Here is a 65,044-nt window from a genome sequence, read left to right as displayed (position 1 = left end):
ATTAATGAATGAGGTGTGCCTGTTTTAAAGGTAAAGAATTTGAAGCAAAGAGATGTGTAACTTGTCCAAAATCACCACTAAGCTGGTAGTGAAATTGTATTCTAACCTGCGGGCTGGCTTCAGAACCTGAGTTCTTAAGCTGGATTCTAGTAAAAGACAACTCAAAACATCCATTACCCTCCACTGCAGATCTACATAACACCCTTCTTTGGTTAAATTTCATACAATAGTTTCTGGCCAGGTATCTGAAACAAAACAAAATAATTCATTTTGTAATTTGGTAGAATGTTAAATTGACTTTCTTTCAGGATAAGGGCTACTTTTCATTTTGCTGTTTAGCATGTTTAGCCCTGTTTTGAGAACATCAACATTGTCTAGAATGTGTACTTGGGTTAAGAGATATCCTGGGGATTCTTGGTCAACATTATGCAATGAAGATGATTTGAACCCTTGAATAGCCAGTCTTCTAGATCAACTCCCCAGTTACTAACCAGAAGAGCATAATGCGTCATACCTAAATGGTATCTGTGGTACTTTATCCCCAAGAGCTTGTTCCAATATGTTAGTCATGTTAGTACCTCTTAGACAATCCAAGGAAGAATCAGGAAATAGGATATGTCACATCAGTTTTGGTATGTCAACAGTATGTCCCAAACCAAACTTATTCCAGCCCAAAACTTCTGCTTAGCTGACTGGTATTAACAGGCTTCCAGTCACCTGGACTTGAAAGGGCAAAATCATCTTGCCTCTTCCCACTTTCCTTCATAAACCTATTGTCCATTCTAATACCCCAAATTCTAATCCCCAAATCTGTGATCTAATCCCAACACCTGTGATCTAATCCCAACACCATGGTAGTATTCATATAAACAAATTAATGCACAATCCTGGCTTTTCAATCATTTTTTACATTTCATCCAGTAACTCTCCTCAAAAATGTTCAACGATATCTCACTTGCAAAATAGAGTCCAAAGTTCTCCAGTCCCAACCCACATTTCTTTCATTCTATTTTTATAGTCTCCCTCTCCCCAAACTCTTGCTTTGTACCCTAATCATACCAGTCTACCCTTTGTTCCCAGAATATTGCCTGTGTGTTCTCATCTTGGCTTACTTAATCACTTTGTTCTCTCCCTCCCAGAACACCAATACTGTCCATCACTGCAGGTTTCACTTTGGCCAAGATGCCAAATGCTGGGCGCCTGGGTGGCTCAGTCCTTAAGCGTCTGCCTTTGGCTCAGGTCATGATCCCAGGGTCCTGGGATCGAGTCCCACATCAGGCTCCCTGCTCAGCGGGAGGCCTGCTTCTCCCTCTCCCACTCCCCCTGCTTGTGTTCCTGCTCTCTCTCTTTCTCTCTCTCTCTCTGTCAAATTAATAAATAAAATCTTTAAAAAAAAAAAGATGCCAAATGCTCTCGATCACATCTGAGGATATAGTTGACCCTTGAACAATGGCAGGCTTTAGGGAAACCAACTCCCCACACATTTGAACATGTGCATATCATGTTTGACTCCCCCCCAAACTTAAGTACTAATAGCCTACTGTTGACCGGAAGCCTTACCAATAACATATTTTGTGTTATATGTATTACATATTCTATTCTTAAAATAATACCTAACTTTCCCTTAATTTTTTAGGTATTTCTAGGCTATATCATTTGCAGGTTTTTAAAAAATTTTGCAAATCTCCAAAAAATTTTCTGATGTATTGAAAAAAATCCACATATAAATGAACTCGCACAATTCAAAACTATGTTGTTCAAGGGTCAAATGTATTTCTACTGGATTTAGTTATCTTTTTCCAGTAGCTTCACAATACTTTGCTTTACTCTCTATAATGGTTCTAATATCTATCTGCCTTATTTTATAGTGCCTAGACTTTTCTCCTTACACTTTCATTCCCATTAGGGAATCTAAAATCTCATTGGGGGAGGGGGCGCCTGGGTGGCTCAGTTGGTTAAGCATCATCAGGTCATGATCTTAGGGTTGTAAGATCAAGCCCCAAGTCAGCCTCCTGATGCACTGGGCATGGAGCCTGCTTAAGATTCTCTCTCTCCTTCTTTCTCTGCTACCCCCCCACCAATATAAAATAAAATAAAATAATAAAATAAAAAATATAAAAATCTCATTAGGATTTTAAAGTTCTTAAGGACCAAGACAATAACTTATTCATCATTTCAATTCCTCACAAAGGATCTTTGACATAATAGGGACCTCAAAAATATTTGTGAACTTAATTATGTTTAGAATGATGAACATTTGACTTAAGAAGACCTCAAATAACACCTAGATGGTGAAATTTATAAATTGTTAGGAACTCCCCACTCATTGTTCTAGGATATTGCTTCCTCATTTATTTTTTTCAACCAATTTTGTCTTTTAATTTACCCCCTTCATAAATACATTCCATAGTATTTTATAGTTTAGTCATAAACTATAGTTTATGAAGAGTGCTGCTCCAGTGGCTAGCACTTCTAAGACCCACTGGCAATTTTGGAGAGACTGATATGCCACAGTAAAGCTTCGTTCTTGGTGCTGCCACTCACAGTATGCCTGTGTTTTTTTCCTCACCCCAGGTAACTGAGGAGGACTGATAATTGTATATATTTTAGTGTCAAATGTGGAATCCTATTAATTGATAAAATTTGTTAAGGAAGCTATAAAGTGGACAGGCCTTAAATGAAGTTATAGACTTGAACACAGCCCTCAGTGCTTCCTTTGCTCTCAAATCTCTGAACACCCACTCACAAATTCCTAGCACTTTGCATGTATCATCTGCAGCACTCTTAACCATACATCTTCTACCTTCTCTTCCAAGAAATCTTTCCACCATTGTGTAGTTGAAGAATGAATCAAAGATGGTAATGACTGGTAAATATTCTTTTAACTGGAACTCTCTGAGACAAACCTAAAGGTAATTCTAACTTAAGGAATTGTAGGCATGGTGCCAAGGCAATGGAGAAAAAGACTATGGGAACTTGAGCTAGTCATGTTTAAAAAGTTTGTCTTTGCAGGGCTTAATGCAAGCCTCAGTTCAAGTAACTTCTAAGCCCACCAATTCTAAAGTAGCATTCCTTCATATCAAAGTATTGTTTTCTTCACTACACACGTCACTATATGAAATGATCTTATTTATTGGTTTACTTGATGGTTATCTATCCCTACTGGAATATAAGTTCCAAGAGATAGTGATTGGCTTATATTTCAAATATTCCTAGCACTGACACAAAGTAGGTACTCAATAGTTTTTTGTAAAATGAAAGAATTTTTTTTCTTAGATTTTATTTATTTATTCATGAGAGACAGAGAGAGAGGGAGAGAGGCAGAGAGAGAAGCAGGCTCCAAAGGAGCAGGAGCCTGATGCGGGACTCGATCCCAGGACCCTGGGATCATGACCTGAGCCAAAAGCAGACGCTTAACCATCTGAGCCACCCAGGCTTCCTAAAATGAAAGAATTTAATGAATGCTTGTACATAGACATGCCTTCATTTACATGCTATCAAGTCATTTAAAATGCTTAAGGGAAGAAGAATATATTAATTATCTGAAAATTACAGTATACAATTTTTTTCAAGTGTGAAATAATATCTCCTAAACATTTTTTTAAAAAGATTGTATTTATTTATTTGACAGAGAGAGGCACAGCGAGAGAGGGAGCACAAGCAGGGGGAGTGGGAGAGGGAGAAGCAGGCTTCCCGCCGAGCAGGGAGCCCGATGCGGGGCTCGATCCCAGGACCCCGGGACCATGACCTGAGCCGAAGGCAGACCCTTAACTGAGCCACCCAGGCACCCCTCTCCTAAGCATTTAAAAAATTTTTTTAATTTTACAAGTTTTTCATAGTTTCTAAAAGCCTGGAATCCTATAAATTCCATTCAGATTCTGAGCTAGGTGCTCTGTATCCCCCGTATGTGTAGAACATGACAAATATTCACCAAATACACTTTCATTAAAACTTGACAAAGCCTGGCTGGCTCAGTCTGAAAAGCATGCAACTCTTGACTTTTGGGTTGTGAGTTCAAGCCCCACCCTCGGTGAAGAGAATAAATAAATAAACTTAAAACTTGACAAAGGTGTGACGCCAACTTAAAGAAAATCCTATCCTTGGAGCCCCTGGGTGGCTCAGTCAGTTAAACCTCTGCCTTTAGCTCAGGTCAGGATCCTGAAGTCCTGGGGTGGATCCCTGCATAGGGCTCCCTGCTCAGCGGAGTGTCTGCTTCTCCCTCTCTTCCTCACCCTTCTCTCACACACTCTCTTTCAAATAGATAAAATATCTTTTTAAAAATCCCATGCTTAAAAGGAGTTTGAGTTTGCCACAGTACTTTATTTTATTTTATTTTTTTTAAGATTTTATTTATTTATTTGAGAGAGAGAGAATGAGAGATAGAGAGCACGAGAGGGAAGAGGGTCAGAGGGAGAAGCAGACTCCCTGCTGAGCAGGGAGCCCAATGTGGGACTCGATCCAGGGACTCCAGGATCATGACCTGAGCCGAAGGCAGTCGCTTAACCAACTGAGCCACCCAGGCGCCCTGCCACAGTATTTTAAAAGTCGATATGCATTACTGTGTAATACATCTCAAACTTTAATATATTTAAATGCTATTTGAAGGCTAGTTATTAAAGTGTAAATGTTCTCAAAGACTTTGTTTCTCTACCACAGGTACCAAATATAATTTCACAGAATTCAAGGCAGTTCTTTAGGCTAAAAGAAATACATGCAGTACACATGTACTTGCACAAGGAAGGACCTAAAATTAATGGTCACCACCAGAAAAATGGCTACTTCTTCCCTGATCGCCAGTAAAATTAATAGGCCAATGGCCGGGAGGAAGCCCATGGCTAAACCCATCCCAGGGGGCTGAGTTGCTTGCAAAACCAAAGAGAAGTTGGTGAGCATTTTCTCTAGTGCCCAAGACCACATCCTTCAAGTTTTCTTGCCATCCAGATCTAGTAAGGAAGGAGGAAGAAAAGAGAAGAGAGGGAGGGAAAGAGAGGAAGAAGGAGAAAGGGGAGAGAAAGGAGAGGGAGAGAAACGGACCAAGACAAGAGTGGGAGAAACGGGCAGGGACCAGGCTGGTGAAAACAATTGCGCGCCAAGCCACGCCCCTGTTTCCCAGGTAACCCGGTAAACAGACCTTCATCTGCTTTTCGTCACTGAACTCCGCTAGGTGTGAATTGGTAGGCAGGAAGCTGTGGGCAGGGAGTCCGAGTGGAGATGTGTTCTTTCGTGAGAGTGGGGTCCCCTAAAGGTTTGGGGCACCACAAGGGATTAGGAACTTCCCTTGAGACAGGTACAGCTTTCCCCTTAGGGATGAGTGCCGCTGGAGGAATGAGGGTGTCTGAGAGGAAATCTCCCCAGAGCATGGAGGTTGGTCTCACCCACGAAAGAAAGGATGACTTAGGAGAGAGGGGAGTTCTCATGGGAACAAAATCTCCCACGGAGTTAAGGTTCAGAGTGGGATTAGGAAAAGAAGATTCCTCATGTAGGGAGAGCCTCCTGGGTAGTAATAAATTTGAGGAGAGGATAGCATCACCAGAAACAAAATCTCCATTGAGCAAGGAGCTTGAAATGAAATTGAAAAGACAGAATCTTTCTAGGACCCTCCTGGAGAGTAGTAATTTAGGAGTATCTGGGGTCTCAGCCTCCCAGAAAACAAAATCTTCTCTAGGTATGTTGCCAGGAAGAATGGGCTTAGAAAATGAGTGTCTTCTGGGAAGGTGTTCTGGAAGGATAATACAGCCTCACTCGGGCATGGTATGCGAAAGTCCACAGGCTCTAGGGAGCAGGAGAGGTTCTGTGGCTGGTTCCTCTGAAGGGTTATGGGCTTCACTGGGGAAGCAGCCTACTTTGGATATGGAATCTAGACAGGAACTGGGAAAAGAGACCTGTGTGGTGGTGAAGCCCAGTGCAGAGATGAAGCCTCCTGTTGAGGTGGACACTGGTCTACCCAAACTAGAAGAACCAGATAATACAGGGCCCCAAATAGACTTGGTGATAGAACCTTCTGAGAGCCAGTTTGCCCAACAACCTGAAGAGAGAAAGGAGGCTGAAAACACTGAACCAGGAGTAGAACCTCCAGATCGCATCAGACCCATATACTCTGGGAAATTTTTTGATCGGATGCCTTGCTGGCCAAGTGTAAGTGTTTTTTTCTAGTACTTTCCCTAAGAACTCTGTATATCTGTGTCTTTATCAAGATGATAAACTGATGAGACTTGTTTGGATTCATGGAGTCAAATTGCAGAGATTTCACTGAGCTTCTGATAAATTCCTTGTCCCATTGGATTCTTTCCAGCTTTCACTTTGTCTGAGCTCTTCTCATTCTTTGCCTCCCTTCCTAGATGTCAGCTTTGTTTTTGTGCACACTGGTGATTCCTCTTGATTTCTCCTGCCTTTCTCCTTTGACCTTCATTTTATTTATCAAACTGCATTTCCTCAACCCTTTCACCAAGATACATGTTGTATCCTAGTAGTCATGTAATGAAGGAAAAAAGAAAAAAAATTCCCCCATTGATTATTTATTCTGTGAGTTACTCATTCTTTCAGCAAAGACTTGTGGTGGTGGTGGCCATTTTGCTGGATACAGGGCAATATACAACAAAAAATACATTATCCATACACTCTAGGTTTAGATACTCATTCTAATGTTAGAGATCAATAACTAAATAAATGTTATATAGGTTTCCAAATGAATAGAAAACAAATGTGATTCTTCCTTAATAGAAATATACTCTAAGAACAGAGCTCAGTGGAAAGATTGGGCAGCCCTGTTTGAAGGAGATGGGAAAGGCTTTGCAGAGCAAGTAATATTTGAGCTAATTTAGAAATATTTGAGCTCATTTGAACTAATTTGTCATATGGAAAAAAAGATTGGAGCACTTTTGGCAAAGGAAGGCAGAGAACATAACCAAAGTTTCTTGTATTTGAGAAATATAAGCAACTCTTCTTATCCAGCATGGTGTTAAGAGATACAGATGGAAAAGAAATATGTGGAAGAAATCTAAATGTCCAGAATGCAGGGGTAAAACGTATGGAAACAGAAGCAATGGTGGATAAAATTTGCCTTTTGGAAAGATAATTTTGATATCAGCAGTACTGGTGGACTGGAAGGGGGCAATATTGGATGACAGGAAAAAGTTAGAAGGCTTTATCCAAGTAACTATGGATGAAGATTAATGTAGAAATAGAAAGAATAGAGAGGAGAGCACAGTTCTGAAAGCTTTGTAGAAGATGATATTGTTAAAAATTGCCATCCAGAGGCACTTGGGTAGCTCAGTTGGTTAAGCCTTCGACTCATGATCTCAGTTCAAGTCTTGATCTCGGGGTTGTGAATTCAAACCCCGTGTTGGGCTCCAGGAAAAGTATCCCTGGGACTCGGGTTCTTTTGTCTTTGACCCACTTTGCTTTCTGGTTCCCTTATTGGATTTCCCCAGCCACACTCTTTAACTTGGCCATGGCTGCTTCCTCTTTCTGGATTGGTTCTGCAGTCTATGGCTTCAGACCTGATCTCAAACATGGGCAGCTATAAGCTTCTGGTTTCCAACAGAGGCAATTATAAAACCTGTGCTTCCCCCTCCTCTCACATCCTCCTTTCTTTCTTTCTTTTTTTTTTTTTTAAAGATTTTATTTATTTGGCAGAGAGAGACACAGCGAGAGAGGGAACACAAGCAGGGGGACTGGGAGAGGGAGAAGCAGGCTTCCTGCGGAGTGGGGAGCCCGATGCGGGGCTCGATGCGGGGCTCGATCCCAGGACCCCGGGATCATGACCTGAGCCGAAGGCAGACGCTTAACGACTGAGCCACCCAGGTGCCCCTCACATCCTCCTTTCTAAGTGTAATAGGACAGGGAAGACAGTTTCAAGGAGAAAGTGACTAGCAGTGTTAAAACACCTGTGATAGGGTAAAGGGATGCAGATTAATTAGTTTTGGGCATGAAGGAAATTAGCAAAGTTGTTAGAATGGCATAATGGAGAGAGAATTCAAATTCCAGTATACTGAAGAGTAATGGGAAATTCAAATTGGAGAAAGTTATTGTGAATTTTATTTTTTCCTTAAGAAGTGTGACAGTGAAGAGAAGGGAGTAAAGATTCCACTTAGGAATCTATATAATTATTTAGTGAATTAGTATAGGAGTTTGAGATAACACAAAGGAAATAATAGGTGGAACCAGATCCTAGATAAACAGAAGGAAGTGGAATTAGGGTATAGTTAAGAGAAGAGATTAGTGTGGACTAGAAATAATATTTTTAATATTTAAATATCCATTTTTGCTATAAAACAAAAATAGTAATATTTTAGAAAACTTAGGAAATAGGAATGAAAACACCCAGAATCTTACACCCTAACACAATGCCTACCAGTACTCTGCTGCATTCACATGAATGTTTATTAGCAGCTTACCATATCAACGTCACTACTCATGGAGCTTTGCAGGTATAAACTCATTTCCTGTCATAACGATCCTATGAGACAGCTGCTATTATTAAATTCCATTTACTGGTGAGGAAACTGAGACAAATTAGATAATTTGGCCAAGGTCATATAGCTAGGAAATGGTAGCCCCAGGATTTGAAGTCATAACTTCAGACTCAAGAGTCTGAATTCTTGGGTGCCTGGGTGGCTCAGTTGCTTAAGCGACTGCCTTCGGCTCAGGTCATGATCCTGGAGTCCCAGGATCGAGTCCCGCATCGGGCTCCCTGCTCGGTGAAGAGCCTGCTTCTCCCTCTCCCTCTGCCTGCCTCTCTGCCTACTTGTGCTCTCTCTCTATCTCTGTCAAATAAATAAATAAAATCTTAAAAAAAAAAGTCTGAATTCTTGACTATACTACATTTCTTGTGACACTTTTCTCTAAATGTGCTTTTATGTAGTTGTTATGCCAAATATATAAATTGTTTTTCTTGATTTTTCACTAAGTATCATTTAATACTATTTCAGTGTTATTACAGAGACTTTAAAAGATCATTTAATGATAAAAAATATTTCTTTAAGCCAATATATGATTTTTTAGCTAATTCACTCCCTCTCTTGTTGGACATTAGATTTTTTTCCAGATTTTTCTATAAAAATAGCCTGTGAACATCTTTATGTATATATCTTTTTATATGTCTTGGAATATTTCCTTAGGGTAGAGTTTCAGCAGAAGCCAAAGAATGGATCTTTTTCTAGTTACTGTTGCCAAATCCCTTCCTAAAAGATTGTACCACGAAATTTTAAAAATTAATAATGATTTGTAAAGGCATTGTTTAATGCACACTTATTGAATTTGTGATAAGATTGAAAATTGTTCCATATGTTTGTTTTTCTTATTCTTATATATGGTCATCTTAGTCAACTCCTATTAGTCTTAATTGCTTCTCATTATGTAAGTGAACTCAAGGGGTTTGTTGCTTGGGGTGCAACAAATTGAGCACAACCCAAAGAAATGTTGAAAGCAAAGAATCTATTGTTACGAGTAAGAAGACAGGGAGATAGCTCTCAAAGCACTGTCTCCCTATGGGGTTAGTATAGGAAGCTTTTATTCAGTGTATGGGGGCCGGGGGCAGGGAGCTTGCGTATGCATTTTTGGTTTAATTGCACATGCCTAGCATGTTAACATGCTAGTGCATACATTGTATGTTCAAAAAATGACAGAAACTCTGCTCATAGGAGGAGAACTTAGTATTATAATGAACTAAAGGTATTCTTAGGACAACTCGGGGGCTTCTGCACAGGTCCTCAGCTTCAGTTCAGCTCAAAGTGGCTCAAGTAAGAGGTTACCAGGTGAGACACACCTAGCAAGGGGCTATCAGGTTAAACACCTAGTTGGGCATCTCCTTGGCTGGAACTGTTCGTTCTGCAAAACAAAACACATCCCTTTCCTGCTTTTGTCCCTTCCCCTCCTCCTTTCTGCTGATAGTTTTCAAACCTCTTATTTGAGTAACTTCTCACCGCACCCTAACTAACAATTATATCTTTTGGATTTTCTAAGTAGGCAATCATATTGATACTTTGTCTTTCCTTCTTCAGGATATATACCTCCTACCTCTATTTCCCATCTCATTGAATTGCTTATGATCAATAATGCAATATTCAAAGTGAGGTCTCTTCAAATTTTAATGGGAATGATTTAATGTTTCACTATCAAGTATTATTTTTGCTGGAGACTTGATATTTGATATATCAAATTTGATATTTGATATATCAAATTAAGGATACCTATAGTCATTCCCAGGTTGCTAAAAATGTTTAAAAATTAGGAATAGAGTTTGAACCTTGAAGAGCTTTTCCCCACATTTGCTGAAATATGTATTTTTTCCAAATTAAAATCATTAATTTTCTAATAGCAAACCATCTTCATATTTTTGAGCTAAGCCCTACCTGGTTTTGATACATTATTATTATAACATATTCCAGGATTTGGTTTGCTAGTATTTTACTAGTATTTTTGCATCTATGATCCCATGTAAGATTGAACAGTAGTTTTCCTTTTTGTACCATATTTCTTTGAGTTTGGAATGAGACTAATGCTGGTATAAAAGGAATTGGGAAGCCTTCCCTACTTCCAATTGTCTTTATGCTTGTAACTGTTTATCCATTATGTATATTACCTATTTCTTGGTAGGATTGGTAGAATTCACACAGCTGAAAGGGGAAGGACAGGAGATCCCTCAACATCCTCACCAAGGGATGAGATAGTAACATATTTGATGCCCCTGAGTTCATACAGTCTCAGAGAAGGAAGGAAGTGCATTTGGGTGAATTGAAAAACCCAGTTTCAAGCACATGACTATGAGGAGTGTTCAGATGGAAATTCCTATTGTGAAGAGACTGCTAAAATCAATCCTGGAGGACAATTGCTTTGCATCAGGATGTATTCAGGGAATTAGGGAGTTCATCTCAGTCAGAGGCCTTTCTGGTGTTGAGGGAAGGAGAGCAGACACATCTCATGGGAAGGACACTCATCCTGTTGTTGCTTGAAGTTGCTGCCCAAAGTTGGTGTTGGGCTGTATGTGAAGGATTTATGAGACCCCCCATTAAGACTTCTAGTCCTAGTAAAACAGTCATTGCTGTAGCACAGGACCTGTATTCAGGAAAAGTTTCCAAGAAATGGTGGCCTGCTGAGAGATTTTTTTAGAATGTCCTTCAAGAATTAAAAAGGCTCTGGTAAAGAGATCCTCTCCATGTAGCCCATAAAAGAACTCTTGGCTCTCAGAAAGCACTCTGGTAGAGATCAAAATCTCTATAATGGTTATTTCTCCAACATATCCTGAGACTGTCCCTTGATCTCCATTAATGCACTGACTATGGCAGAAACACTGATTAGACAGAACAACTGAACCTTACAAAGTGCATTGGTAAATGGTATTGAACCCTGAGGTATAAAGGGGAAAAAGGGAGGAGAGGTTCAAATAGAGGTTAAAAAAATTATAGTTTCTACAATGACTAGACAGTATGCTAGGCATTGTGGCTACAAAGATGCCTGCTTTCAAGGAACTTAAAGTCTATAGACCTGAGACCAATCGACACATGATTTTATAATATGATAAATGTCATGTAATGGGGGTGCCCTCTTTTTTCCCATTCACTAAGAGTACCTCATAGCTATTTGGGGAAAATATTTATTTTGTCAGAATTCGCAAAGAACCAATGTCTGCAGAATTCTGAGAAGTGGGTGGTTTCATTTGCATAATGGGTTCAGGGCCTTTTGAGCAGAAAGAAATTGATGTTATCACTCCTAACTTTTTCTCCAAGATATTCAGAATTAAGGATATCTCTGGGTAAAACAGAGTGATCTTGACCAAGGCCCAGTGGGAGAGATGGGACCATTATGCTAGCCCACACTGAGTTTGGCGAGAGGAAGGTGGCATGATGATTATGGGTCAGTGGGTCTTCAGTAGTTAAAAATGTCCTGTATTGGGCGCCTGAGTGGCTCAGTTGGTTAAGCGACTGCCTTTGGATCAGGTCATGATCCTGGAGTCCCGAGATCAAGTCCCACATCGGGCTCCCTGCTCAGCAGGGAGTCTGCTTCTCCCTCTGACCCTCTTCCCTCTCGTGCTATCTCTCATTCTCTCTCTCTCAAAGAAATAAAATCTTTAAAAAAAGAAAAAGAAAAAGAAAAAAATGTCCTGTATCAACCTTCCTGAGTTGACTTGAATCTTGGGAACCAATCACATGAGATGGTCACTGAAAGCTGTAATAGTGGGGACTGACTGAGGAGGTGGCCAAATGAGGCTGGACTGGTGTGATTAGGAACTGAGAAAGGGGGTGGCTGAGTGAGGAGGTGGTCAGTGCAGTTGGGAATTTGGTTACATACAGAGGGCCTGAGAAGATAAGAGGATATATTGAGGACAATAGGAGCCAGGTTTCTCACTGATAAAGAAAAAAGTTACCAGTATGAAAAGGAGGAGGTTAGAAGGAATCCTGTTGTATTGGATTGTAATTGGAGGTATGGCTGGAAACTCATGGTATATATATATATATATATATATATATATATATGTCCATGTCCAAATCCATATCTATGTATCTATATGTATTTAACAAAACAGAATATTATAAAATTGATACAGATGCTAGTGTGTGGGTTTGTATATACATACATACATTTCTTACCTCTATCCTCTAAGAGGACCTAGAAGCAATGTTTATCTGGTAGCAATGAGCACACCAAAACCAGATTTTGATTTTTAAATACCATTCTGTATTAAAAGGAATCAGGACTCTGGAGGAATGACTGACTCTAGGGTTGGTGCACTAAAATATGAATTTGGAACATCTTTAAGAGCCAAAACTAAGAAAATTCTCAAAGAAAAATGCAGATATGTTAAAGGGGCACAGAAGTAAGCTTGAAAAAGCTATTAGTGGACCAAACTATTATATTTGGGGCATTGAATAAAATTGCCATTGAGTAAAATAGACATCCATGATCCCAGACTGATGTAAATACATGAATTATTGAATAAATAGCAAGAAAACAAAGCTTCCTTGTAGTATAACGGCAGTTAATAAATATGGATGGAATGATGGAATTAGGAAGTCACCATTTGGCTATCATTATAGTTGTGATGATTTTGGCAAGAATCATCAATGAATATTAAACAGTAGGTGAGGGGCACCTGGATGGCTCAGTCCTTAAGCATCTGCCGTCAGCTCGGGTCATGATCCCAGGGTCCCGGGATGGAACCCCACATCAGGTTCCCTGCTCCGCGGGAAGCCTGCTTCTCCCTCTCCCACTCCCCCTGCTTGTGTTCCCTCTCTCGCTGTGCCTCTCTCTGTCAAATAAATAAATAAAATCTTAAAAAAAAAATAAACAGTAGGTGAAAGTTTGGTGAGGAACTAGATACTTACATAGAATAATTAATTATAAAGGAAAAATAACTTTACAGAAGAGAAACCTAGCAGACATCGCCTTCATTTAGTGACTTAACATTATCAGGAATAGGACAGATTAACAGTGTGTCCTCCCTGACAGAAGAACACAGCATTGTTTCTGTGATATCCCTGACAAAAATGTGTAACTTTAATCATAAGAAAACACTAGTAACCTAAAGTGAGAGACATTTTATAAAATAACTGGCCTGTCTTTAAAAAATGTCAGGGTCATGAAAGACAAGGAAGTATTAGGAGCTGTTCCTAACTGACGGAGACAAAAGAGACATGACAACTAAATGCTATGCAGGTGTGGTGGCTATGGAGGTGCCTGGCTCATATGTTCCCTTCAAGAGGACCTGCTGTGGGGAGCATGGCAACTGATAGCCTCCTCCTCCCGCTGCCTCCACGAAGCTATTGCAGCACTGATGCTCCCAGTGATTGAGCATGGCAAGGATCCTAGGACTGGACTCTTCTCACCCAACAGGATTTCTTTAATGGGAAACATAGTCTCATTGGCCTGGCCAAAATTTTCTCAGAAGTGTGAGGTAGTCTGAAGCTCTTCCTCCTCCTCTCTTCTTCTTCTTCAAGATTTTATTATTTATTTATTTATTTATTTATTTATTTATTTATTTATTTATTTGAGAGAGAAAAAGAGAAAGAGTGAGTGTATGTGTTCATGAGTGTGTGAGCTGGGAGAGGGACAGAGGGAGAGGGGGAGAGAGAATCCTAAGCAGACTCCAATGAGCCAGACTCTGAAATTTCTCCCTACTCACTCCTCCCCCGTTATCTTTCACAGGACTTTTCCCTAATAAATCTCTTATATGTCTATGCATGGTATCTGCCGCTCAGAGGAACCAAACAATCACACTGTGATCTTGGGTTTGTTCCTTTTGTTATAAAAGACAATATTGGAGCAACTGGTGGCATTTAAGTGGTGTCCTTAAATTAGATACTAATATTATATCAATGCTAATTTTCTGATTTTTGATGCCTGTTAAAGTTTTTTTTAAAAGATAGTAAACCATAAGGAAAAGTGAAATAGAGAAGAGAGACAACAGTTAAGAAATTTCAATAAACTTTAGAAAAGAGGAAATGGAGACATGGCAAATGATTTTGTAGCACAGAAGAAAATGGATTTTTTTTAAAGATTTTATTTATTTGAGAGAGAGAGAAAATGAGAGAGAGAGCATGAGAGGGGGGAGGGTCAGAGGGAGAAGCAGACTCCCCTCTGAGCCGGGAGCCCAATGTGGGACTCGATCCTGGGACTCCAGGATCATGACCTGAGCCGAAGGCAGTCACTTAACCAACTGAGCCACCCAGGCGCCCCAAGAAAATGAAATTTGAGGGAAATCAGGTAGTAATTTCCACCATATATGATCTAGTTTGCCTGGAATAATCCCCGAGAAGCTCAGCCCTTGAAAGAAAGCATAGCAAAGCTTGGATCTAAAAATCAAAAGATTAGTTGAAAGTTCATATTCAGCACAGTTGGGTTTCTAGTTCCACTCTTCCATCCTATGCTACCCTGACTCCTTACCTCTCTGCACCAGCAGATACTCCCTTCCACCAAATCTGTGGATTTATTTTCCCAAAGCAGTTTTTATAGTCAAAGATGCCAAGGCCAAGATAAGTAAGGGATATAGTTCCATGCTGAAAATGGGACATTAATAAGTAAAACTGTACTTTCTGTAATGCGGTTTCCCTAGCTTCCTCTCGCAATAGACCCCTGGAGGGCCAGCAGTAGGAAGAAATCCAGCCCTCTCACCAGCAGGCCATGAATAGAAGCAGTGGAGGATCATGAGTAAGAGTAGAGATTTGAAAGCCAGACTGCTTGGGTCTGCCAGTATATTAAGCAGTATAATTAAGCCACTCAACCTCGCTGTGCCTCATTCTGCTCACAACGGAGATGGTGGTAACACCTACTTTGTGGAAATCACTGAGTACTAAATGAATTAATACATATAAAACACTTAGAACAATGTCCAGCACATTGCTATGTACTCTATAATTGTGAACTATTATTACCATTATTACTATTCTCTGGAAATTCTGAATAGTCTAGAGGAAAAAAAGTGATACTGGGGATTCCACCAAAATAAAGGCTGCCTCATCATCTGATCACCTTATAGGAAAACCCAAGATTCAACAAGTCCTGCAACACACACACCGAGCTACTAATCATCTTTGTAGTGCGTAACTTTTTAACATAATGATCCGACTCCAGCTTGAAAGCAAAGGGCCAAAACAAGCTAACAGTAAACACACAAACACAGAGGCAACAGAGGAAAATGTAAACAGAAAAGGTTACTTGAGAGATAAAAGCTGTTGCATCCATAAAACAAGATGACAACTTTTAAAAAGACAACTTTTCAGAACTAAATATAGTCTAAAAATTCAATGAAATCAGGAAGATGAAGTCAAAGACATTTCCCAGACATTAAAACAAAGATTAGAAATATTCAGATACATTTGATTAAAAGTAGGTCCAGAAAGAGAGAATAGATTAAATGAAGTAGAGAAAATTTTCAAAGAAATACAGCAAAATTTCTTTGAATTTAGGATACAAATCAAGATTGTAAGGAGTTAATTCCAAATGAAGGAAAGAAGACCCATATCATGGATCACTGTGAAATTTCTGAAAACTAGGGATATAGAGATGATTCTAAATACTTCCAAAGGGGAAAAAAGTCACATATAATGGAACAAAATTCAGAACTGCGTTAGACTTCTAAATAGCAAGACTACCTTTTTTTTTTTTTTTTAAGTAATCTCTTTGCCCACTGTGGGCCTTGAACTCACAATCCCAAGATTAAGAGTTGCATGCTCCAATAACTGAGCCAGGTCGGTGCCCCAGGCCACCTTTTTTTTTTTTTTAATTTTATTTATTTGACAGAGAGAGCAAGCAGGCAGAGCCGCAGGCAGAGGGAGAGGGAGAAGCAGGCTCCCCGTTGAGCAGAGAGCCTGACCCGGGGCTTGATCCCAGGACCCCGGGATCATGACTTGATTCTGAGCTGAAGGCAGACACAATTGACCAAACCACCCAGGTGCCCCCCAGACCACCTCTTTTTTTTTTTTTAAGATATTTATTTATTTATTTGAGAGAGAGAATGAGAGCTAGAGAGCACGAGAGGGAAGAGGGTCAGAGGGAGAAGCAGACTCCCCACTGAGCAGGGAGCCCGATGTGGGACTCGATCCCGGGACTCCAGGATCATGACCTGAGCCGAAGGCAGTCGCTTAACCAACTGAGCCACCCAGGCGCCCCCCCAGACCACCTCTTAAGGGACATTGGCATAATCCTTCAAAATTGAGAAAATTTTTTGCTACTTTGTATTTTATACCTAGCCAGACTAGTAACCAAATATAAGGATAGGATAAAGATATTTTCAAGAATCTGTTAAAAAAAATTCAGCTCAGTAAATTTGAAGATCTAATGGGCTTTTTTCGATAATCCATGATTATCGAAATTATTAATTTCGATAATAAAGGGATTATTAATCCCTTTACTAAGTGGAAGAGAGCTCCAAGGAGCTGTACAAAATGGAAGGTTTTTATCAGCAGAAGGGGGTAGGGACAAGGAAGTCATTAATAAAGAGACAGGATTATTACAGGTAAGGTCACCTTTCTTTGGGAAATGGTGGGGTCTATCAAGCAGATGACCTCAGTAGAGTTGATCAGGAAATTCCAGACTGGTTGATTTAAAATTCCATTCCTGGGAATGGCTGAGACTGCAATTAGGTTAGGCATCAAGTCCTAGTTTGCTGACTTGGACATGGGGCTAAGCAGAAGTGGCTCCATTTTGAGCCTGTTGTTTTGTTTTTAATAGATGCAAAGAATCAGAAGTTGGCTTTTTATGCATTCTTTCTTGGGAAATGACTAAAGAATTTACTTCAGTGAAATGGGGGTATAAGCCCAAAGGAGGAATAGTTGGGAGTTAGGGAATGGGCAATCTAGCTCTGAAGAATGGCAAAGGAAAAATTCCTAGGACAAGAGCTCTGCACCAGCTCTAAAACCAACCAGCTAAGATTAAAGCAGGGGGAGGAAGGGTTATAGGAGAGAGTTTATTAAAAACAAACAAAAACACTCTAGGAATTTGACATATCAGTTGGAGCATTTGGAAAAATTTAGAAGTAGACACATTAAAAAACAAAGCAAATGCAAAGGCAACGATTAGGAAAAACTAATATAACATAACATGGTATAATATAATATGGTATATAATATACCTTCTTGGTTCAACAGTGAACAGTTATGATAACATAAACACCATTGGCTTTATCAGAAAGTGTGATGTACCCATATTGAGGATGAGAGAGGGCAAGTAGTGACGGTGTAAGAGAGCTACAACCTTCTTCACCATAAAGGGGTAGCAATATCGTCTAAAAGTAATCAGTATATGCAGTATAAGTGTTTAGAAATATGAAGATAAATATCAGAAGAAATGGCTGAAAGTATAGAAGACAGTTGGCTCTAGAAGGTAGGACTAGGTACAAACGGGGCAGGGAAATGCTGTTTTTTATTACAACACTTTGATTTTCGAACAAAGAACATGTATTACTTAGACAAAAGTTAATTTGGAAAAAGAGAAAGAAAATAACGGGCGCCTGGGTGGCTCAGTTGGTTAAGCGACTGCCTTCGGCTCGGGTCATGATCCTGGAGTCCCGGGATCGAGTCCCGCATCGGGCTCCCTGCTCAGCAGGGAGTCTGCTTCTCCCTCTGACCCTCTCCCCTCTTGTGCTCTCTATCTCTCATTCTCTCTCAAATAAATAAATAAAATCTTTAAAAAAAAAAAAAAGAAAGAAAATAACAACAGGCATTCATTCTTCTAATGCTTTTGAACCAGACAAGATGGCATCCTTCCTGTATCTGTATCATGTATAAATGTTTGACTTGAACTTGAGGGTGCATGGGCTTATCCTTCTTGGTGATAGGTGCCAAAACAATACTATATGGAGGTGAGTGATAAATCAGGTAGGGAGTCCTTGCTGCAGGAACCCCAAAGATGTAGATGAATATATTTGGTAAAACAGTTTGTTTTCATTTTTCTTCCCTGGGTTTGAGACTTTATCTTCCTCTCTCTCTCTCCTTAGAAAAATATACTAGTAGGGCACCTGGGTGGCTCAGTCGTGTGTCTGCCTTTGGCTCAAGTCATGATCCCTGGGTCCTGGGATTGAGCCCTACATCGGGCTCCCTGCTCGGCGGGAAGCCTGCTTCTCCCTCTCCCACTCCCCCTGCTTGTGCTCCCTCTCTCGCTGTGTCTCTCTCTGTCAAATGAATAAATAAAATCTTCAAAAAAAAAAAGAAAAAAAAAGCTTTAAAAAAAAAAAAAAGAAAAATCTACTAGTAATTATTAAAGTGTTTATTCCAGGCTGGCCTTAGTTATATTGTGGGGCATTAATGTAAGTTTCAACCCAAGAATTAAGGGTGCAGCACCTTTTCTTCTAAAATCAATCTGTGGTTGAGAGAGAGGTGTTGGAAAGAAATCTTTAAGAGAAAGAGGACAAGATTTATGTTATCAAAAACCCATTGACTTACCTATATGGAGATTTTTCTTTGATTGCCAACCTTGGAAAATATGACTTTAATTTTTATAAATGAGGTCAGTAGTAGAAACACTGAGAAAAATGAAACTCCAGCTGGGGTTTCCTATATGGCTTTTCATGCAAGGTTAGTTTAGTGTCACAGATAAATAAAACCTCCAAGGTCAAAATAACGGAAATCACTAAATGATTCTTCCTTTTGAGATTTAAAATGTACATCAGTAATCCAACATTTCCCAAGTTTTTGCCAGCAGAATTTTAAAAAATATATCCATTGACAGTAAGTGTTCATGGGACTAAAGTTTGGGAAACAGTGCTAAGGAGCTCTACCCCTCCCTGGTGGTGCAAGAAGAGGTCCCTGCTAGGAGTTCACAGTACTAGAGAGTGTGTTTTATGGCTTGTTAGGGGATAGGGTTACATTTAATGTTTGTTTGCATTTCTTGGCTGGATCCTGATACCCCCTGTGGCAACAGAAAGTCTCCAGGAAGATCAGTGTTCTCCTTCTCAGGTTAGGGAGGTCATTAGGATCACCCTAGGCTACCTTTTAGAGTTCAGAAGTAGAACTCAAGGTGGCCATGAAAGCTGCTCCTAAACTCTGTCTTGGGTCTGGATGTACTTACCATTTTTAGTTTCTAGTGCTCTTGCTGTTTTTCTTCTAGTTGATGTTGATTATAGACTTTTTGGTAACCTTTTATTGCTTTCTTTTGCTTTATAAAAGAGCAATACATGGTAATAAGATATTGAGAACAGTACAAAGAAGAAAATAAGTTACTTGTAATCTCACCTCTCAAGTAGAATCACAACCAGCAACTTTTTTTCTCTGTGTTCTGTGTGTACTGCTGCATACAGAGATGTGATTCTGTGTATTTGTATGATGCAAATTTACATCTTTGTTTTAATTCCTATTATGTCATGAACATTTTTATACTATTCAAAATTATTTATATACATCATTTTAAATGATTCTATAATAGTATATCATTTGAAAATACCATAATTTATTTAACTATCTGCCTATTATAATAGTGTGTTTAATTTATGTCTATATAAATAAAACACAATTTCATTGTTTGCCTCTTAGTGGACCATAGGAAAAATGACACAACAAATTTTCACCAAACTTGGAGAGTATGTTTGGAATAGCCAGATTCAAAGTGTAGGCTATGAAGAAAAAAACATATTTGTGTGGGGGGCTCAGTGGAGAAACTATAGGGGAGGAAAAATAATTTTCTCTCTACCCTTCCCAGTTCGTGGCTGAGACCCTTTGTCATAAAAGACAGACGAGCTAGAGAAAAACAAACAGAAGTTTTTAAATATATATACTTCATGCATACGTGGGCTATACTGCCCAAGATGGCCCAAGCCACCTCCTTAATTAACATCTTAAGTTAAAGACAAAAGAAAGATGTTGGGGCAAAGGGAAGTCAGTTATGGGAGGTTGCCAGGAAAAACATGGTAAATAAGGGTAAAGTTTGTTATGCAGATTTAAGTCATTACTTCTCCATTGATAAGACTGGAGACTTAGAATCATCTTTTTCTTCCTGGTACAGAGAGGGAGACACCTTTACAAATGCTTTCCTTTGTAAAATGTAAATATGAAGGGTAACTTCTACTCCTATTTTCAGCACTTCTTTCTCATCTGCTGTTTCTTAGAATAATCAGCTCACAATAATCCTTATTCTGCTACTCTTCATACCTCAAATCGGTGAACAGGTATCCTTGAGAACAACTGAAGTAAAAAGACATGACTGAGGTGGGGTGAGGGAGAGTTGTCAGACATATTATGACACTGTAGATAGAAATCAGATATAATGGCTTCCATTTCTGTGTCCCCAGTCAAATGGCATGAGGACATCAACCTACTCACAGCTACTGATTTGTAGTCAAATTGCTTTTCATGTGGGCAACTCTATGAGGAATACCAAGGGCATTTATGTCCAAAAAATGTTTACAGTGATGAAAACCTAGACTATCTACTGTCAAACACTTGGAAGGGAAGTCGATGAGGGCCAAATTATCTATCAGGCCATGGACTGATTGATCCATCAATTAATCCATTCTTCCTTCTATCTCTATCACCCACATAAGCAGCTGCCTGAGTATTCCCATGTTCTTCAGCCTAATGAGGCCAATTTCCTTTCGATATTTAAAAGAATGCCTGGAGCTCCCATAACAGGAATAGCAGGAGAGACTTTATGATCCTTGATATCTCTGAGATTTCTTACAATTTTTAGCTGATTTAAAAATCACCTGTATCTCTCCTCCCTTTTCTGTACTCTGCTTTAGCCCAATTTACAACACAGTCCCTTTCCTTTTTTACACAAGGTGTTTTTCACATAATGTAGTTGTATTGCTAAATAAAATCTGTGTCCTAAGATGGCCGACCGAGCCAGCGAGAGAGTCCCAGTCCTTGCCCCGGGCTCATCCGGGTTCTTCTCCCTGCCCCGCTTTGCGTGTGCGCCAAAAGTGCCAAGTATGTGGAAGTAGAAGTGTATAAATAGCCCCCTTTGTTTGTGCTCGGGGCTCAGACCTTTGGAGACCACTCTCCTCTGAGCAGCTGGTGTTAAATAAACCTCCTATCCTCCAAGATCTCCAAGTGCCGCTTGGTTCTTCCATTGAGCGATCCAGTCCAGATTCCGTAACATTTGGTTCCCTGACCGGGAAACCCAACCGCACTGACCCATTGTTGCCACCGGTTTAGGGCAACGGTGGGGCAGTGACAGAGGTTGTGCTCCGCTGTTCCTGCCGGACTCAAGGAGACTTGGCAGGTGAGGACCTGGTCCCGACGTCAGATTCCAGGAAGGCCTGGGGCTCCAGGACCCAGACAGGCCCACCCCCATTGGGGTGGAAGGGGAGCCTGATCACCTCCCAGAGGCCTCTTAGAGGTCTCACAGGTAGGGATCCCCAGGGAGGGAATGTAATAACTTCTGGAGTGTGAATGTGTGAGTGAATGTGCAGTCTGACCTGACTTGCTCAAGCAGACTGATTCTGTGACTCCGTGGGCAGGCACCCTTAAGGTCCTCAGGAGCCTATGGAGTCTGAGTGGTCCCATCTGCGATTCCGTGGTGAATGGCATACTGTCTATGGTGGCATCAGCATCATTTCTGATCATAAGTCACAACGCTGAGACTGCTATGGCTAAGACTCACCCAAACTCCTTCAGGACATGGCCAGACAGGCATCTGATTGGTCTCCTCACCTCAGGAGGCACCCCAACTTGTATGTCTCGGCACCACCACACATGGGGACATCACCATGGGGTCAGGGCAGAGTAAACCTAAGGTTCTAGAGACCATGATCAAAAATTTCAAGAAGGGGTTTTTGGGAGACTATGGAGTCAGGACAAACCCTGGCAAGTTGAGAACCCTATCTGAATTGGAATGGCCCACCTTTGATGTCAGGTGGCCATCAGAAGGGACATTGGATGTCCCAACGATTCATTGGGTATGGCGAGTTGTAACACGAGAACCAGGACACCTTGACCAGTTTCCGTACATTGACTCCTGGCTAGGAATTGCTCAGACCCTTCCGCCCTGGGTGCGATTGGCTTGCAATAGGCAGGGACAGGCCAGGGTCTTAATTGCCTCATCCAAGCGACCTAAAGAAAATCAGCAAAAGTCCCAGTCTCCACAAATCCTAGCCAGAAATCCCAAGGATGAACTAATACTGCCCCCACCATACATACCCGCAAGACCATCTACACCTGGCTCTTCAGCTCCAGACACTCCACTGGCATCAGTTTCACAGGTGCTCCTAGGCCTAGAGGATCCACCAGCACCCCCAGGCCCAAAGGATCCACTTTCTCCAGGACCACAACCAGGTTGTGCCCCAGGCTGGGCGCAAGTGTCCTCCAAATGCCAGTATGAGAGACATGGGAACCCAAGAGGCACAATGAAGATGGGACGGTCTAACCCGGCCATTCCATGATGTATTATCAGCCCTTTTTCACCACCGACCTCCTCAACTGGAAACAACATCCCATCCTACTCTGAGAAACCACAGGCCATGGTAGACCTCATAGAATCCTTCTTCCAGACTCATAGGACAACCTGGGAAGACTGCCAACAGTTACTCCGCACCCTGTTTAACACAAGAGGAAAGGAAGAGAATAATGAAAGGTGCATGGCAGTACCTGGAAGAGCATGCACCAGCGGGAGTCATCGACCCTGCTGCCTGGGCTAATATGGCCGCACCTGAAGTGTGCCCAGCATAGGACTTCACCACAACCGAGGGACAGGCCCACATCCGCCGGTACCAGGAGGCCCTCCTCTGGGGAATCCGGGCAGGAGCTAAGAAACCTATGAACATGACTAAGGTATCCTCGGTAACTCAACAACCAGCGGAGTCCCCTGAGGACTACTACGAAAGACTATGTGAAGCCTACCGGATACACAATCCATTTGACCCCAAGGCGCAGGAAAGCTAACAAATGGTAAACACCTCCTTCATGGCTCAGGCCGCCCCAGACATCAGAAAAAAAAAACCTTCAGAAACTAGAGGCTTTCGCCGGGATGAACATCATCCAGCTAATAGAGATTGCCAATGAGGTCTACATGAACAAGGAGGTTGCAGCCGAACAGGAAGCCAACAAAAAGATTAAAAAGAAAGTCAGCCTCCTCGCCACCACCCTGAAAGAAAAGGACAACACAAAGACGGGGAGACCCCAACCACCGAAAGGGGGGAAGCCCAGAACACCCTTGGCAAGGGATCAATGTGCCTACTGTAAAGAGAAAGAGCATTGGAAAAACGAGTGTTCCAAATGGGGAAAGGCTCAAAAGCCCAGCCACTACAAGGAAGAACCCCAAGAGGAAGACCTCATAGGCCTTGTGGGAATGGACTCCGACTGAGGGGGATCGGGCTCTTTCCTACTTGGCCCCCATGAGCCCATGGTCAGAATTAAGGTGGGGGGCTAACCAGTGACTTTTTGTTTTAACTTTTTGTTTATTTATTTGACAGATAGAGACATGAGCGAGAGAGGGAACACAAGCAGGGGGAGTGGGAGAGGGAGAAGCAGACTCCCCGCTGAGCAGAGAAGCCCGATGTGGGGCTCGATTCCAAGACCCTGGGACCATGACCTGAGCTGAAGGCAGACGCCCAACGACTGAGCCACCCAGGTGCCCCAACCAGTGACTTTTATGGTTGATACTGGGGCCGAGCTCTCTGTTACCACCTCCCCAGTGGCCCCTTTCAGCAAAAGGACTGCAACCATCCTTGGAGCCACCAAGACGTGGGCAATACAACAGCCCTTTTGCTAGGCTCGCTAGTGTGAACTCAGGGGCCACAAGGTCCAACATGAATTCCTCTATCTGCCTGATTGCCACTCTTGCCAGTCAAGAAGCCAGGAGGGGGATACCGACCAGTTCAAGACCTGCGGGCCTTCAACAAGGTGACCATCTCTCTGCACCCAGTGGTCCCGAAGCCATACACCCTCCTCAGCCAAATCCCAGGGTCAGCCAGATGGTTCACTTGCCTAGATTTGAAGGATGCCTTCTTCTGCCTCTGCTCACCTCCCCAGAGCCAGCCACTGTTTGCTTTTGAATGGACCGAATCTGATACAGGATGCCAGATGCAACTGACTTGGACAAGCCTCCCGCAGGGGTTTAAAAACTCACCAACCCTCTTTGGGGAAGCACTGGCTGCGGACCTTGCCAGCTTCCCAAGAGAGGCCACATGATGCACCCTCTTCCAGTATGTAGATGACCTCCTCCTCACCAGTGACACAAGAAGACTGCACAAAAGGCACAAAGGCCCTCCTATATCCTGTCAGACTCAGGATACCAAGTCTCAGGGAAGAAGGCACAAATCTGCCAACAACAGGTTTGATACCTTGGTTTCCTCCTCACCCAAGGGAAGAGAGAACTAGGGCCGGAGAGGAAAAGGGTCACCATCTTCCTGCCACAACCCCAGACAAAAAGGGGCCTACGAGAATTCCTGGGCGCTGCGGGATTCTGCCGCATCTGGATCCCTGGGTTCTCGGCAATAGCAAGACCCCTTTATGATCTCTTAGGGGGACCAGATCGAGAAACCCCTGCCTGGACTGAGGAAGCAGAAACCGCTTTCACAGAGATAAAGACTGCCCGGGGGCAGGCTCCAGCCCTGGGCCTACCAGATGTAGAAAAACCCTTCAATCTCTTTGAGCATGAAAAGGAAAAAATAGCGCTCAGGGTACTCACCCAGACTGTTGGACCCTGGCAACGGCCAGTTGCTTACCTGTCAAAGAAGCCGGACCCCTTGGCAACGGGATGGCCACCATGCCTCAGAGTGCTGGGAGCCACAGTCCTACTCATCAAGGAGGCAGACAAACTTACCCGGGGGCAAGAACTTAATGTCAAGGTCCCTCATGCATTTGTGTCCCTCATGAATGCACAGGGACATGCTTCCTTTCCAACTTTCGGCTAGCACAATACCAAGGGCTCCTCTGCGAAAACCCACAGGTCATCCTTGTAACAGTACCTGCAAGAGGGTGCCCAGAAAGCAGGTTTTGCTGTAACCACAACCACTGAAGTCCTAGAAGCTAAGGCATTACCAGCTGGATGGCCCGCTCAATGGGCTGAATTATATGCCTTAGTCTGAGCCCTCACCCTTGGTGGAGGCAAGCAAGTCAACATCTATACTGATTCTCCGTACGCCTTTGCTACTGTACATATACATGGAGCCATCTACAAGGAAAGGGGCCTCCTAACCACCGCAGGAAAAGCTATCAAGAACAAGGAGGAGATACTGAGAATCCTCGAAGCCATCTGGCTTCCAAAGGAAGTAGCAATCCTGCACTGTAAGGGACACCAGAAAGGAGATGACACCATAGTGCGGGGAAATCATCTGGTAGATGAGGCAGCCAAGACTGCAGCCAGTGAAGACATAGACAGAGCTCCTTCCCTCACCATGGCCCTTACACCCCTAGAAGAAGTCCCTCTGCCCAGTTACACTAAAAAGGAAAAGGAATGGGCCATGGCTGAGGGGGACACCCTGACTGAAAAGGGATGGTGGATGATGCCAGGACTTTCCCCCAGAGGCTTACTATTGTCATTGCTTCTCGTGTGTCCCTAGGGTGTATTACTGCATTTACATGTCCACAGGTTTCATCTGCTAATAGGTTAGCCATGATGGCTCCCTCTACCTAAGGTCATAGATCCCACTTTTACTGGCCCTCTGCTGTCTACTCCTGAGTGCATTTCAACCATGGTTTTCCTCGCCCCAGTCAGTCCTGGTCCTCTGCTACCTGGTATGCTGTTCCTCCTCACTGCCTCTAGCTTGCCTGGCCAGGCAAGGGGGGCAAACTCTCGTATCACCATTACTGGCAAATGGACTTTCCAGCTTATCCCCCTCAATCCCACACCAGTGCCCCCACTGACTTCTTCCACCTGGAATGGGCACACACCAAAGGTTGACCTCCGTTTTGTTGGATGCCAGCTTCTTGATACCTCCTGGGAACCTTGTAGATGGTGTTCCTACCATGGCCCTCACTGAGTTTACTGGCTGGTAGTTATCTACATCTGTAGGGGCCCTACATCTCAACAGCCAAACCCCTGCCCCTGGCTCTGCTCACAAGCCTGGGGATGCGAGTCCTGGGTGGCAACTTGGCTGGGAATGAAACAATGGTCAATGGGTGGTGGCACCTCAAACAGTGCAGTGACATCCAGATTTCCTTGTCACACAGCGCCACCCCATCCTCTTGCCCTAACAATCACTGTATACTGCTCACTCTCTCAGTCCTAGAACCCAGTGCCTCATCGTGGGCCATAGGAATCACTCTCCTGTTGGGCCAGTATCACTCTATAGGGACCGACCCTATGGCCAAGTTTATGATTAAGTTCATGTTCACCCCAAGCCTTGCAGTCAACCCTCAGAGTCAAACAGAAAATAACTCGCCTTGGCATATCCCTGGGTCCCCCATCCACACACAGCAAGCATCTATAGCACAAGTGTCAGTATGATTGATGCCTCCCACCAAGAGCTTAACTGCTCAAATCCACCCCTAGTGCCTGACTGCTGGATATGTAGGAAGCCCAGTCCTGTCCAATACCTAGGTGTCACCTCAACCAGTCTACTGTGTCACCTCCCACCTCGGCACCGGGGACCACAGATTATCCCTTTCTGGCTCTGGTACTGCTGCGTGGCAACTCTTCCTTTCCTGTCATGGGCCACAGTCAGGTCTGTGTGCCTAACAACACTTTGGCTTGTGATCAAGGTGTATACATCTGCATCACCTGGCACGTTCAATCATGCACGCTTGTCAGTCTTTTAGCTGATCTTTCAGTCCTCCCTGGGAGTGATGCCCCACTCATATGGAGAATGAGTACATCGCTGGTGGGAATCACTCCAGCAGACAACTTGGTGGGATACCCTCTGACAATGTTATCCTTGGTTCACCCCCCTCGTTGGCCCCCTCCTCTCGCTTCTAAGATGAAAATGATGCCCTCTAAACTAAGGAAAATCTGTGTACTAAGATGGCCAACCAAGCCAGTGAGAGAGTCCCAGTCCTTGCCCCGGGGCTCATCCGGGTTCTTCTTCCTGCCCTGCTTCGAGCATGCACCAAAAGTGCCAAGTATGTGGAAGTAGAAGTGTATAAATTGCCCCCTTTGTTTGTGCTTGGGGCTCAGACCTTTGGAGACCACTGTCCTCTGAGCCCGCCGGAGTAAATAAACCTCCTATCCTCTAAGATCTCTGAGTGTTGCTTGGTTCTTCCGTTGGGTCATCAGTCCAGGTTCCATAACAGTGTGAGTAAAATTTACTTAAGATTTGGCATTAAAGCTAGACTGCTTCTCATTGGCTGATTTCTTGTCTTGTGCCACCTGGCATCTCACTTTCTGCAAGATCTTTTCCTCCTCCCACCTTCTCCTCAGTGTTATCTATTGTGTCCTCTAATCCTTCCTTCCTTAGTCTAGCCCATCAATAGTTCATATTTTTTCCTGTTTTTTAGCAAAACAATTAAATTCTCTGTCTAATCATGTCTGTGGGTTTCCTGTTTTATACCCAGAGATGTTATCAGGATACTTTCTTAAACCTTGATGGTTCTCTCCCTAAGAGGAATTCTGCACTCAACACTTAACATAATATAAATCTTTCACAACCCCTCTATATCCAGGTGTCTATTTATATATTTTTAAAAGATTTATTTATTTATTTTAGAGAGAGAGAGTGCACACAGGGTGTAGGGAGGAGCAAAGGAAGAGGAAGAGAGAACCTTAAGCTGACTCTGAGCTGAGTGCAGAGCCCAACATGGGGCTTGATTTCCTGACCCTGAGATCATCACCTGAGCCCAAACCAAGAGTTGGACACTTAATTGACTGTGCCACCCAGCCACCTCATGTGTCTATATTTTTATCCAGGCCATCCATTTATTTAATCTATCCGTACACCTGCCAGCATCTACACATTCACCCATCCACCCAACTGTCAGTCTCACTGCCTTTCTTCATCCTGATTCCTCCATGCTCCTCCAAAGACCAAGAACACTCATGATGGGAAGGTTGTTTTCCCCTCTCAGTTTTTAATTTTTTAAATTATTTTATTTATTTCAAGATTTTATTTTTTTATTTGAGAGAGAGATTGAGAGTATGATTGGGTGGAGGGGCAGAGGGAGAAGCAGACTCCCTGTGGAGCAGGGACCCTGACACGGGACTCAATCCCAGGACCCTGGGATCATGACTCAAGCCGAAGGCAGATCCTTAACCAAGTCACCCAGGTGCTCTATTTTATTTTTTTGTTTGGCTCTCAGGGTTTTAAAAAATTCTTTATTTAAATTCAATTTACTTAACATATACTGTTTTATTAGTTTCAGGGGTAGAATTTAGTGATTCATCAGTTGCATGTAATACCCAGTGCTTGCTCATTCCATCAAGTGCCCTCATTAATGCCCATCACCCAATTATCCCTTCCCCTCACCCACCTCCCCTTCAGCAACCCTCAGTTTGTATCCTAGAGTTCAGCATCTCTTATGGTTTGCCTCCCTCTCAATTTTCATCTTACTTTGTCTTTCCTTCCCTTCCCCTATGTTTTTATTTGTTTTGTTTCTTAAATTCCATATAACTGAAATCATATGGTATTTGTCCTTCTCTGACTCATTTCGCTTAGCATAATACCCTCTAGTTCTATCCACATTGTTGTAAATGGCAAGATTTCATTCTTTTTGGTGGCTGAGTAATATTCCATAAGATATGGATTGAGCCCTTTGTTGGGCTCCCTGCTCGGCAGGGAGCCTCCTTCTCCCTCTAACTCTGCTCCCTTGCTCCTGCTCTCTTAAAGATTTTATTTATTTATTTGACAGAGAGAGACACAGCAAGAGAGGGAACGCAAGTAGGGGGAGTGGGAGAGAGAGAAGCAGGTTCCCACAGAGCAGGGAGCCAGATGCGGGGCTCAATCCTAGGACCCTGGAATCATGACACAAGCTGAAGGCAGATGCTTAATGACTGAGCCACCCAGGCGCCCCCCCAAAAAGAAATTTTTTTAAAAAAGAAACTTATGCTTTGCAGAAATAACTATCAGCTGCCTTGAAATCACAAAGGAGAAATAGATAAAAAGTGTATCCCTGGGAATAATTGTAATCTTTGCCTTGGGCAAAGGAAGGACAGCTAAGATCCAAGTTAGAATTAAGTGAAGGAAGCCAAGTGCATTGGGACCATTCACTGAAGGAGCTTGGCCAGAAGTGACATATTTACATATGTGAAAAGTTAGGGTGTTGGTGGAAATAGACCCATATGCAAACATACAACACACATACTCAGAAATACTTAACACTTTATCTTGAATTTAGCTTGAATGCAGCCATACTCCCATTGTACTGATGATATAGTACAACTGATATTAAATTATTTCTGGAAGTTGACTCCCTCAGCATGTCACAGAGATCCCATAACTGGATGGAATCACTGGCAATGCTAGCACTATAAAAAAGGTATACTTATATATATTTAGCATTTACTATTTATATTATAAATCAGGATTATTTTAGATTTACTGTATTAGGTTTTTTTCCTTAATTGTGTTAAATCATTGAAAGTAACTTTGTAGCATTAGAAGCATAGGCCAAATTCGAAATAAATGCTATTCTTCAAAATGCTCCCTCTCTATCCTGACAATGACCAATTATTTGTTTTTTTCCCCCCTTAGGCAGGGAAAGTTATTCCTATTGGACACAGAGTTGCCACGTGTTTGACTGAAAAACTTCCTACGGTGAGCCTTTTCAATATGCATTTATTTATTTATTTTTTTCGGAAAACAACTCACGTTTAATTGTGACATTTTAAAATTGGACATATGTTTTGACATCTGCCGCCCCCATCAATATGCATTTTTGTAAACCTAAGATAGACAACTCTTGACATTCCGTAAGAGAGTTGTGTAAACTTAATGTGGTCAATTTTGATTCTTTAGTGTATTTTGAGGCCTTCTATTTATTTTGTTCAACGAAGTGAAAACTCCAGGCTTACAATTTCTAGCTCTACAAAAACGATTGGAGATACCTTTTATTTCTATAGAGAATAGTCATGTATGGTATGCTTTCTAACCTGGATACTTCCTGGTTATTTTCTAAATATAACTTTTAAAATATGACATTTATTTCTATAAAACACATTTTAGGAAGTTTCATTATTTGGGTCTGTAGTTCCCCATGTACTTACTACACTCATGCAATGGTGTTCACTGATTGGGATAGATTAATCCTGCTAATATTTTAAAAACTGTACTTAATAATTCTATTTTCTTGTCTCACTGTAGCTAATTACTCCACCTGAGGCAAAAAAATTTTTCAACTATAGATATCCACCTGCTGGAGCTGAAAGAGTATTTTATGGCAGAGCAAATGATCCCCCAATTGCTCCTTATTTGACACATGGAATAAGATCTAAAATTTCGATACCGGTAACTTCTTTTCCTTTTTTCCCTGTGCATTATTAACTTACTAAGGTGAAAATGCATGAATGAGGTATTAATGAAATCATCAGTTCCAATTTCCTTCCCACTCTTACTCTTGAGTAGTGAAAAAAATCCAAGCGGCAACAGCCAAGAGACTGTAGAGAAATTAATGGTCTGAGCCACAATCTATATATTTTCACCTCACATAGTAAAAACCAAGTTGCACTTCATTTTCTCAGAGTAAAGAGAAATGCTGTCAGGCTTTGTTAGAGAACCAAGAGGATGAAGGCTGGGTGATATCACCTCAAGGCACAGCAGAGTGCTTGTATAGAATCTGGGGGAGTGGGCTGAATGTTACCTGTGTTGATTGGGCTATCTAGATTCTGAAGACCTGATCTATACCTCTGGAGAGAGCTGGTGGCAATCACATGGTTCTTATACTTGTCATTCCCACTTTTCTAGAATCTGCGTCAAGTAACCAGGGCTCTCTCCTTATAAACCTCAGAGCCTCAGTGAAGGTTCACGTAGGAATGTTTCAGCTTCATAGCTCCAATGCTGACAGTTCATTTGAAGAGATGAGCAAAGGCAAGGATAGTGAAATGTTTTTCCACAATCATATTATCTTCTCTCCAGCTATCGATTAGTTTCAGTTTTCAGATTTTTGCTTTTTTGTTGTTGTTGTTACATCTGTGCTTTATATGATTTCTTTAGGCAAAGGTATTGATCAACCCAGAGCCTATAACAACATTTCAACAGAAAATTAAAGATAAAAAGGAATCAGTATATTTTAGCAATCAATGGGCACCACTAGGAAAATCTCATGATCAAACGCCAGGATTACCTAAAGGCCTGGATTTACTCAATACGACATTTGGGACAACAGTCATCAGAGGTAATAAAAAAGTGATGGGGAGTTGGTTGGTGAAATGTCTTCTAAAAAAAAAAAAAGGAAAAGAAATGTCTTCTTAGAAAATGGGATTAAATATAAATATTTTGTTGACATGGCATTTGGTGGTGGTGTAAATGATGATTCAGAATGAAAGATGGGATCATGGCAAGAAAATGACTCTCAGACCCAGAATCCTTAGAGTTTATGTGTACCAAGGCAGTAAAAATTCAGCTTTTGGAAGCAGATTCAGTGAGTATAGTAGAGAATGGTATACAGACAGGAGAGAGATTCAAGAAAGTTGATACTGGAGCCTGCTATGAAGTCCTCAATCCCTTCTCCCTGGACGTGCATTTGTGTGTTTTATTTCCATCAATGCTTCTGATGTGTTCATAACTCTTAACTCTTGATGAAGCAGACCACGGAACAAGTAAGTTTGGCAAATGCTGTGTACTGCACTCCATCCGTGCAGATCCACAATGTCTACCTGCATATGTCAAAGGCAGGCAGCTTTGTAGAGCAGAACATAGAGAGGAGAGTGCATCTTCCAACAAACAACAGCTTATAATGGAATTGGTCACAGGCCACTATTTCTTCTGAAGCCCCAGCCTTCTTTTCCTTCCACCTGCTTCACATTTATCTCCTCCTCTCTTTTTCATGTCTCTTACCCTCTCTCTCCAGGGGTCTTACCGCAGGAGACCTCAACTTCCATTTTTCTTTATCCTGCAAAGAAATTTGGTTCTCTTTGTTTTTCTGCGCCCATTAAGGCTCTACCTCAGGAAACTTTTCTTTTTTTTTTTTTTTCCACCAAAAGGGCCATTAGATTATGTTCCTTAACATAGTAACACCCACTCTGGAAATAAATCATGCCTCTCTCTTGGGATGCAAAATCTGCAAAGTCTACAACGTGATCATATCGGATCTAAAGTTAAAATCAGTTAAAGTTTGAAACTTGAAAAAATGTATTTTAGAGCAGATGATGTATCTTTTTACTTTATAATAGGATTTTAAAATTGTATTTATGTAGACATGGTATTACAGCATTGCAGTAATTATATCATAACTGCTATCTAGGATTAGACAATTTAATATGAAAGTTCTGTCAAGGTATACCTCGTTTAAATATATAATAGAAAGAATGTTCCAAGACATGTATTTGTCTATTCATAGGTATAATAGTTCATATGTCAGACATAAAGTACTGCTTTACAGGATTATTTTGAGTTGACCTACTTTCTGGTATTCTTAACTATTTGTTTACAGACTGCAATTCTTGGCAGAAGTCCAAAAGAAAACACTGAATCTATGTTGTTAGGAAGAGAAGAACGAAATTATGAATGGAATTATATTTAAAAATCGTTACACAAACAATAAAAACAAAATAATTCACTGTATATAAAACTGGGGCCCACCAGTCATGGGAAAGCAGCTATTAAACAAACATCTTATTGCTCTAGGTTTGGGATCAGTAGGAAGAATTTCTTCCTGATTCCAGTGATTTCCCTGACAATTTTGGCTACTTTGAAGATGGATATTCAGATCAAAACAGACTTAGGGTATATGCTTCAGTCTACAGCTGTCACCTAGTCTACCCTCACAGGGCATCAGAGTTTCTGAAACTGACTTGTGATTCAGAGTTACTTAGAACATCTTGGGAAGTCTGGAGCAAACTGAAATCAAAATTGTCCTGAGCGTCTCAGAATCAGAAATTTATACAGGGTTGGAATACAGCTCAGGACAACCTAAATAGTTAACCAATATAGAGTTCTGATATTCTTCAGAATTCTAGGGAGTGAGCCAGGCCAAGTGGGGGTCCCTAGGACAGTAACACATAGGTGGTGTCCTCTTTCTTGCTAAATATTTGTGTTCTCTCAGAGTGCCCGTGTAGTTTATGTCATTAGCATACCTCATTTGTCATTTGTTGTAGTCAATTTAAATATGTTACATAGGGCGCCTGGGTGGCTCAGTTGGTTGGGCGGCTGCCTTCGGCTCAGGTCATGATCCTGGAGTCCTGGGATCGAGTCCCGCATCGGGCTCCCTGCTCAGCAGGGAGTCTGCTTCTCCCTCTGACCCCCTTCCCTCTCGTGCTCTCTATCTCTCACTCTCTCTCTCTCAAATAAATAAATAAAATTAAAAAAAAATATGTTATATAGATGGAAGTTACCTTAAAACTGATTTCTTTAATTCTTCCTTTAGAATCATCTGCTAGAGATGTAGTGAATCCACCAAAACCCTACGAAGAAGTATTTAAGGAAGGAAAGGAAGGACATGATCTGTATATTGTTTCTCACAATGATTATTATGTGGGTAAGTGTCTTCCTGTGTAAAATATGCCTGAGGATTTGTGAAGAGGAATAAAGGAGATTATGTGCATAAAGTTAAATGCCTGGCATATAATAAGTGATCAGTAAATAATAACTTATTATTCATAAGATCATAAACCCTGATAGCTAGGAGCACATATACTTAGGGATTTTGTATATAAGATGTAGAAATGTATGTATTATTAAAAGGAAAAACATCTAAGAAAGGTTACATGTTAGTTTTGGGCTTAAAAAATACTGCTCTTATTCAGATGTTAGGATTATTCTAAGTACTAAGGTTGGGTAATGGTCAGTACACAATTTTTTGAATCAAATAGAATAGGTTCAAATCCTTGCTTGTTCATTTACTGTCTTTACACTTCGGATATTTTATTTATCTTATCATCTAGTCTAATCTCTTAAATGGGGATAATAATATGAAGATTAGGTGAGTGCCTGCAAAATGCTTTCATAGTGCCTGGAACATAGTCGGGGCTCAATTACTATTATTATGATGCGATTTTGTCTAATGTAGCATATGGCTAGAACTATTCTCTAGCACAACTAAAAGACATTAGATGTTTACAGTGCTGTGAAATACAACTTAATTGTTGACGTGTTGATGCTAAGTGGAATCTTGATGTAATAGAAGACCAGGAATTAGACACTGATGTATGTTCTGAGAAAGCCAGTGGATTGTGTATGATTGATTCATGAACTCAATCCTCATTAGCTAGAAGCAAGACTTGCCCTTTACTCTAACGCAAGGTCCCTCTCATCCTTGCTTTCTCTTATTTCTTTACTTTTTCTCCTCCCTCTCCATCCCCTCACACCATAGTTCCTCTCTGTGCTCTTCCTCCTAATTCTGCTCATAACTGGGCCTGTTTCCTATGCCCATTGCTCTACTGTCTGGAATCTGTCATCCTCTTCTTTCATGGCCATTCTCTGCTGCTTCCCCTATACTTGAACACATCCAGTCCTGAGATCATCTCTGCCCTCCCATTCACACTGCTGCTGCTTCCCCTTACTCTGTCACTGGTTACTGGTACCCCATCTACCTCCCTGGCTCTCTCCCTCCTTTTCTTTCTCGCCTCCCTCCAGTCCTCCCTTCCCTTATTCCTCCTTCCCTCTCTCCCTCTCTCGTGAAAATATTTTATTCGTTTTTTGAAAAAGTTTAGCATGTATTGTGCAATAAAATCCAATGCCTTTTAGTTGTTTTCAAACTATATATATATATATATATATATATATATATATATATATACACATAGACAACCTGTAATTAGATATCTTATATGCATTTAGCAGTTGGAGGAAAATGAGCGTGGATTTTTTTTATTTTTAGTAGAGCTCTAATGGACTATAAAATGATTGACATTACCTTCCTTTGCTGATTTTTATGGAAGCCTCAGTGGCCTCTTGAAAAGGCACAGAATTGGGCGCCTGGGTGGCTCAGTCGTTAAGCATCTGCCTTCGGCTCAGGTCATGATCTCAGAGTCCTGGGATCAAGTCCTGCCTCGGGCTGGAGTCCTGCATCAGGCTCCCTGCTCAGTGGGGAGTCTGCTTCTTCCTTTGACCCTCCCCCTCTCGTGCTCATTCTCTCAAATAAATAAATAAAATCTTAAAAAAAAGGCACAGAATCCAATCTTTTTAATATTGTCCTTATTTTTTCTCATAATGAAAGTAGCTTTATTTATTTGTTTTTAAAGATTTTATTTATTTATTTATTTGTGAGAGAGAGCACAAGCAGGGAAAGCAGCAGGCAGAGGGAGAAGCAGGCTCCCCGCTGAGCAAGGAGGCCGATGCGGGACTCTATCCCAGGACCCTGGGATGAAGGCAGATGCTTAACCATCTGAACCACCCAGGCACCCCAAGCTTTATTTTTTATTATAAAAATATATAATAATTGTAGAGAATTTAAATATCTTGATAAAATGGGGGGAAGCGTCTGGCTGGTTCAGTCATTAGAGCATGCAACTCTTGATCTCACGGATGTAAGTTCAAGCCCCACACTGGGTGCAGAAATTACTTAAAAAAAGATCTTTAGGGTGCCTGTCTGGCTCAGTTGGAAGAACATGTGACTCTTGATCTTGGGGTCATAGTTCGAGCCCTACATTGGGGGTAGAGTTTACTTAAATAAATATTAAAACAAATACACAATACATACATACATACATATCTCAAAAAAATAAAGAGAAAGTAAATGTAACATTGAAATCCCATTAACCAGAGATAACTATAGTTGATATATTGAACATCTTTCTAACCTGCATGCATTAAGCTATCTATCTTTAGTTAAATGGGATAATATTCTCCATGCTTCTGGGGAACCTGCTATATACATTAAGTGTTTTTTATTTAAAATAATATGTCAAGGGCACCATTCAATAACAATAAATATATAACATCTTTTAAATACACTTAATTTTAGTCCTTACAAGTAATACGTATTTCTTTTATAAAATACAAAGAAAATCTCCCATAATTCCCAGTCTTTCACAGATGCCTTTCTTTGTGTGTTCATATATGAGTATATACATGTGTTTTGTTCCTCACCATATATACTTTTTTTCTATTTGCTTTCCCCCCATTTAATGAAATACCTTAGCTGCCTTTTCATGTCAGTATCTATATTGTATTTTTTAGTATTACAAAATACATTGCCTATATATCTTTGTGAATGTGATATATGTTTTTAGAATACATTCCTAAATTTATGAGCATTTGAAATATTTACTCTTAGAGCCAAACCATCCATCTGAATAGCTGCCCCAATTTGCCCTCACACCTACAGTATATTAGAATTTCCATTTCCCCACATCCTCCTTAATAGTGAGCTTTGCCAATCTTCTTTATTTTTACTTAACTGAAAGACAAATTATGACTTTACATTATTGTTTTTATTTACTTTGTTTGGGTTACTAGTGAGGCTGAATCTCCATCATTTCTTTCTTTCTAAATTTTTTAATTTATTTTTTTGACACAGAGAGAGACAGCGAGAGAGGGAACACAAGCAGGGGGAGTGGGAGAGGGAGAAGCAGGCTTCCCGCTGAGCAGGGAGCCCGGTAAGATGCGGGGCTCAATCCCAGGACCCTGGGATCATGACCTGAGCCGAAGGCAGACGCTTAACGACTGAGCCACCCAGGTGCCCCATCAGCCACCCAGTCTCCATCATTTCTTAACCTTTTAGTTGATCTCTAGTTTTAGTCTTACTTTTCTTATCTAGAAATAGAAAACTAATATCACATCATGACTTCAAAAAAGTACAGTATTAGATCTTAAGTATAAAGACCTCCCTTTGGGTTCTCAGGCTTCAGTTTCTAATATGAGATAAGTGATTATAATGAAATGGGAGGGTTGCAATGTTCTGATGATCTCACCAAATCTCGGTGAGAGCAAGTACAAAACAACAGCCTCTCAGGTCTTAGCAGAATGGAAGGGACAGCTGGTGTCCCAAAGCATTGCAGTACCTCCCCTGATCTTCAGGATTTCTGTAACATTGATGGGGCCTGCATTATTCATCATTTATATGTCTTTCTCCCTTTTTTTAAAGATTTTATTTATTTATTTGAGAGAGAGAGAATGAGAGATAGAGAGCACGAGAGGGAAGAGGGTCAGAGGGAGAAGCAGACTCCCCGCTGAGCAGGGAGCCCGATGCGGGACTCCATCCCGGGACTCCAGGATCATGACCTGAGCCGAAGGCAGTCGCTTAACCAACTGAGCCACCCAGGCGCCCCATATGTCTTTCTCCTACATCATTTCCCTACTTGCCTACCAAGTATTAACACAGGAATCATGTCCTACCAGTCTCCCAGCTCATGTGGGAACATGCTTGTCCTCGGTAGCCAAATCTGTGCAATCCTCGCACTGTTACAATTCCATTTAGTTCCCACTCTCATTTTCATTGTCAATGAGAGCATAATGTGCTTCTGGCAAGATAAGGTTATTTGTGTTGCTTCCTCTTTTTTTTCACAGGAGAAGCAAAGAACCGAAAGTATAACCCATCAAGTTTCCATAGATTTAACTTGTATGGGGTCCCAACACCACATTTTAATGATGGAAGAGCCATGGCAAAAACTTTATATTGGCTCCATGAGCTACAAATGTAAGTTTAATTATTTTGGGTCCTGAAACAGGTATTAGATATATGACACATGGGAGAAGAGTTGTAGATTAAATTTATTTTTTGAAGAGGTGTAACACATTGACATGGTTAAAACATAAAATTAATAGGAAAAGATACACAGTGATATGTCTTCCAAACCATCCAGTTCTCCCAGAGATAACCATGATACTGTGTATGTGTGTCATTCTAAATTACTTCATGCCTTTATAAGTAGCAGATCTGAAGATATATGTGCATGTTTGTAATCTATAGATTAACCCTATTCATGTTTTTTTCTTTTCTTTTCCTTTTTTTTTTTAAGATTCATTTATTTACTTTAGAGGGGGTGGGCAGAGGGAGAGGGGGAGAGAAACCCAAGCAGACTCTGTGCTGAGTGCAGAGCCTGATGTGGGACTCGACATAGGGCTTGACATGGGACTTGATCTCATGACCCTGAGATCCCGGACCCCGAGATCACAACCTGAGCTGAAACCAAGAGTCACATGCTTGGTCTCAGGCCAAGAAAGGCCAAAGAATGCCAATAGCCTCCAAATGTTGGAAGAGGCAATGAATAGATTCTCCCCTAGAGCCTTTGGAGAGAATACAGCTTTGCTGACACTTTGACTTGTGACTTCTGGCCTCCAGAATTGTGGGAGAATGTTTTTGTTGTTTAAAGTCACCAGTTTGTGGGAATTTGTTGCAGCAACCACAAGAACCTAATACACTGTGCTTGCACTTCTATACATCAATGCTGGAAGTGGATTTGTTTTGCCTTCTGCCCTCTTTAAAGAAGATGCTGGCCATCCAAGTCTCCATAGGTCTCAGTGTGCACAGGAAGTTTGCCTTCCCACAGATACCCAACCTGCCTAGCTCATTTGTCTGTCTGGTCGATAGGAGCTCCCTGTTACAGAGGCAAAGTGCTAAGTGCTTTACATAGTATTAAATTAATCCTACCAATAACTCCATGAGGTAGGTGCATTATAATTTTTATCCTTTCCATTTTACAGATGAAGAAACTGAGGTACATAGAAGTTAAATCATTTACCCAATACTATGCAGCTAAGAAGTGCTAGGGGTAGGAATAAAACCCAGGCAGTGTGGCTCCAGAGGCTACCCCTAACCACTATACCAGGTTTATAGGCACTGTTTCTATGATCATGGGCCTGAAATATCGATTTCCATTCCTCTTCTGTTTTTTTATTATATGAGTTTCTAATACTTGAATTATTCAAAAACAATAATGGTAAAACACAAACACCAAATAAGTTCTTAAAGTATTCTACTAAACCTGTATGAGATAATTTTCTTTGGAGTCCAGAAGAAGGGCCCATATAACAAATATTTGTTGGGGTGCCTGGGTGGCTCAGTCGTTAAGCGTCTGCCTTCCGCTCAGGTCATGATCCCTGGGTCCTGGGATCAAGCCCCGTGTAGGGCTCCCTGCTCGGCGGGAAGCCTGCTTCTCCCTCTCCCACTCCCCCTGCTTGTGTTCCCTCTCTTGCTGTGTCTCTCTTTGTCAAATAAATAAATAAAATCTTTAAAAAAAAAAAAAACAAGTATTTGTTAACTGATTAATATTAAAGCAGTTAAACCGTATATAAAGGAAAACAAGAAGTGATTTAAATATTTATTTAAATATTTAAGGATTGTAGATATATATAATTATAATATATAAATTAATCCTTAAAGGGTGATAACAAAATTTGGTTTATCCATTTTTGAAAGCTTAGAAATATAAACCTGCTATCAATTTATAAAAGATCTGAAATAAACACATTAACAACAATGCAGTCCTTTTTCTTTTTAATAGATTTTATTTATTTATTTGACAGAGAGAGATAGTGAGAGAGAATGCACAAGCAGGGGGAGCGGCAGGCAGAGGGAGAGGGAGAAGCAGACTCCCTGCTGAGCTGGGAGCCCGATGTGGGACTCGATCCCAGAACCCTGGGATCATGACCTGAGCCAAAGGCAGACACCTAACCTAAGGTCCTGACCATGTGGTCCTTAAAAACATCCTAAGGGCACAACTTTTAGGTTATTAACAAAGACATATTTATCAATGATTTGGTGGGATAGTCATAGAAAAATACATTGAGTACACCCAAAACTAATTCAACGTTATATGCCAATATATCTATTTCTTTTTTTATTTTAAAAGATTTTATTTATTTATTTGAGAGAGAGAATGAGAGAGAGAGAGAGAGGATGAGAGCGGGGAGGGTCAGAGGGAGAAGCAGACTCCTTGCTGAGCAGGGAGCCCGATGCGGGACTCGATCCCAGAACTCCAGGATCATGACCTGAGCCAAAGGCAGCTGCTTAACCAACTGAGCCACCCAGGCGCCCCGCCAATATATCTAAATTAAAAAAATACACTGAATTTGTAAAAGCAGGTAATATGCAGGGTTCATTTTCGTCCAACTTGTTTCCACCCCCAAGGAAACATTGCTTATGGAACAATGCTTTATTTGATCATACTTCTTATATTTGTTGCAGCAACAAATATATAAAGTGGTTCATTATTGCTAAAGCAATAATTCATTATTGCTTTGGTTTGCTGGATTTTAAAAAGAACTCACTGGGGCACCTGGGTGGCTCAGTGAGTGGAGTGTCGGATTCTTGGTTTTGGCTCAGGTCATAATCTCAGGGTTGTGGAATCAGGTCATGACCTCAGGGTCGTGGTATTGAGCCCTGTGATGGGCTCCAGGCTCTGGGCTCTGGGCTCTGGGCTCAGCGTGAAACCTGCTTGAGATTCTCTCTCTCTTTCTCTCTCCCTCTGCCCCTCCCCCTCCCACTCTCTGTCTCTCTCTCTCAAATAAATAAATAAAATCTTACTATTTCACTATTTCATTCTTCAGTGTGATTTCTATTATAATTTCGGAGTTAAGTATCTCAGTTTTATATTTTAATGTAAACTTGGTTTACACTCCACTTTTAAGGAATATATTTCCTCTATAAAGCTACCTCTATCTATATTCTGTTTATGACTTTGGTTTGAAGAATTGGTTAGAATCTTCATGTGATAGGTGAGTGTGTGTGTCTGAAAAAATTCACATGAAGGCCTTTATTTCAAGTTGTTTAGTGAATGCTCTGAGGCTGTGCAATGATGTTGTGTAGTTATGGATATTTCGACATATGTGACTGCTTACAGATACTTCCCCCTAGTTCTTCCAGAAACATAATCCAGGCATTTTAGGGCAAAAGGAGTGGGCTCTGTGACTTATAATCCTTACCCACTTCATCCCTGCGTGTTTCTAATTATGCCCTTTGGAACTGGTTTTTAGAGTGTCAACTTTATTTGTTCAAATTATGGCCCTTAAACTGCCATTGATTTATTCTGACTATACCCATATTGTTCTTTTTTCCCCATTTTTGAACTAATGGGAAGTAAAGGAAGACAGAAGAAATGAACTACTTTATATTTCATCTTTTGTTTCTCCACAGAGTGTCACTCTTCTCCAGAAATTTATTCAACTCGGTATTTCTATAGTACAGGAAATAGTTTTAAAAGCAAATGGAGTTTAAGAATTAAATGTTCATTGTTTTTAGTCTTTACAAAACAATAGAGAATTTATTAATTTTAATGTTATTAAATAGTAGTGTTGTAATTTTCCAGTTCTCAAAAGAAACCTTGTTCATTTAATCACAGTGATAGAAGTAATGAAATTATGTTACAGGAAATTGGCAAAATAAAATCACCCATAATCCCATCACCAAAATTTAATGTATTTCTTTTTAGTGTAGCTTCCTGTGTAAATGTTTACATAGCTTTAATCAGAGTGCAAACCTATTTTATATCCTGCTTTTTCACTTAACATGAAATAATTTTATATTGTGTATTCTTAATAACCAACATTTAAAATGTATGCAAAGTGTATTCTTGTCAATGTGACATAATTTAATCACCCTCCATGATCAAACATTTATCTTCTTTTTTTTCCTTTGTAGTCAGGGAAGCTACAAACATTTTTATATCTATAACTTTCCCACATTTTAAATTATTGCATGGATTATCTTCCTAGGATTGGTTCTCAGACATAGATAAAAGGGAATGACCATTTTTATGCTTTTTGCATCATATTACCAAATTATATCCAAAAGGATTATAGCAATTTGCACTAGCAATCTACCAAGTGTTTTACCATACATTGTGCTAATGTTAGGTATTCTCTCTTTCTGTCTATTTTCAAAGTACCACTTTGTTTTTCTTTTATTATAGATTTATTACTGGAGGGAATCATAATTTCTCCATGTATTTGTTACTAGATGTGAATTATCTGTTTATATCCTATGGTTATTTATTTATTTGGTGCTTAATTTTCTTTTAGAAATTCTAGTAATTGCATTTATGATGATGTTAACACCTTGGTTTTGTTTACTGAAAGAATTTTAAATCTGCTTGTCTTAGTCTTTAGACAAAAGGTTATTTTTAATTTTTTTAAATATTTTATTTATTTATTTGACAGAGAGAGACAGCGAGAGAGGGAACACAAGCAGGGGGAAAGGAAGAGGGAGAAGCAGGCCTCCTGCCAAGCAGGGAGCCCGATGCCGGGTTTGATCCCGGGGCGCTGGGATCATGACCCAAGCTGAAGGCAGACGTTTAACTACTGAGCCACCCAGGTGCCCCCAAAATGTTATATTTAGATAAAATGTTATATTCTGTTATAAACTTATCTTTATAATACAGCTTTTCTTTAGCATATAACTTTTCTTGAAACCGTGTGTATTTTTTTTTTTTAAGATATTTATTTGACAGAGAAAGACACAGCGAGAGAGGGAACACAAGCAGGGAGAGTGGGAGAGGGAGAAGCAGGCTTACCGCTGGGCAGGGAGCCTGACACAGGACTCCATCCCAGGACCCTGGGATCATGACCTGAGCCGAAGGCAGACGCTTAGTGACTGAGCCACCCAGATGCCCCTGTGTGTATGTTTTGATGGCCCAAATGATACTATGGTATTCCAAGGGGCACCTGTGTGGCTCAGTTGGTTGTGTCTGACTCTTGATTTCAGCTCAGGTCATGATCTCAGGGTCTTGAGGTCAAGCCCTGTGTGGGGCTCCACGTTGGATATGGAGCCTGCGTAAGATTCTCTCCCTCTTTCTGCCCCTCCCCTCCCCACTGGGGCTCTCTCCCTCTAAAAATAAATAAATAAATAAAATAATAATAATTAAGAAAAAAAAGAACAAATGATACTATGGCATTCCTCATTGTATGTGTACTTGGCAGCCAAGAGTACTTAGGTAATAAAGATTCTTGACAGTTTTCTGATTTTATAGGAAAAGAGGAGCTAAGGTCGTATCCAAGAGAGTTGATGATTTCAAAGAAAAGTTTCAACATAAACTTGGAAGAGTTTTAGATCCGTAAGTTAATAATTAATTTTGAATTGATAGCGTCTTTGGATGAAATATAAAAAGTACTCTTTTGGTAGATGTTGGTTTGTTTTCTGTTAGGTTCTATCCATTAAGTAAGAAAGTCATCCTTTTGTGTCAATCAGGGAACTCTCTTACTTTCTTGCAGGGCCTGGGGTTCTAGGAAAGTGCTGAGTCCTCTGAGATGAAGTGGGCATTCAGAGACCAGGGAGGGAGAATTTTTTTGTAAAGCTTTATTTCTGGAATACTAGAAATTTAATTTATCATGTTACATTTTTTTCTCTCTCTCTTTTCCCTGTCTCTGTCTGCCTGTCTGTTTCTACTTCCATATTCTGCTTTGAGTATGTTCTTAATTTTCTTTTTTCTGGGCTACTGAAAGCCAGGGAAAGCCTTTAACCATTGCCTGCGCAAGTGAAAGATTAGACAGAAGATCAGCTGGAGAACTTCTGTTTGATCTTCATAGTTTGGTTATAGGAGAAATACAGGCTATTAAAAACATATGGCAAGCATATTTTAAATTCCAGAGATGCCATGTGGTGAATATTTTAACTAAAGGATTTGTTTTCTTTGATAGCATTGCAGAAACAATGAATGTTCCCCCAGACCACACATTTGGAGCTTGTCTCCGTGCTGAGGAGTATGGTAAATATACAAACTTTCTCCTTAAAAAACAACAACATCCTTACAAAATTATGTCGTTAAATTCACCATCTCCTTCTTTCAAACTTCAAATTTTAAAGGTTTAAAATATTACATTGACATTAATGAACAATTTGTAGCACAAAAAAAGAAAAAAATGTTCATATTATGTTTGAAATAGGTACAGTTTAAAGTCTTTGTGAATGAATAAGTGTCGCCAAGGCTCAGAACTTTATTTAGAAAATAAATATGGCCTGTATTAAATAAGCCAAGGTGATTTGAGGCAGCTTTTTAATGAATTCAAGCATTGTACTAGGTCCCTGTTACTTAGAATGTGGTCTGCAGACTGGCAGTGTTGGTGTCCCCTGAAAGTTTCTTAGCAATGCAGAATCTCAGGCTCCACACCAGACCTACTGAAACTGAAACTGCATTTTATGATATTCCCAGATTAATTGTGAGCACATTCAAGTTTGAGAAACCACTGTACTCTTCAATCACATAATTAAGAACCACTCTCTTCCCACCAGCCAATCAATCAATTAATCCATAAAGTGGCAGAAGAAACTTACCAGGATTTTGTCTTTATTTCTAAGCAATCTATACTGTAGACATTCAAAGGGAAGACTATGCTAAAGCTTATCAGGATTGGGCTGTATATCAGTGGTTTTCAAAATATAGTCTGTAGTCTACTAGCATTAAAATCACCCAGGGAATTTATTAAATATGCAGGTTCCGGGGACCTATGCCCAGCCATTCTGATCCAGTAGGCTCTTATGTACATGAAGGTTTAAGAACTGCTACTGAAAATGTTTTAGCTAAAGCCCACTCACTGACAAAATATATATTTATTGAGCTTATGAAACAGTGTTTTAGAATATCTTTAATTGCATTAATTAGGAGATTATATTTCAGTTCTGTTTTTAGATGAACCGTTACATGTTTAATGTATGCCTATCCATTTTAGAGGCTCTTCCTACCTGTAAGAGTGATTAAGGGATGATTTAGGAAACCCATCAATTGGCCTGAAAAATAAATAGGTAATCGTGGTAAATTCTGCTTACTTGAAGGCAGGCTTCATGCTGGTGGGTGCTCCGTCTTGCTGTCTGTTGGATCCTCAGAGTCTAGCACACACTACATTTTTCACAAATATTTATAGCATGAATTGGTGAATCCAACACATAGTATATCATTTTGACAATTTGACAACATTGACAAATTTCCTAATAGTTGATCAAAGTTATCCCTACAAATTGAATGAGATAGTATTACAAAATGAAAAGGAAAACCACTGACATTAATAATTTTAAAAATACATAAGTATCAGTACCAGCATTGGTCCTGCATAGTTTAACTGTGAAAGGGGACTCTAAGTCCTCTTTGGACTTTTCCTGGAGTTTATGGATGGATGCAGATTAACTCTATGTTCTCATCTTTTATGATGATTATTGGGGTCAACTAATAGCATTTATTCTGCAGAAAGTTCCTGCTTCTAGAAACATATTGATTTCTTTACTGGGCCTGGATTTCTCCTTTACACTTACTTATGGAAATAAAGGCAGCAGTACAAAAAATGTCTCATCCCTAAGCCTGGAGTTATTGGTAATGTTAAGACACCTCCAGGAAGAGCACAAGGGCTGTGGCCAGCTCCAAGAATGTACCAGAGCAGAGGTAAGGTAAAGGAAAATCCAAGACTGGTAGACTACTGCCTCATGGGAGCTGGTTGCAGGCAGAGTACAATTAAAGAGCTTGCCGGGCTTTTCTGACAGCCATGGTGTGGTAGCTAGGTCATGGGTGTCCCAGGGCTAGAACTTGTGCTCCTGATTTCAGCTCTATAGAGATGACCCTTGAGTAATTGCAAATGATTTGACATGAGCTTCATACCTATTCTTTCAGGGCCAAGCCAAAAGAAAATATCAGCATACATCTCACTCAGCAGGAGTTACACATAGTGGGATTATGGTGGGAAAACCAGATGGAGTTGAAAAAACCATCATTCAAATGGTTGTTTTTGCATGTTAATAGAGAGGGAAGGCCTCTGAAGATAAAAACTCAACCAAGAGCCATCTTGTGGAAGAAGGAAGATCTCCATTATACATAATAGCCACCCCAGTATTTATATCAGAGGCAGGAATGTGGATGAGGAGAGGAAGTCCTGCTTATTTGTCAAAAATCACTCTCACTGTCTTGATTTCCTCTCACAGAGCCTTACTTGTGCTTTGCCCACTTGATTTTGGTCTGAGGCACTTGCCCGGTTCCTGGAACCAGCATTAGCTGTGGGCTTCTCACCCCCATCTACCCCTAAAAACGTGACTTTTATCAGAATATGTGGGATTAGCTCCTGATTTTATAATAAGTAAGAATCTTAGAGGTGCAGTGAATACCTATTAAAAGAGACTCTTGACAGAGCCTAATATAGGGCCTTATATAAATATTAGTTGCTGTGAACTGCAGCGGATGTAGTGATTTAAATTATTCCATCTAGGATACCACAGCCAACTGCCAACATGATCCTGACCTAAGAAAGTGGGAAGGGAGGTGTGTAGGCCAGGGGAAAATGAATTGAGGCAAAAGTTTCCTTCTTGTGACATCCACCAAGCCATCTCATCTGAAGCAACATGGTCAACTCTAGTCTGAGCTCTGTCACTATTAACATCCAAGGAATGTTTCCCAAAAGGGAGTGGCAAGGAATGCTTATAGACAGTGTGTATGTTTGTACTTTCTTTGTGTCATAATCTGGGGAAGTTCCTTAAAGTCATGAATGATAAATGGAAGCAAGGGCCAGGTCTGGAGGGATATAGCAGGTGGAGAGTTTATTACTTCCAGATAACTGAGGGGGTTGTGGGTCAGGGCTCAGTTAATAGAATTGCGGATGAGGGTTGGTGTGCAGGTGGTTGTACCCGGGAAGCCAGGCTGAGAAACAGGAACTTGATATGCATACTGAAGGCAGACTGGAAATTCATATTAGGCGGGAGTAGGGTATTTGAGTTCAGTTTTTACAAGGGATCCCAGAGGTTTAGTCAACTTCAAGGCATTTAGAGTGGCCTCCACATGGACTCCTCCCTATCTTTCAGATCCTCAGCATTGCAGACAAATGTCTGCAAAGAAGCAGAGAGGCAAGGGCTTAAAATCTTAGGAAAGACAGCCAAGTAGGACTGATGATTCCCCCCCATCTCCCTGGCCCAAATTCATTTTGTCAGAACTTTTTCATTGAGCAGGGAAGTAACATAAAACAGAAGTATGAAGTTTTATTAATTACTTTATGTACTTTTTTATACACAAGGATTTTCTGTCATGCTGCATGAATCAGATTTAAGCGTGAGGTTTTTCTCATTCACAGTTTGCTAGATCTCTTTCTTAGAATGGGAATAATATTAACAGACTTTAAATTCAGATAAAAGACTCCCCCCCCCCCTTTTTAATAGGAGCTGGTGATCTCATCTATAACAGACTTCCGGGTGAATATCTTCAAGGCAAGGATAGACAGAGAGCCCTGATTGCGGCGGTGCGACATCACTTGAAGAAAGTTAACTACCAAAACTTTGACACTTTGTTGGCAGCCTTCAGGCACTATGATAAGGCTAGTATTTGAATGGAGTTTTTTGGACTATGCATGGCTTATAGATCCTGGCAGGTTGGTGTAGATCAGGGGTCAGCAGACTATGGCCTGAGGGTCAAATCCAGCCCACCACCTGTCTTTGTAAATAGTTTTACATGACAATTTGTTTTAAGTATTTTCTATGGCTGCTTTTGCACTACAGATGCAGAGATTGAATGGCCTGCAAAACCTAAAATATTTGCTTTTTGGCCCTTGACTGTAAATGTTTGCTGACCTCTGGAGTAGATCAGTGGGCCAAAGTGTGGTCCTTTTATCACCACCAGGGTTACTTGGGAAACTGTTAGAAATGTGCAATCTAAGACCCACCAGCTGAATTGGGTACTCCAGGGTGGGGCCTAGCAATTGTGTTTTAACAAGCTCTGTAGGTCATTCTGATACAATTTGAGAACCACTGTGGCAGATTAACTGTAGTGTGCTGGGAGCAAAGTGGGGGGGGGGGTGGCATCATAGATCCCCAGGGAAGACTCCTGGGTCTAGGCCATCTATACCTAAAGTTGAGCATGTGTACATAGTGCTGTTAGTCTATGTACAAGTCAAACTTGGAATGCTTCTCCCCTGGGGGAGCAGGGTGTGGTTTCAGTTTTGAGAGTGTAAGATTATTCCATTTGCAACCTAAATTGTGTCCTTTCATAAAGTCAGATCAATCTAGGCCTGCATAATTACCTCACACCATTTTAGGCCATCACAGGATTGCTTTCACCAAGCTGCACTGCCTTTAGCTTATACTAAGGTGCACTATTGTACAAACCTCTTGTGAAACATCGCACAATTTTGTTACTATGTCCATAAGGCTGTTATTTATTTTTGTCACATGTATCCTCTTTATAAAGAAACCCAGTCTTTCTAAAGGAAATAATTGTGCTTCATTTATGTATCTGGTTTGTTTTTCCCTCATAAGCAGCATGAACTTTGTACTGATGGTGAATACGTTTTTGACTTGGCCACCAGGAAGCTCAGAGCCAATTCAACAAAACACATCAAGTTTGTGAACATGATCTTACAGCGTGCATTTTGTGTGCTCTTTTTATTCCACATTTCTTTTTAAAGATTTTATTTATTTATTTGGCAGAGAGAGAGACAGCGAGAGAGGGAATACAAGCAGGGGGAACGGGAGAGGGAGAAGCAGGCTTCCCGTCAATCAGGGAGCCCAATGTGGGGCTCAATCCCAGGACCTCGGGATCATGACCTGAGCCGAAGGCAAACACTTAATGACTGAGCCAAGCAGGCTCCCCTTATTCCACATTTCTTATTTTATTTCATCTTTATTTTTTCTTTGCCCTGATTTCCTCAATTTTGGTGCTCTGTTTAATTGTACTTATTTTTCTAGGCAGCCTGAAACTATTTTAGAACAAGCCTTATTTAAACAAATAAAAGCCCATAAACCTACGATGATGCAGTGCATCATAATCTTGATAGGAGAAGGAAAAAAAAAGAATAATTTTATCTCAAAAAGAAAAGATATTTGTATCTCCCTTCCAATGTTGAGCACAATTTTAGAAAAGTTACACTTCACATTTTTTATCTTAAAAAAAATCTTGATTACTCATTGGCTTATTCAGTTTAATCCATTCATTTTATTTGTTTTTAGATTACAGGCCTGTGTGTGTGTATTGTACTGATGAATAAAAAGTGGGTTAAATATATCATTTAGGTTTGTACCAATTATGTAGGGACAAACACCAATCAGTCACTCACTACATGTCTCACAAAGTTGTGTTTAAAGAAAATGTAAGTATTCAACTGTTTCTCTGGTTTTTAATAGAGACCAATTGCTATTTACAGGTAATTTAAAAATGAATCTTCAAAATTGAAATATATAAGCTAAAATAAGTACATTTTAAGCTTTACTCAAATACAAGGATCTTACAAAGATGATAGCAGGGTAAATTTAGATAGCAGTGATATGAATCAGAGAACCTACCACAATACATAGTGCTCTGCTTTTTAAAAAATTCTTCATTTTAAATGTAATTATAGGCAAGACGATCATCTTAATAGCTGTTGATTATCTTAGTGAACCACCAGGCACATTCCTTAGGATAAAATTAAATTAAGCAGGGAGGAAATTACCGAGAATTATTTAATGTTGATATACCTTTTAAATAGTTAACTTTTAATATGCACAATGCAGTGCTCATTGTCCTCCAGGAGCTTTTTTTTTTCTGAGAGGGTAATAAGATGTGGGTCTTCTAGTACAGCTGTAGGATAATTTTTGATTATTTGAATCTTCTACTATTGAATGCCCAGATTTACTTTAATGAAAAACACAAAAACAAAACAGAACAAATAAGCCATGATTTCCTAAATGAATCTTCTTGGCTTAGAGGATTAATTCTGTTATTTATTGAACACTAACTGTACATCAAACATTATTCCAGATAATGTGTAGACTTTCCACTTAGGAGATTTAAAATTTAGAGGGGAAATAAAAAGACTCGTCATGTCCAGAAGTGGTCAGAGTAGAGTCCCCAATTTTTGAAATAGGTCTATATTATTCCAATTCCTTTTATTCTTTTTTAAAATTTTTAACTTATTTTTATTTCTTTTTTTCCATCACCCAGTTACCCCCATCCCCCACCCTCTCCCCTCCAGCAATACTCAGTTTGTTTCCTATGATTAAGAGTCTCTTATGGTTTGTCTCCCTCTCTGATTTCATCTTGTTATATTTTTTTCCTCTCTTCCCCTGTGATTCTCTGCCTTGTTTCTTAAACTCCACATATGAGTGAGAACATATGATAATTGCCTTTCTCTGATTGACTTATTTCACATAGCATAATACCCTCTAGTTCTATCCACTTTGTTGCAAACGGCAAGATGTTATTTTTTTGATGGCTCAGTAGAATTCCATTGTATATATACATATACTACATCTTTATCCAGTCATCTGTTGATGGACATCTGGGCTCTTTCCATAGTTTGGCTATTGTGGACATTGCTGCTACAAACATTGGGGTGCAGGTGCCCTTTTGGATCACTACCTTTGTATCTTTGGGGTAAATACCCAGTAGTGCAATTACTGGGTGGAAGGGTAGCTCTATTTTCAACTTTTTGAAGAACCTCCGCACTGTCTTCCAGAGTGGCTGCACCAGCTTGCATTCCACCAACAGTGTGTAAGAGGGTTCCCTTTTCTCTGCATCCTTGTCAACATCTGTCGTTTCCTGACTTGTTAATTTTAGCCATTCTGACTGGTGTGAGGTAGTATCGCATTGTGGTTTTGATTTGGATTTCCCTCATGCCGAGTGATGTGGAACATTTTTTCATGTGTCTGTTGGCCATTTGTATGTCTTCTTTGGAGAAATGTCTGTTCATGTCTTCTGCCCATTTCTTGATTGTATGATTTGTCCTTTGGGTGTTGAGTTTGATAAGTTCTTTATAGATTTTGGATACTAGCCCTTTATCTGATAAGACATTTGCAAATGTCTTCTCCCATTTTGTCGGTTGTCTTTTAGTTTTGTCTTGTCTTTCAGTTTTGTCTGTTTCCTTTACTTTGCAAAAGCTTTTATATTGATGATGGCCCAATAGTTCATTTTTGCCTTTGTTTCCCTTGCCTTTGGAGATGTATCTAGTAAGAAGTTGCTGTGGCCAAGGTCACAGAGGTTGCCGCCTGTGTTTCTCTAGGATTTTGATGGGCTCCTGTCTCACGTTTAGGTCTTTCATCCATTTTGAGTCTATTTTTGCATATGGTGTAAGGAAATGGTCTAGTTTCATTCTTCTGCATGTGGCTGTCCAGTTTTCCCAACACCATTTGTTAAAGAGACTGTCTTTTTTCCATTGGATATTCTTTCCTGCTTTGTCAGAGATTAGTTGACCATAGAGTTGAGGGTCAATTCCTTTTATTTTAATCATTACCAGGAAGTAGCTGAGATGAGATTATTCCTTTTTGGAGACAGCTGCATTCAATGATAAAACTGGTTGTGTGAGCCAGAAGCTGGTGAGGGAGGTAGACAATTTTTGAGAAGGTTATTCCAAAGCTCAGTCCTACCAGATGGCTCTGGATGGCTGGGTGTAGGAAAGGTTCATTGAATACCTTGACTAACAGCTCATTGTTGAGTAACACTTCTGCTATAAGACACAACATTGTCAGGCAGAAAATGGTCCAGAAAGCAAAACACATGACTCAGATTAATTTCATGGGCCATACTCTTGTGCTTGGAGCTGGCTGATTGAACTGAAATAGTAATTCCATAGCTTGAAAATGTGTCAACAGTATGATGCACCACCAATAGTTTTGAGAGGTGACAAAGGTTCCACATAGTCAGTATGCTAGGAGCATGGAGGCCATGTCTTATGTGTGATGTGTCCTTCCTCACCATGAGACAAATTGGCCAAATTTTGTCAGGAGTCACAAGTATGGTATGTGGTGCGGTAGCCTCTGCCTCATAAACATAGAGTGTTTTACTTTGTAATCATTTGTGTGTCACCATGTCTGGTACAAAAATGGATCCAGGTAGCAAAGTTGGCAATATGGATGGTTTAGACTTAGTCAGAAGCTTGATTACAGTCTGAGAATGAGCAGAAAATGGACCCTTATCATGGGCATCTATATGACTTACCAACATGGCTCAATCAACAGCTATGATTTGTTACCATAGTTTTCAGAATTAAAAAGCAGTGTCTTTAATCTTCCAGTCTATAGTTTTCCAAGTGGCAAACTAAACAGGCAGGCCATTGGTAACAGTCGAAGGGTCGGTAAAAATATAATGGGTTCATCAAAGGGAGTATTGGCCAGAGCCATGAGACTAGCCTTGAGTAGATTGACTATGTCCATTTTTGATCATTCATAGCTCTCATTAAAAGCCACAGCAGCCCAGGGAAGACCACTGAGTTTCAAGTTAGTAAACCAGCCCTAGAGGTTCTAAGTGTCAAACTGTTAGTCATAGAGACCTGAGGCTCAAAGGGGTCATTAGGGTTATGGGGCTCCAAAGGTAATAGCATTCTCTACATGTGGCTCATTAGTAATACAAATATGCAAAGCATCAGTACCAGTTATAAATTCAGCAGTGGAAGCTACAGAAATAATATATTGCTAGCTTTCCTTCTCCACTTTGAACAAACCCTGCCCAAATCCCACTAGCTGAATGCAGACATCTCCTCCCTCTAGAGACTGGGTAGGAAGATGACTTTGGCACCCATACCCAGAGGCCATAAAAGTTTGAGACTTTGCCCCTCTGAAGTTCAATAGTATACTTGAACAGATGAATGTAGCATTTGATCTCCCTTGGGAACAGGGAGACCTTGGTCCCACATCTAGTCATCTTTCTCCTTAGAGCAGCTGAGGTTGGGGTATGGAGGAGGGGAAAATCAAGGGTGCAGAGGGCATGACTCAGTACAGAGAGTAAGAAATATTTACTTTGAGTTTTGAGCGGTATGCAGCAAAATGAAAAAACCACCAGTGTTTTCAATCCACACAAATTGCTATATTGGGCAATGAAGTCATCACTGTGGGCACCATCTATTTCAGTTTTGAGGACCCCTTGATTCAATTGCCATATCCCACATAGCTTTTCAGCTAGGGCTATGGGGTTTGCATTTTTGGTTGACTTGGGCTTGCAGCAGAGGGTTTTTTTTTTTTTTATTATGTTATGTTAATCACCATACATTATATCATTAGTTTTTGATGTAGTGTTCTAATGATTCATTGTTTGCGTATAACACCCAGTGCTCCATGCAGTACGTGCCCTCTTTAATACCCATCACCAGACTAAGCCATCCCCCTACCCCCTCCCCTCTAGAACCCTCAGTTTGTTTTTTTTTTTTTTTTTTTTTTAAAGATTTTATTTATTTATTTGACAGAGAGAGGCACAGTGAGAGAGGGAACACAAGCAGGGGGAGTGGGAGAGGGAGAAGCAGGCTTCCCGCGGAGCAGGGAGCCCGATGTGGGGCTCAATCCCAGGACCCTGGGATCATGACCTGAGCTGAAGGCAGACGCCCAACGACTGAGCCACCCAGGTGCCCTAGAACCCTCAGTTTGTTTCTCAGAGTCCATGAAGTCTCTCATGGTTCATCTCCCCCTCCGATTTCCCCCCCTTCATTTTTCCCTTCCTGCTATCTTCTTCTTTTTCTTTTTAACATATAATGTATTTGTTTCAAAGGTACAGGTCTGTGATTCAACAGTCTTACACAATTCACAGCGCTCACCATAGCACATACCCTCCCCAGTGTCTATCACCCAGCCACCCCATGTCTCCCACCCCCATCACTCCAGCAACCCTCAGTTTGTTTCCTGAGATTAAGAATTCCTCTTATCAGTGAGGTCATATGATACATGTCTTTCTCTGATTGACTTATTTCACTCAGCATAATACCCTCCAGTTCTATCCACGTTGTTGCAAATGGCAAGATTTCATTCCTTCTGATGGCTACATAATATTCCATTGTGTATGTGTGTGTGTGTGTGTGTGTGTGTGTGTGTGTATACACATATATACACCACATTTTCTTTATCCATTCATCTGTCGATGGACATCTTGACTCTTTCCATAATTTGGCTATTGTGGACATTGCTGCTATAAACATTGGGGTGCACGTACCCCTTCAGATCCCTACATTTGCATCTTTGGGGTAAATACCTGGTAGTGCAATTGCTGGGTCATATGGTAGCTCTATTTTCAACTTTTTGAGGAACCTCCATACTGTATTCCAGAGTGGCAGCAGAGGTTTTTATAAAAGAGTCTACTTAGTCCAGGGCATTTGCAGCCCCCTTGTCAAGATAATATGTTTTAAATTCTCATTCTGTTTCAACATAAGCATCAGGGATGTTTTCCAGGCCTAGAGACCTGACTGCAGGAATTTATAGAGTTCGTTGGCTCAGTTCCTCATTCTCCAGGGATCACGTTCATCACCATTCTAAAACTAATTCTGAGCATAAGAGCTGAATACTAGTCAATGAGTCATTTATCTTTTCTCTTGGGAGTTTGTCTCAGAAATTCTCTGAGAGGGCCAAGCTCCCTTAATAGCAGCCAGGACCCACTGCAAAAAAAAACTCAGATCTTTTACCATCCTCTCCAAATGGGCTTAAGGTTTGATGGACTCCAGGAGGGGCTGAGGGATAAGACATCTCAGTATCTCAGTTCTTGCCATTCTTCCTTAACAAGCGTTATGTGGGACACCTGGGTGGTTCAGTTGGTTAGGCGTCTGCCTTCAGCTCAGGTCATGATCCTAGGGTCCCAGGATGGAGACCCCACATGGGCTCTGCTGTTTCTCTCTCTGCCCCTCCCTCCTGCTCTGCTCTCTGTCTCTTTCTCAAATAAACAAAATCTTAAAAAACAAACAAACAGGGCGCCTGGGTGGCTCAGTCGTTTAAGCATCTGCCTTTGGCTCGGGTTATGATCCCAGGGTCCTGGGATCGAGCCCCGCACTGGGCTCTCTGCTCAGCGGGAGCCTGCTTCTCCCTCTCCCTCTGCCTGCTGCTCTGCCTACTTGTACTCTCTCTCTGTCAGATAAATTAATAAATAAAATCTTTAAAAACAAACAAACAGGGGCACCTGGGTGGCTCAGTCGTTAAGCGTCTGCCTTCGGCCCACGTCATGATCCCAGGGTCCTGGGATCGAGCCCCGCATCGGGCTCCCTGCTCCATGGGAAGCCTGCTTTTCCCTCTCCCACTCCTCCTGCTTGTGTTCCCTCTCTCGCTGTGTTTCTCTCTGTCAAATAAATAAAGAAAATCTTTAAAAAACAAACAAATAAACAAGCATTATGTGTTCAGACCCTTTATCTCGCATCCAAGTACTAACCAGGCCCGACACTGCTTAGCTTCCAAGATCAGATGAGATCAGGAGCACTCAAGATGGAACGGACGTAGACTACCTCTTTATCTCCCAAGTGAACCAACTAGTTCCTGCCCAAAGCCTTCATCAATTTCCCTCCTTTCTCACTCAGTGTAGGTGCTCCTGTCTTTGTCTGGAAGAAGGTGGAACTTACCCTGCTACCCCTACCAGGATGAATTTTAGTGCTAATTATTAGAGTGGGGCCAGATTGGTAGCATGTCCCTCTTGCCCACAGGAGTGTTAACAACAAGCAGGCAACAGTCTTTGACTCTGCTTCCCCGTATTTGGCCTACAACTACTTCTCCAGTTTCCCCTCACTACCAGACAACAGAGTGGAGGATCATTTAGTGCTCAGTTGGAAAATCAGAGGTGTTAAAAACTTTGAAAGCATGGGAAAATGTAGAAAGCTATCAAAAAGTACACACTGTTGGTTAAATGCAACGTCAAGCACAAATCACGGTTACACCTGCCCTGCCACAGTGTAAACAGCATGCTTTAAAGGAAAAAAAATGTTAAAGTAGAATGAACAAAGATTCTGAGTCACACCCCGCTCCAACCAGGGTTGAAATTACTGTGCACATATCAGGTTGACACAATGAGGAGCTCGCTTAATATTTGACTGCTGTTATGTAAAAAATAAGACAAATTCTTTGAATTTATGTGATAGGTCTCCTTTTTCTTAAATGAAATAATAGATGTTGCATACTCTGCTCTTAAAGGTGATTGCGTGCTTCATCTTTTTCTGCTTTGTGTCTAACAGAATGGAGATGGGGTGATAGATAAAGCCGAGCTTCGGGAGGCTTGTGAACAGGTCAGCTTGCACTTAGATGAGAAGCTCCTGGACCAGCTATTTGACTACTGTGATGTGGATAAGGATGGGCTGATTGACTACCTAGAATTTGCAAATTTTCTTAACTGGAAGGATAAAATGCCTCTTAAAGAGTATGAAGAGAGGGTCATTATTAAAGGTATTTAATTTTTGAAGGTTTTCTGAATTCTTAAATGGACTTTTATATTTTCAGTTTTCTAGGAGTTGACTCTTGTCAACTTTAATATTTAATATTTAAAATATGTACATATATACATATTATTTGCTTATTTATGCATAGACTATGTGGAAGGACAGGAAAGAATTTGATGATGTTTAAGGGGAACCAGGTAGCTAAGGGACAGGGCGGCAGCAAGACTCACATTTTAATCTATGTGTTTATGTCTTTGAATTTGGAACCATGTATTGCTCTTTCAAAAGAAAAAAAATTAAAAGCAAAAACAGTTTACGCCGAAATCCAAAATATGAAAGACAGTTCCTCAGAAAGCTGTTTGAAAACCATTGTCTTAGAGTAATTAGCTCCCCTCCCCCAGGAAAACTCAAAAGTAAAATAGGATTTGACATAAGAAAATTTATTTTTACATTTTATAAGAAAAATAAAAGCAATCTTTACCTTTATTCAAATATTTTCATGTTTTCTCATTGACCTCCTGCATCACTAACTATATATATATACATACACACATAGATTTATACTATATACACACATATATATAAAATCACAGGGAATGTACCATTTTTATTTGGCTTTTTAAAATTTAGCTTTCAAATTTCTATGGAATTAAGAAATAGTTTTATGGTAAACTTTTTTATGAACTTCATTTTCAGTTCCCTCATGCTGATGTATGATGAATTACTAAGCCATTTCCTCACTCTTTGAAATTTAGGTTATTTCCAGATATTTTAAAAGTAATATCGGTAACGCTATAATGATAATCATCTCTCAAAAATCTTTGTTTCTAATTATATCTCATTTCTTATGAATGTTATTATTGTCCCAGAAGTAACTATTTTCATTTTGCTTTTCTAAATGATTGTACCAGTTTGCAATTTTATCAGTCAAATCTGTGAGGTTTTACTCTAACTTTGCTACCACTGAGTATTATTTCAAACATTCTTGTAATTTAGTTGTTATTATGATACTTTGTTCACTTTAATGTTCAAATCTTGGTTATTAGAGAGGATTAACTTTTTATTTTATTTTTTAAAGATTTTATTTATTTGACAGAGAGAGAAGACAGCCAGAGAGGGAACACAAGCAGGGGGAGTGGGGGAGAGAGAATCAGGCTTCCCGAGGAGCAAGGAGCCCGATGCATGGCTCAATTCCAGGACCCTGGGATCATGGCCTGAGCTGAAGGCAGACGCTTAATGATTGAGCCACCCAGGTGCCCAGAGGATTACCTTTTTAAAAAAATTGTTTACATTTCTATCTCCTCTGGAATATTTTTCTCTAAAAGGTGAAGCTATTACTATTTTTACTTTTATTCCTGGGTCATGCCTTTCTGCAAGGCCAAAACCAAATTTGGGGCCTTATTGATGATGTGAACCCTTATGAGTTTCTGAGATGGCCTTTCTATTAGAGCTGCTAGGACAGCAGGAGGTTCTTCTTTACCTAATGAAGATTTTATAGAAAACAATTCTACCCTAGTGCTTTCAGAAATACAAAGGGGAGATAGAGTTTTTTTCTTCTTGGCACAACTCATGAAGTAGTGGGGGAAAGCAGAAGCCTGTTCTCAAGCCAGATCGTTTTTCAAATTGTTCCTGGTTTTTGGATTCTGACTTCATAAGTCACTTTCATTGTCCTTGAGGTTGTCCTTCTAAGATAGTGGTCAGTGAGTGGTTCAGTCAGAAGGGGCTCAGGAATGTTTTGCCAGGAATCTTCTTATATTCAATTCTACTTACTGTTGACTTCTAGAGGAAAGGGGTAAGTATTCTAAGGCAGTGGCTTTCAAACAGTTTTTGAGACACTTTCTCATACTGGCCCAGATTTCTGCTTTTTGTGGGGCACAGGGAGGGAATTAGAGGTTTTGGAACACAGGGCATGAATGTGTTCATGGCAATGATTGGCAGAAGCTGAATGGGGGATGCAGACTTTGGATAGGCATGTCTTTTCTGGTTTGCCACGGTTCCCACCCCAACCTGATACTGGGGCCCCATTTGCCTTTGCAACCCTTGCTTGGGCTTTCCCGAACCCTGGGAGTTCTTCGAGAGATTGAAAGACCACAGCGCCCTCTAGTGCTCGCTGTGGAGCTACCCGCTCGATGAAAAAGATGTGCCAGGAATTTACTCCTAAATTTCAGAATGACTCAACAAAGCAGATCTTCAAAAGGACAGAGTTTTACAATTTGAGTTTTACCTCAGGGTTTTCTTTTATACACGGATGTGAAGAGGGTTATTTATATCATCGGTTCCTGAGCTCACGCTGTGTTCTCATTGCCTCTCCAAATGTTGCAATACATGGGGCTCCCCACGACCACGAGGTATGTGTGGAATTTACAACTCCAAATGTGTCTGCTTCTGTCTCTCCTTGGAGCACAACACTGGAAAAAACTCTGGTAATCCTGTAGTTCAAGTTAAATATAAAAATAAACTCTATTTTTTTTTTAAAGGGAAAAATAGGTTCCATGTTTTCATTTGGTTTCTGATTTAAAAGCTTTATTCTAGAGTAAAGTGGGTGGAGTGGCGAGAAGAAACAGGCCACATTTGGATTTCCTGGTATATGACATTGGCCTGCCCTTGCTCTTCCACAGTGGGGCGCTGGCATCAGGGGAGGGCTTCCCTAGCCCAGTCTCAGTGTCTACCAGCAAGGAGAGGCTAACCAGGAAAACTGATTTTGTTGCAGAGCTGCAAGACCACGTAGTGATTTCTTCCTGTACTTTACCCACCCCCCAACTCTTTGCTTCAAGGTAGAAAACCAGATTGTACAAACCCTGCTGAGGCTAATGTTGAAGAATCTGAACCAACTCTCCTGATAAAGCCCGAAGATATTGTCTTAAAAGAACCAGGGAGCTCAGAAAAGACTCTCCGGACACTTCTGAGGCCAAGTGACAAAGTTTCTAATCACTATAAGACAACTTCTTCTGAGATCAGTGCGGTTGTAGGAGCTGTTCCTTCTACTTGTGAGTATGTCACGTTATTTTCTGAGTTTTAAAAGTAAGATCAGCAAACATAGAAGTGTCCTTTGTCTGTCCTTGTATTGTCCCCGGCCTCTATCTTCATTAGGCTGTTTCTCAAAGCCTAGGACACCTTTCATTCAGTTCTGTATTTGAACCATCCAGGAGGTCTCAATAAATGTAGGCTAAACTGAACTATTGTTAATGATGACCCAAGTAAAATGATTCTCTCAATATTAATGAAATTGATCTATGATGATCAGAACATTGAATGTTACACAGACTACACCAAGTGTTAGATTCATGAGCCATCTTATTCTTAGCTACAAGCAGATTACCTTCAAATATTTGAAGAGCTTTTGCAGAACTATTCTCTGTATCCTCATTCTCCATCTGTTAGTTTGCTAGGGCTGCCATAACAAGTACCACAAACTGGATGGCTTAAACAACAGAAATTTATCATCTTATGGTTCTGGAGGCTGAAAAGTCTGAGGCCAGGGTATTTGGCAGGGTTGGTTCCTTCCGGAACTGTGAGGGAGAATCTGTTCCAGGCCCCTCTCCTAGATTCTGGTGCATTGCTGGCAATCTTTGGTGTCCCTTTGCTTCTGCTGCATCACCCTGATCTCTGCCTTCATCCTCACATGGTGTCCTCCTGTGTGAGACTCTGGGTCCAAATGACCCCCTTTATAGGGATTCCCAGTCACACTGGATTAGCGGCCTACTCTATCTACTCCAGTATGACTTCATCTTAACTTAATTAATTACAAATGCAATGATTCTTTTTCTTTTAAGATTTTTTATTTTTAAGTTATCTTTACACCCAACATGGGGCTCTAACTTACAACCTCAAGATCTAACAACTGAGCCAGCCAGGCACCCTGCAATGGCTCTGTTTTTAAATAAAGTCACATCTGAGGTACTGGTGGTTAGGATTTTAACATACAATCTGGGGGAGAATATGGTTCAACTCATAACACCTCATATCTCATTATTGAGCATGAGCACTCTTGGTTAGTTAGAGACTATTTTATGTGGGTTAAGATCACTTCCTTTGACTAAGGACATGATTAAGGATTTATGTATTTTTCTTAACTGGATTTTATAGACATGCTGTTTATATTCTGGTATAATGAGCTCTTGCTACTCCCCTTAGAATAGTGCTGTCCAATAGAAATATAATTGGAGTTATAGGTATTTAAAAATTTTTAGTAGCTACATTAAGAAAAAGAAACAGGTGAAATTAATTTTTATAGTATATATACTTTATATATAACATATAGATCTTCCAAATATTTTTCAACAATTAATCAATATAAAATGATTAAATATTCCACTTTTTGGGGGGTACTAAATCTTTGAAATTCAGTGTGTGTTTTATACTTACATCGCATCTCAGTTTGGACTAGCCCAATTTCAAGTATGTACTCGATTGCCACATGTGGCTGGTGGCTACTGTATTTTACAGCTCAGTTTTAGAATGGCTGCTTTCCTTTCCCATTGGTGTCCTAGGTTATCCCATTTATGGTGTTCCAACCATTCGGTCTGATATTCCTGCCCCCCGAATTCGTCGTATCAGTGATAGAACTAATTATGGTGAAGAGGGCAATGCCTATTCGTTACTACATCCTTCCATCTTTGGCCAGAAAGGAGTGTTTGAAAGAGACTTCTTCAAGACCAGATCAAAAAAAGAGGTACAGCATATTATTTCAAAGGAGTGGAAAGAAATGTCAACTTCACATAAACACACAAAGATGGGGCGCCTGGGTGGCTCAGTTGTTAAGCGTCTGCCTTCGGCTCAGGTCATGATCCCAGGGTCCTGGGGTCGAGTCCCACATCAGGCTCCCTGCTCAGCAGAAAGCCTGCTTCTCCCTCTCCCACTCCCCCTGCTTGTGTTCCTGCTCTCGCTGTCTCTCTCTGTCCAATAAATAAATAAAATCTTTAAAAAAAAAAAACAAAAAAAAACACACACACAAAGATGAAAATGTTTATTTATCAACAACTATTTAATTTTAGACTGTTTAAAACATGAGCTTTGATATTACAAAAGTCATCAGGATCCTCAAATACAGGATTCTTGAGGATAACGTTCAGTTTGGTTGTGACATTTTGGTACGATTCTTGGAGCAGTTTTTCTTCTATGATAGGAAACATTAATTTACATCATATATCCACTATGACCCATGTATGAAAAGAAAAATATTTCCCTAAGGAACTCAACACTATTCTCAGTTGAGAAGAAGCAAAAGGGATCAATCCCTTCCTTGTGTAAGTATCTCGTGGTTTTATATCTCCAAAACCAAAGGTAAGTATGAGAAGGACCACTCTGCCCCCTCCTTATGTACTGCTGCTATCTTATGTCTTAGGTTATCTGTGAAAGCACTGATTTAAAATATTCTGTCCTGTCGCCACACCATTTGTTAGACCACGTATCTTGTTTTTGTTTGTTAGAAAACATGGTCCTCATATTCTAGGTGATTTTCTTCCTAGATGGGTTATAAAACAGGAGCAACCAGCTAGGTCAGAATAGCCACTGGGATTCTAAGGGCCAAGGATTAATAGCAATGCTTGGTCAGCCTGTCTTGATCTGGACTCGTAGAAAGCAGGGTGTAATCTAGGGTGCAACTGCTTCTTCAGAATTTTCATATCCAGAACTAGGAATGATTGAGGAGACATAATTAGACATATGATGGCTTCTGTAACTTCAGATGAAGGGTTGATGGTTTGAAAACTTACTAACTACTACCTTAATTACAACAGATTCATTCCAGCATTTCATCCCCACTGAGGTAGGGGACAGAAGGAAGAAGGGAGAAGAAACTCAGAGGAGATGCTCGCTGGCTGCTCCCAAAGGAGGAAATCAGGGTCCACCCCAGGGACAGAGAAGGGACACTCCCAGATGGTTTCACTTCCCTTAATTACTCTAAAGGCCCTATGAAATAGAAGTACAGTGATGGGGTAGCCTGGTGATGGGTATTAAGGAGGGCACACGTGTTATAATGAGCACTGGGTGTTACATGCAAATAATGAATCATGGAACACTACATCCAAAAAAAGAGAGAAAAAAGTACAGGGTTGCCAAAAGAAACAAAAACCTCCTGCTTGTTGCATGATGCCTAAAATTCTTTTAACTAGGAAATCATCCTTTAACTCTAGAAAAAAAGAAAGAGCCCAGATGAGTGGTTGGAGTAATAATGCTAATTTGAGAGTGGATGGGCTTCTGGAAAATATTAGCGAATCAGTGTATTGTGATGGAATAGGGAACTAGGGGAGGGATGCCTCCTGTGGAGTGGGAAAGGAAGTGGAGGCGGAGGGCTGGGATGCTCAGGACTGACCAAGGGCACTTCCGGAGTTCACTCTGTGGGAGCAGTCATTACCTGCCACTGGATGGGGGGAAATCACAGCTCTGCACAGGGGCCCTGAGGTATTTTTGCTGTACAACCGCAGTTGTTGGCAGCTTTGCTCTTCTGAATTTCAAGTGTATTTGATTATACTGTTAATTTCCCATGAGGGCACATCATTTCTAGGGGCTCTTTTAATTGTTGTTAAGATTCTGTTTCATAGATGTATTCTGCAACTCTTCTATTTCTTTGGCTTTCCTATTCGCTGTCTAACCTTTCTTTCCATTTCCCTCTTGGCTTTTTTTCTGTATGCCTCATAGTAAATGTTTTTCCTCTTTTAAATTTAGTTTTGGGGCACCGGCATGGCTTAGTCGGTTAAATGTCTGTTTTGGGCTCAGGTCATGATCCCCGGGGTCCTGGGATAGAGCCCCCCTCCCCCGCAACATCGGGCTCCCTTCTCATCGGGGAGTCTGCTTCTCCCTCTGCCCCTCCCTCCTGCTCATGCTCTCTCTCACTCTGTCTTGTTTGAATAAAGAAATTTAAAAAATCTTAAAAAAAATAAATGCAGTTTCATTTTTTTTTCAAATCTTTTATGTCCTCTACTCATTCTAACATTTCTTTCCACTGCTAGATCTTATCTTTCCTTTCTTAAATTTTTCCTGGGACATAAGAAACATGTTTTCCCATAATAATTATCATTGCAGAGAGATTACTAAACCAAATTTGCTGGTTTTCAATATGCTTGGATTTTAGTTTGCTCATGCATGCTCAGTCTTTCTGGCACTTGCACACCTACAACTGTAAAGTTTATAACAGGCCAGTAAGAGACATTTATAAATAATCATATTTTAGAGAAGAGAAACTAATTTTCAAGGGGTCGACATGACATAGACAAGATCCTAGTGACAAGAAGTGAGATAGGATTCAAATCCAGGAATCTTCTTTCTTTAACTTTTTTACTCTTTCTGCTTGAATTTAGCTGCCTCCCTTTAAAATAACCAGAAACACTTAAAGAGTTGGAAGTCATTTTATATATGGGCTAGTATAGGTGAATATCCTCATATTCATATTAACAAAATGATTCCTGAATTGAAAATACTGGAATTTTGACATCTGCTTATTATTATATGTAACAGGCACACACATAAACACATGTGCGGGCGCATACTTTTTTTGGGATAAACAGCCACAGCCTTAGAAGTTATAAATATATTTTTATTTATTTATTTATTTATTTATTTTTTAAAGATTTTATTTATTCATTTGACAAAGAAAGACACAGCAAGAGAGGGAACACAAGCAGGGGGAGTGGGAGAGGGAGAAGCAGGCTTCCCTCTGAGCAGGGAGCCCGATGCGGGGCTTGATCCCAGGACCCTGGGATCACGACCTGAGCCAAAGGCAGACATTTAACGATTGAGCCACCCAGGCACCCTATAAAGATATTTTAAAAATACAAATTTAAGTCTTAGTATGACTTTAAATGTTTTTTTCCCCCTAGATTGCAGAGATATTATATAATATTGGTGTCAAGCTTTCTGATGAAGAATTTGAAAATGTATGGAATCTTGCATCAAAAAAACATCACAGAGGAGAAGTTTGTGTTGAAACCATCAGAAACGTTCTGGATGAGCTACAACATGCAGACTGGGTCAAGTGTAAAACAACCATGTGATATTTTTGGAGTTCATTCATTTAAACAAAAGAATTGTTAAATCTGCATTCATCAAAAATGTTCAGTCCATTCTGGTTTTAGATATTACATTAGAATTCAGCAATCACTGTAGTAGGACTCCTATGCCTGTGTGGGTTGTTAATAAATTTGATTTGGGGTTTTTAAGATTTATTGTTTTCTGTAAAACACCAAAGAACCTGATAAGCGCTTAGAGTTAACTCTTTACCTTACCAAAGACCTAGTTCAGAATGATAGGGGACATTTGTAATGTTTAGAATGCTTAAGAAGTGTATGCATTTTATTTTTTTTAAAGATATTATTTATTTGTCAGAGAGAGAGAGCACACAGGGGGAGGGGCAGGCAGAGGGGGAAGCAGGCTTCCCCGCCGAGCAGGGAGCCCGATGCGGGACTTGATCCCAGGGCCCTGGGATCATGACCTGAGCTGAAGGCAGACACTTAACCGACTGAGCCACCCAGGTGTCCCAGAAGTCTATGCATTCTAGTTGGTTGACTGAAATTCAAAGTCTAGTTTGTGATACCAGGTTGACAAAATTTTGCTTTCAACCTTTTGTTATTTTTCTCTTTAGATGTCACTATAACAGAACATAATAAGCTTAGCAAGTTTTCAGTCTCTGTTAGCATCTGAGGAAAACAAATACATACAGGGAGCAGGATTCTGATA

General features: G+C 40.6%; 1 protein-coding gene across 1 annotated transcript; it reads left to right on the top strand.

Annotated features, from left to right (window-relative positions):
* Positions 1-5,211: 5,211 nt before the first annotated feature.
* EFHB (EF-hand domain family member B) lies at positions 5,212-64,576 on the top strand. The gene is made up of 13 exons (XM_028099208.1): positions 5,212-6,135; positions 29,990-30,052; positions 30,599-30,742; positions 31,448-31,628; positions 33,819-33,929; positions 37,901-38,030; positions 43,300-43,383; positions 43,967-44,034; positions 47,454-47,608; positions 56,171-56,378; positions 59,146-59,358; positions 60,862-61,043; positions 64,189-64,576. Exons 1-13 carry the CDS (start codon positions 5,212-5,214, stop codon positions 64,360-64,362), a joined length of 2,637 nt encoding a protein of 878 aa, XP_027955009.1. The 3' UTR covers positions 64,363-64,576.
* Positions 64,577-65,044: the final 468 nt, after the last annotated feature.

Source organism: Eumetopias jubatus, unplaced genomic scaffold (assembly GCF_037043125.1).
Source record: "Eumetopias jubatus isolate StellerSeaLion01/CBP00866 unplaced genomic scaffold, mEumJub1_p1.0 scaffold_1, whole genome shotgun sequence".
Classification (NCBI taxonomy): Eukaryota; Metazoa; Chordata; class Mammalia; order Carnivora; family Otariidae; genus Eumetopias; species Eumetopias jubatus.
The sequence above is the reverse complement of the archived record's forward strand: the minus strand, read 5'-3'. Positions and strand labels throughout refer to the sequence as shown.

Coding starts and splice junctions, on each gene's coding strand:
- EFHB (XM_028099208.1), top strand. CDS start 5,212: ATGTGTTCTTTCGTGAGAGTGGGGTCCCCTAAAGGTTTGGGGCACCAC. Junction 33,930..37,900: donor TCACAATGATTATTATGTGG/GTAAGTGTCTTC, acceptor TTTTTTTCACAG/GAGAAGCAAAGAACCGAAAG. Junction 59,359..60,861: donor AGGAGCTGTTCCTTCTACTT/GTGAGTATGTCA, acceptor TTGGTGTCCTAG/GTTATCCCATTTATGGTGTT.